Source organism: Rattus norvegicus, chromosome 15 (genome assembly GCF_036323735.1).
Source record: "Rattus norvegicus strain BN/NHsdMcwi chromosome 15, GRCr8, whole genome shotgun sequence".
Classification (NCBI taxonomy): Eukaryota; Metazoa; Chordata; class Mammalia; order Rodentia; family Muridae; genus Rattus; species Rattus norvegicus.
The window spans coordinates 29,504,484-29,576,572 of NC_086033.1; the positions used below are offsets into that span (position 1 = coordinate 29,504,484).

The 72,089-nt window shown below is 40.9% G+C and overlaps 3 gene segments (V, D, J or C); all 3 read left to right on the forward strand.

Moving 5' to 3' along the window:
- Positions 1 to 14,105: 14,105 nt before the first annotated feature.
- LOC102556014 (T cell receptor alpha variable 9-2-like) lies at positions 14,106 to 16,838 on the forward strand. The segment is given in 2 exon segments: positions 14,106 to 14,228; positions 14,347 to 16,838. Coding segments are annotated over 2 exon segments (408 nt in total).
- A 17,500-nt stretch (positions 16,839 to 34,338) lies between these two features.
- Positions 34,339 to 35,183, forward strand: LOC134482210 (T cell receptor alpha variable 22-like). The segment is given in 2 exon segments: positions 34,339 to 34,390; positions 34,571 to 35,183. Coding segments are annotated over 2 exon segments (552 nt in total).
- A 20,059-nt stretch (positions 35,184 to 55,242) lies between these two features.
- LOC134482027 (T cell receptor alpha variable 19-like) lies at positions 55,243 to 55,976 on the forward strand. The segment is given in 2 exon segments: positions 55,243 to 55,392; positions 55,576 to 55,976. Coding segments are annotated over 2 exon segments (450 nt in total).
- Positions 55,977 to 72,089: the final 16,113 nt, after the last annotated feature.

Sequence of the window (72,089 nt, forward strand, 5' to 3'; positions counted from 1 at the left end):
ACCCCATGAGCAAACTTGAGCCTCGGGACCACAGGTAAGACAAACCTTCCTACTCCAAGCGACCTGCCTAGTGAACTCAGGACACAGGCCCACAGGAACATCGGAAGACCTGTAGATAGGAAAAACTACACGCCCAAATGCAGAACACTCTGTTCCCATAACTGGCTGAAAGAAAACAAGAAAACAGGTCTAAAGCACCCCTGACACACAGGCTTATAGGACAGTCTAGCCACTGTCAGAAATAGAAGAACAAAGTAACACTAGAGATAATCTGATGGCGAGAGGCAAACGCAGGAATCCAAGCAAGAGAAACCAAGACTACATGGCATCATCGGAGCCCAATTCTCCCACCAAAGCAAACACAGAATATCCAAAAACACCAGAAAAGCAAGATCTAGTTTCAAAATCATATTTGATCATGATGCTGGAGGACTTCAAGAAAGACGTGAAGAATTCCCTTAGAGAAACACAGGAAAACATAAATAAACAAGTAGAAGCCTGCAGAGAGTAATCACAAAAATCCCTGAAAGAATTCCAGGAAAACACAAACAGTTGAAGGAATTAAAAATGGAAATAGAAGCAATCAAGAAAGACCACATGGAAACAACCCTGGATATAGAAAACCAAAAGAAGAGACAAGGAGACATAGATACAAGCTTCACCAACAGAATACAAGAGATAGAAGAGAAAATGTCAGGAGCAGAAGATTCCATAGAAATCATCGACTCAACTGTCAAAGATAATGTCAAGCGGAAAAAGCAACTGGTCCAAAACATACGGGAAATCCAGGACTCAATGAGAAGATCAAACCTAAGGATAATAGGTATAGAAGAGAGTGAAGACTCCCAGCTAAAAGACCAGTAAATATCTTCAACAAAATCATAGAAGAAAACTTCCCTAACTTAAAGAGAGAGATACCCATAGACATACAAGAAGCCTACAGAACTCCAAATAGATTGGACCAGAAAATAAACTCCTCCCATCACATAATAGTCAAAACACCAAAAGCACAAAATAAAGAAAGAATATTAAAAGCGGTAAAGGAAAAAGGTCAAGTAACATATAAAGGGAGACCTATCAGAATCACACCAGACTTTTCGCCAGAGACTATGAAAGCCAGAAGATCCTGGACAGATGTCATACAGACCCTAAGAGAACACAAATGCCAGCCCAGGTTACTAAATCCTGCAAAACTCTCAATTAACATAGATGGAGAAACCAAGATATTCCATGACAAAACCAAATTTACACAACATCTTTCTACAAATCCAGCACTACAAAGGATAATAAATGGTAAAGCCCAACATAAGGAAGCAAGCTATACCCTAGAAGAAGCAAGAAACTAATCGTCTTGGCAACAAAACAAAGAGAAGAAAAGCACACAAACATAACCTCATATCCAAATATGAATATAACAGGAAGCAATAATCACTATTCCTTAATATCTCTCAACTTCAATGGTCTCAACTCCCCAATAAAAAGACATAGATTAACAAACTGGCTACGCAACGAGGACTCTGCATTCTACTCCCTACAGGAAACACACCTCAGAGACAAAGACAGACACTACCTCAGAGTGAAAGGCTGGAAATCAACTTTCCAAGCAAATGGTCAGAAGAAGCAAGCTGGAGTAGCCATTCTAATATCAAATAAAATCAATTTCCAACTAAAATTCATCAAAAAAGATAAGGAAGGACACTTCATATTCATCAAAGGAAAAATCCACCACGATGAACTTTCAATCCTAAATATCTATGCCCCAAATTCAAGGGCACCTACATACATAAAAGAAACCTTACTAAAGCTCAAAACACACATTACACCTCACACAATAATATTAGGAGATTTCAACACCCCACTCTCATCAATGGACAGATCATGGAAACAGAAATTAAACAGAGACGTAGACAGACTAAGAGAAGTCATGAACCAAATGGACTTAACAGATATTTATAGAACCTTCTATCCTAAAGCAAAAGGAAATACCTTCTTCTCAGCACCTCATGGTACTTTCTCCAAAATTGACGATAGATTTGGTCAAAAAACGGGCCTCAACGGGTACAGAAAGAGAAATAATCCCATGCGTGCTATCAGACCACCACGGCCTAAAGCTGGTCTTCAATAACAATAAGGGAAGAATGCCCACATATACATGGAAGTTGAACAATGCTCTACTCAATGATAACCTGGTCAAGGAAGAAATAATGAAAGAAATTAAAGACTTTTTAGAATTTAATGAAAATGAAGGTACAACATACCCAAACTTATGGGACACAATGAAAGCTGTGCTAAGAGGAAAACTTATAGCTCTGAGTGCCTGCAGAAAGAAACAGGAAAGAGCATATGTCACCAGCTTGATAGCACACCTAAAAGCTCTAGAACAAAAAGAAGCAAATACACCCAGGAGGAGTAGAAGGCAGGAAATGATCAAACTCAGAGCTGAAATCAACCAAGTAGAAACAAAAAGGACCATAGAAAGAATCAACAGAACCAAAAGTTGGTTCTTTGAGAAAATCAACAAGATAGATAAACCCTTAGCCAGACTAACGAGAGGACACAGAGAGTGTGTCCAAATTAACAAAATCAGAAATGAAAAGGGAGACATAACTACAGATTCAGAGGAATTCAAAAAAATCATCAGATCTTACTATAAAGCCTATATTCAACAAAACTTGAAAATCTTCAGGAAACGGACAATTTCCTAGACAGATACCAGGTATCGAAGTTAAATCAGGAACAGATAAACCAGTTAAACAACCCCATAACTCCTAAGGAAATAGAAGCAGTCATTAAAGGTCTCCCAACAAAAAAAGAGCCCAGGTCCAGACGGGTTTAGTGCAGAAGTCTATCAGACCTTCATAGAAGACCTCCTACCAATATTATCCAAACTATTCCACAAAATTGAAACAGAAGGAGCACTACCGAATTCCTTCTCTGAAGCCACAATTACTCTTATACCTAAACCACACAAAGACACAACAAAGAAAGAGAACTTCAGACCAATTTCCCTTATGAATATCGACGCAAAAATACTCAATAAAATTCTGGCAAACCGAATCCAAGAGCACATCAAAACAATCATCCACCATGATCAAGTAGGCTTCATCCCAGGCATGCAGGGATGGTTTAATATACGGAAAACCATCAACGTGATCCATTATATAAACAAACTGAAAGAACAGAACCACATGATCATTTCATTAGATGCTGAGAAAGCATTTGACAAAATTCAACACCCCTTCATGGTAAAAGTCCTGGAAAGAATAGGAATTCAAGGCCTATACCTAAACATAGTAAAAACCATATACAGCAAACCAGTTGCTAACATTAAACTAAATGGAGAGAAACTTGAAGCAATCCCACTAAAATCAGGGACTAGACAAGGCTGCCCAATCTCTCCCTACTTATTCAATATAGTTCTTGAAGTTCTAGCCAGACCAATCAGACAACAAAAGGAGATCAAGGGGATACAGATCGGAAAAGATGAAGTCAAAATATCACTATTTGCAGATGATATGATAGTATATTTAAGTGATCCCAAAAGTTCCATGAGAGAACTACTAAAGCTGATAAACAACTTCAGCAAAGTGGCTGGGTATAAAATTAACTCAAATAAATCAGTAGCCTTCCTCAACAAGCCGAGAAAGAAATGAGGGAAACAACACCCTTCATAATAGGTCCAAATAATATAAAGTACCTCGGTGTGACTTTAACCAAGCAAGTAAAAGATCTGTACAATAAGAACTTCAAGACTCTGAAGAAAGAAATTGAAGTAGATCTCAGAAGATGGAAAGATCTCCCATGCTCTGGATTGGCAGGATTAATATAGTGAAAATGGCCATTTTACCAAAGCGATCTACAGATTCAATGCAATCCCCATCAAAATACCAATCCATTTCTTCAAAGAGTTAGACAGAACAATTTGCAAATTCATCTGGAATAACAAAAAACCCAGGATAGCTAAAACTATCCTCACCAATAAAAGGACTTCTAGGGGAATCACTATCCCTGAACTCAAGCAGTATTTCAGAGCAATAGTGATAAAAACTGCATGGTATTGGTACAGAGACAGACAGATAGACCAATGGAACAGAATTGAAGACGCAGAAATGAACCCACACACCTATGGGCACTTGATTTTTGACAAAGGAGCCAAAACCATCAAATGGAAAAAAGATAGCATTTTCAGCAAATGGTGTTGGTTCAACTGGAGGTCAACATGTAGAATGCAGATCAATCCATGCTTATCACCCTGTACAAAGCTTAAGTCCAAGTGGATCAAGGACCTCCACATCAAACCAGACACACTCAAACTAATAGAAGAAAAACTAGGGCAGCATCTCAAACACATGGGCACTGGGAAAAAATTTCCTGAACAAAACACCAATGGCTTATGCTCTAAGATCAAGAATCGACAAATGGGATCTTATAAAACTGCAAAGCTTCTGTAAGGCAAAGGACACTGTGGTTAGGACAAAATGGCAACCAACAGATTGGGAAAAGATCTTTACCAATCCTACAACAGATAGAGGCCTTATATCCAAAATATACAAAGAACTCAAGAAGTTAGACCGCAGGGAGACAAATAACCCTATTAAAAGATGGGGTTCAGAGCTAAACAAACAATTCACAGCTGAGGAATGCCGAATGGCTGAGATACACCTAAAGAAATGTTCAACATCTTTAGTCATAAGGAAAATGCAAGTCAAAACAACCCTGATATTTTACCTCACACCAGTGAGAATGGCTAAGATCAAAAACTCAGGTGACAGCAGATGTGGAGAAAGAGGAACACTTCTCCATTGTTGGTGGAATTGCAGACTGGTACAACCATTCTGGAAATCAGTCTGGAGGTTCCTCAGAATATTGGACATTGAACTAGCTGAGGATCCAGCTATACCTCTCTTGGGCATATACACAAAAGATGCCCCAACATATAAAAAAGACAAGTGCTCCACTATGTTCATAGCAACCTTATTTATAATAGCCAGAAGCTGGAAAGAATCCAGATGCCCTTCAACAGAGGAATGGATACAGAAACCATGGTACATCTACACAATGGAATATTACTCAGCTATCAAAAACAATGACTTTATGAAATTCGTAGGCAAATGGTTGGAACTGGAAAATATCATCCTGAGTGAGGTAACCCAATCACAGAAAAACACACATGGTATGCACTCACTGATAAGTGGCTATTAGCCCAAATCCTTGAATTACCCTAGATGCCTAGAACACATGAAACTCAAGATGGATGATCAAAATGTGAATGCTTCACTCCTTCCTTAAAAGGGGAACAAGAATACCCTTGGCAGGGAATAGAGAGGCAAAGATTAAAACAGACACAGAAGGAACACCCATTCAGAGCCTGCCCCACATGTGGCCCTTACATATACAGCCATCCAATTAGACAAGATGGATGAAGCAAAGAAATGCAGGCAGACAGGAGCCAGATGTAGATCTCTCCTGAGAGACACAGTCAGAATACAGCAAATACAGAGGCGAATGCCAGCAGCAAACTACTGAACTGAGAACAGGACCCCCGTTCAAGGAATCAGAGAAAGAAATGGAAAGCTTGAAGGGGCTCGAGACCCCATATGAACAACAATGCCAAGCAACCAGAGCTTTCAGGGACTAAGCCACTACCTAAAGACTATAAATGGACTGACCCTGGACTCTGACCTCATAGGTAGCAATGAATATTCTAGTAAGAGCACCAGTGGAAGGGGAAGCCCTGGGTCGTGCCAAGACTGAACCCCTAGTGAACATGATTGTTGGGGGGAGGGTGGCAATGGGGGGAGGATCGGGAGGGGAACACCCAAAAAGAAAGGGAGGGGGAGGGGCTAGGGGGATGTTGGCCCGTAAACCGGGAAAGGGAATAACACTTGAAATGTAAATAAGAAATACTCAAGTTAATAAAAAAAAAATCTACTTACAAACATCAGTAGCCTTTCTGCATACCAACAACAAACATGCTGAGAATAAGATCATGCACACATTCCCAATCACTGTAGCTTCAATAAAATGTCTATGAATAAGCCTAACTAAGGAAATCAAATTCTTCTTAAAGAAAAATTATAAATCCCTGAAGAATCAGAGGAAGACACTAGAAAGTGGAAAATCCTCTTAATGCTCTTTGATTAGTAGGGTTAATATTGTAAAAATTACCATTGCACTAAAAGTAATTAAAGATTCAGTGCAGTCCCAATCAAAACCCCACAGCAGTCTTCACAGAAATAGAAAATAAAACACCTAATGATTTATATAGCAGGGCACAGAACACTGAATAGACAAAACCAAAAGTGGTAATGTCCCATAGCATATCACAGTGAAAATACTAAGCATATCTAGAGAAGAAATTGTCATTGAAAACTGAAGGAGAAAACACACAGGTCCCAAATAAGGGAAAGCCTATTATAATGAGAGTTTATTTCAAAATGAAAATTGGAAAGCCAGAAGACCCTGGAGCAATGCATTCCAAAGACTGTACATTCCAAAAGACTGTAATAACCATTCTAAAATAGTAAAATGCAGCAAACCTATCTGTCATGATTGATTGAAGAAACAAGTAAGATCGTATATCTAATAAAGCAAACCTAAAGAAAATATGAGAAGTGTTATTTTGGAGCTGAAGAGAGAAATGGGGATACAAGAGAGGCTTTGGACAGAAATATAAAGCCATAAATATGAAAACATACAATACCTCTGAGAACACAACGTCAACAACATGATGACCACATCTAACGCACACATTTCAGCAATAACTTTACATATCAAAAGGCTCAGTTATTCACTCAAAATCCACTGTGTGACTAAATGGATGAAGAGACAAGATCCATCTATCTGCTGCCAGCAAGAGAGACGTCTTAGTTTAAAGTTAGGCACCGCCTTAGAGTAAAAGGATGGGCAAAAGTATTATAGTCACACGGGCATGGAAGCAAGCAGCCATTTCCACCTTAAAAAATCTGACAAAATAAAAACTTCTTTAGCAATACACAGACTCATGGAGATTAAACAATTCATTACTAAATGATGAAGGAGTCAAAGATGAAATAAAGAGACAAATAAAAGTATTCCTGGAATTAAATGAAAGTGAAAACATAATACAACAAAACCCTTTGGCACGCATTGAAAACAACTGTGAGTTTTATGGCTCTAAGTACCTACCTTAAAAGAATTAAAGCACAAATATATGGCTGAGTGATGCAATTCAAAAATTTGGCAAGGACAAGCAAAAGCAAGCATACAAAAAAATCAATGAATCTCACGGATGTTTTTGTTTGTTTGTTTGTTTGTTTGTTTGTTTTAAGAAGAGTAACAAGATTGGCAGATCTTTGGCCCAACTAAATAACAGAAAGAGGAGACTCAAATTATCAGACTCAGAAGTGAACAGGAAAACAATGCAACAGACACCAAAGAAATCCAGAACAATTTAAGGGAAATGCTTACTCTGTGGAGCTGGAAAACATAAAAGAAATGCACGAATTTCTAGATTCAGCCAAGTCATCAAAATTAACCAAGAAGAAACCAACAATCTAAACAGACCCATAGCAAATGAGAAATTTGAGTAGAAATAAAAAGGCTCCAACCTAAAAAAAAAATTCCTGGACCAGATATATTGATAGCAGAATTCCACCAGATATTCAAAGAAAATCTACAGACAGTCTTGTTTAAACAATTAAAGAAAATAGAAAGAGGGGCATTCCCAAAGTCCTCTGAAGCCACTGTCATTATTCCCCAACCAGGCAAATACAACAACAATAAATAAAACTACCAGACAATATCCCTGGTGAACATAGACTCTAAAATACACAATAAAATACTTGTGAGGAGAATACAGACATACATCAAAAAGATTATATACCACAACCACAACGGCTTTATCCCTGAAATGCAGAATTGGTTCAAAATGCACAAGACAATTAATGTAATAAAGCACATAAATGGACTTAAAAACAAAAGTCACATCATCATCACAGAAGATTCCGAAAAGACCTTTAACAAAATCAAAAATGCCTTTTTGATAAAGTCCTAGAGAATATAGGGCTAGGAGAAACATACCCCAACATAAAAGCTACACAGGAGAAGCCCAGAGCTTCATCCTAAATCTCAACTTAGGGAGTGCTGACCCTTTGGAAGCAAACGACCTTTCCACAGGAGTCACCTAAAATCATCAGAAAATACAGATATTTACATTATGATACATGACAGTAGCAAAATTATACTTATGAGTAGCAATGAAATAATTTTATGATTTAATGATTGGTGGGTTGTCACAATATGAGAATCTGTATTAATGAGTTGCCACAGTAGGAAGGTTGAGAACCACTGTGCTAAATAAAGAAAAGCTTGAACCAATCCTGCCAAAGTCAGAAATGAAATAGGGATGTTCACTAGCCCTGTTCCTTGTCAGCAGTGTTCTTGAAGCACTAGTTGACGCAATAAACCAAGAGAAGGAAATTAAGGATGCAAATAGAAAAGGAAGAAGTCAAACTATCCCTATTTGCAAATGATAGGATACTATAGAGATCCTATAGATCCTATAGAGTTTTTTATCAGAAAACTTGTAGAAGTTATTTAAAAATTCAACAGCTATTAAAAACAATGACTTCATGAAATTCATAGGCAAATGGATGGAACTAGAAAATATCATTCTGAGTGAAGTAACCCAGTCACAACAGAACACACATGGTAGGCACTCACTGATAAGTGGATATTAGCCCAAAAGCTTAGAATATCCATGATACAACTCAAAGATCATATGAAGTTTAAGAAGAAAGAAGACCAAAGTGTGGATGCTTCAATCCTACTTAGAAAGGGGAAAAAATAATCGTAGGAGTTAGAGGGAGGAAAGGGCCTGGGAGAGAGGTGGGGGAGGAGCAGGATCAGCTGTGGGAGGAGACAGGAGAACAGTACAAAGGTCAGGAAACAGAACAGAAATATGTAGCAATTGGGGATGGGGAGCTGGAACTAGAAAGTCCCAGACTCCAGGGAAGCGAGAGGTTCCCAGGACTCAACAGGGATGACTTTAGCCAAAATACCCAACAAAGGGGAGATAGAACCTGTAGAGACCACCTCCAGTAGATAGGCACAGCCCCCAGTTGAGGGATGGGACCACCCACCCATCTCAAAAATTTTAAGCCACAATTGTTCCTATCTAAAGGAAATACAGGGACAAATAAAATGGAGCATAGGCCGAAGGAAAGGCCATCCAAAGACTGCCCCACCTAGGGATCCATCCCACCTGCAGACACCAAACCCATACCTTATGGCTGATGCCAAGAAGTGCTTGCTGAAAGGAGTCTGGAATAGTCATCTCCTGAGAAGCTCTGCCAGCACCTACCTGGTCAATACAAATGCAAATACTCACAGCCAACCATCTGACTGAGTGAGCTCTGGAACCCCAATTAGGGAGTTAAGGGAAGGACTGAAGGAGCTGAAGGGGTTTGGAAGAACAACAAAATCAATTAACCAGACGACCCTTCCCCCGCCAGAGCTCCCACAGACTAAACCACCAACCAAAGAGTACACATGGAGGGGACACATGGCTCCAACTACATATGTAGAAGGGATTGCCTTATTTGGCATCAATGTCAGGGGAGGCCCTTAGTCCAGTGGAGGCTTGATACCTCAGTGTAAGAGGATGCTAGAGCAGTGAGGAGGGAATGGGTGAGCATGTGGAGTAGCACTCTCACAATCTGCCTCCAGGGTTTTGTCCTGCTTGAGCTACTGTCCTGACTTCCTTTGATGAAGAACAGTGACCTGTAAATGTAAGCCAAATAAACCCTTTCCTCTTCAAAAACATAATTCAACAATATGGCAGTATTCAAAATCAATTTGTGAAAATCAGATTTCTATACCCCACTGAGAAACATATAGAGAAGGAGTTCATGGACACATTTTCATTCTCAGTAACTTCAAAGAAATAATGTATCTATGAATAAACTTAACTGTGGAAGTGAAGGAACTCCACAAAGGAAACTTTAAGCCTCTGAAAAGAAAATAGAAAAAAATCATTAGAAAGTAGAAATACCACACACTCATGGATTGGTAAAATTAACATTGTAATAGCGACTATTATACCAAAAACTATTTAGAGATTCAGGACAATTCCAATCATTATTCCCACCTTATTCTGCACAGAAAAGTAAAAATCTACCCTCAGATTCATATAAAAATCACAAAACAATTGGTTATATAAAGCAATCATGAGCAAAAAGAACAATGCTGGTAAAAAATTGTAATTTCAAATCAAGATATGTTACAGAGCCATAGTAATAAACACAATATGGTACTGTCATAAAAACAGATTAGAGTAGACTAATGGAACAAAATTGAAGGCCTACATGGGAATATGTATGTAACTTTAACCACTTAACATTTGATAAAGATGCCACAAAACATTTGCTGGAGGGAAAAAAGCATATTCAACAAATAGTGCAGGTAAAACTGGACGTTCATATACAGAAGGATGAAAATAGACCTATTATCTATCACCTGGCACAAAAAATAGTTACAAATGTAAAACCAAAGGTCTGAATGTAAAACACAAAACATTGAAACTGCTAGATGAAAACATAGGCAGTGCCCAACATGATGTAGGGGAAAGGACCTTCTGCTAAGACTCCATGGGTCCAAGAACTAAAGCCAACAATTGAAAGTGGGAGTTTATGGGGTTGGGGATTTAGCTCAGTGGGGTTCAATCCCCAGCCCCGAAAAAAAGAAAAGAAAAGAAAAAAAAAGAAAGTGGGAGTTTATGAAACAAAACAAAACAAAAAAGACACATTCAAAACTCGACCTGGGAAGGGAATAGGGAAGTCTCAAAACAAACAAACCAAAAAAGACTAAAATATCCACACACAAAAATGTGAATCGTTCCTAGAAATTAGAGAAATGAAATCAGAGCAACTTTGAGATTTCCACAAATATCCATGAAATAATTGAAAACAAACGCTGGAGAGGGTACAGAAAAAACACAAACCTTGTTCACTATGGATACGATTGCAAATTGATGTAGCCATCATTAAAAGTAGTGTGGATACTTATCAAACGCTAAAAATGAACACCTCATTTTACCCAGCCATACTACACCTCAGCATATGCCCATAGGACTGGACACACTACTTCACAGACACTTGCTCTGTCGCGCTCACTGTAACTTGATTCACCATAGGTAGAGAGAGAAAACAATGTAAACATGGTATGGCTGATGAACGGAGGATGACCATGTGCTGCAGAAATACTATGGGGTGCTTTTCCTCTGTAAAGAAAAATGAAGTCAGAAACTCTGCAGGTAAACAGATTGATCTAGAAAAGACCATAGTGGGTGAGGTAATCTAGACCCAGAGAGGCAGACATCACATCTTCTTTTATTTTACGCTCCATCTCCAAACCTTCAGTGCTGAGTCCATGGGGTAACTACAGAAACCAGGGAAGTAAATAGGACCATTTCCAAGTTACGAGGTTACAGAACAACAGCGGGGGACAAATTATGTGATCGAAGAAATGGGAAAAACAAGGGCTCTTTAGGGAGGGGGAGGGATGTGAGCACAGAAGAAAATGAAGGAGGGTAGAGGGGACTATCAGGATACAAGTAATCTGATTACATGAGGTGGCCACATCAGGGTCTATATCCTCTGCTGCTGGGAGTCTCAGCTAAGGTCACCCCCATAGACTCCCAGGAGCCTCTCCATCCCACTGTTCATCTCTGACTCATCCCAGAGATAGCCTCTCCCATTACACTGATTTCCCTTCTCCTCCCAGCCCTCTCACTCCATCTCCCCAACACATCTCCCACCCAGTCCCCTCTATCCATCCACTGCCCCACCTCTATTGTATTTCCCTTCTGTGTGAGATTCTGGCATCCACTTGGACTCTCCTTGTTATTTAGCTGCTTTGGGTGTGTGGGCTATCTTGGGTATCCTGTAATTTATGGCTAATATCTATAGAAGTGAGTACTACCATGAGTGTTTTCTGGGTTTTGGTTATCTCACTCAGGATGATATTTTCTAGAACCATCCATTTGCCTGTAAATTGTACAATGCCTTTGTTTTTAATAGCTGAGTAATAATCCACGGTGAAAATGTAACATAATTTCTTTATCCATTCTTTGGATGAGGGAAATCTAAATGGTTTCCAATTTCTGGCTGTTATCAATAAAACTGTTATGAACATAGTTGAGCAAATGTCCTTGGCTATGGTGGAGCATCTTCTGGGTAGATGACCAGGGATGGTGTAGCAGGGTCTTCAGGTAAAGCTATCCTCAATTTTCTGAGAAACTATCAAATTTATTTCTGAAGTGGTTTACTAGTTTGCACTCCCACCAGCAATGGAGGAGTTTCCTCTTTCTCAGGATTCTCCCAGCAGGCCAGCGTGTGCTATCACTTGAGTTTTTGATCTTAGCCATTCTGACAGGTGTAAGACAGATTCTCAGAGTCATTTTGATTTGCATTTCCCTGATAACTAAGTATGTTAAAATTTCCTTAAGTCCTTAACCCCTATCAAGGAAACGTCTTTTTGCAATAAAGACCACTGAAGAATACCACTGCCAATCAAAATGAAGAGCTGTGGAGCCCAGTTCCAGTGGATACATCTACAGAATACCCAGGAACATTGCAGAAGAGGAGGCAGAATGATTGTAAAATCCAGAGGTTGAGGAGTTTGCTGAAGCATCATGTCTCCTCTAATATCAGAATATATAATATATAATATATAATATATATATATATATTGCCCAAAAACACGATGTCTACAATAGGTAACTGAGAAAAACTGGGGATTAGAGGACCTGGGTTTTACACAGGGAGCAGCTCACTACTTGGTTGTCCAGAGCCACCCTAAAAACATTCATACACATTTAGGAATGTGTGTTCCATATATATATACATATATACATATATACATATATACATATATACATATATACATATATACATATACATACATATGTATATGTATATTGTGTGTGTACGTGTGTGTTTATGTATGTATGTATGTATGTATGTATGTATGTATGTATGTATATATCCTCATATGCATGCAGCAACAAATAGTAGAAAATGAGATCATGGATTTGAAGGATAGTTTGGAAGGGGTGCATGGGAGAGTTTTGAAGAATGAAAGGGAAGATATTGTGATTAAATAATAATCTCAAAAATAGTAATAAAACAACAAAATAAAATCTGAACTAGAAAGATCAGGATGGTACCTCAAACTTCATCTTTTATTTCCTTTTCCCCCACATGGCTGTGTACTCTTATCCTAGAGAGGAAAGTCCATTACAGATGCTCCGTTTCTCCCACAGCTGATAATGCCATGGGATAGAAGCATGGCTTGCTTCTCAAGTGTTTTTCTCTATTGAAACAGAGAGGTTGTAATTATCTTAAGCTACTGGCATATCTCAGGATGTAGGTTTTTCTTATAGAAGAAAAAATGTAAACGGTGCATAAAAAAAGTGGCTGTAGATTTTGTTATTTGGTTCTGTTTTAGGACACAAAATGACCCATAAAAGAATTAAAACAATGACCACACATGGCGTTTAAACAATTTTATGCAAATAGTTATGAACACGGTAACAGGAAACTAGAAGAATGTCTATTGTTATTACATTTCATCTCAGAATTATCTTAGTAGAAGCAAGGAAAGAGATTTATATTTTAAATATATATTAGGAACTTAATGTAAACACCGAGAGAAGCCCAGTGCAGGTGAAGGCAGAAAGTCAAGTCTGTTCTGCAGACACAGCTCACGTAAACCAGCTTGTTCATGTTAGGAGGAAATGTTTCAAGGGAGAGGGGAACCTTTTCCAAACATTCAGGCCACTCCGTGGAATTCAATAACTTGTGCTTCTTCCATTTTCCTGAAATTTAGAAATATTGAGTATTTTTTATGGAGTGTGGTTTCTCTCCTGGATAACTTAAATTAAAAATTCCGTAAAATTGCCATTCTCTTAGAAGAGAGAAAACATGACCTTTGAAGTACAGGAGATCTCTCAACTCTCAAAGAGTTCTTTGTGTCTTTTAGCAAATATTGCTCCATTTAACTTGCTTTACTCTCTGGCCACCAGAGGGCGGAGCATCCCAACACTACAGCATTTCCTGTATGACTTTAAGTTTAGACTAATCGCTTCTCTCTGTGTTTTCAACATCTAAGGACCATGAACATTGTCGAGGTGTCTCTAAAGATGGACTCTTCTCAGGGCCTCCTGGCTGTGATGCTCCTCATCCTCAGTAAGTAACGTGACTTGAAACCGTCACCTTTTTATATCAGAAAAATCTCGAGCCCTAACTTCATCCCAGAGCTTTGTCTTTAATGACATTCATAGCTGATTTCCATTTTCTTCCCTAGCAAGGGCCCATGGAGACTCAGTAACTCAGACGCAAGGTCAAGTCGTCCTCTCAGAAAAGGACATTCTTACTATACACTGCAACTATTCAGCCGCAGGGGACCCGGCTCTGTTCTGGTATGTGCAGTATCCCGGAGAAGGTCTACAGCTCCTCTTTAGAGTCTTAAGGGCCAACGAGAAGGGAAGCAACAGAGGTTTCGAAGCTACGTATGATAAAGAAACCACGTCCTTCCACTTGCAGAAAGCCTCAGTGCAAGCGTCGGACTCGGCCATGTACTACTGTGCTCTGAATGACACAGTGGCAGAAACCACAGAGGGAGCTGAGCACAAACTCTGAGAAGCAGAGGCCTAACCGCTGAGCCTCTGGGATTGATCTGGTTCCTCTTTGTGCTGTGTGCCTCTCGGTTTCTCTGGTTGGCACAAAAATTACACGAATAGCCTCAAGAGAAAGAACAAGAAGAAGTAGATTCTTTCATCCTCGTCTTGACTGGGACTAAACCGAAATCCGATGCAAAAATACCTCGTGCAGAGGGAAAGGAGCCTCACAGTAAAGCTCTGTGAATAAGGAAGTGGTCTGCCTGCTCTTCATAGTAGATGAAGTCTGTCCTCCACATTTTCTTCCACAGCTCTGGTAGAACTAGCTGTATTTTGTATTCGCAGGGAACAGGGTGTGCCAGGAAAGGGGGCTTCTGCGCATCGTCTTCGGAAAGTATGGCGGCAGAAGTCACGGGATGAAGTGAAGGCTTCACCTCAACAAGGCCTTAGATTCTTCTGAAGGACTGAGCGCCTCAGGGGCAGCTGAGCCAAGCCATTCATTTTCTTTTTTTAAAGTAAATATAATCACAGCACTCCTGCTTCCTTTCGGTCCCCCAACCCTTCCCATGAGCATCCCCTTGCTCCCTCAAAATTGTGGTCTCTTTTTATATGTTATCATTGCGCGCACACACACACACACACACACACACACACACACACACACACACACCTGCTTTAATATACAAAAACTAGAAGAGGAGAATTAGTCACTCCCAGGGATGAGACTCTTATTGATTAACTGATTGAGCAGTCATTCCTCAAGCCATACAAAAAGCAAAATGGACTCAGTAGGTTTTATTTGTGTGTATTTGTGCGCATGCACACACACACACACACACACACTCTCACACACACAGTACATGTTTGTAACAATAATAATAAAAGAAAGTGCTATCAATTTGAGAGTTGAGGACAGGAGGGTTTGAGAGATGTTAACTCTGAGAAGCTTAAAAGATGCGAAGGAGGGTGAAGTGGGTAATTTTATTTCGATTACGAACATACTTTTTAAAAAGCTGAACTGAAGCTAGAGGTGAAAAACTCAATAAACTGAATAAAAATTCAGAAGATTTATTCATAGGAAACATTTAAAATGTTTAATTATTTTAATATTTTAATGCAAAAGCCAATTATCAGCAAAAGCTCAAAATCTTATCAAGCCTTTAAAGAAAATGGAGACACTTTTTTTTTCTTCCAAGAAAAAAAATTAGTGGAAAGGCCCACCAGCATAGTGGATCACACAGAAGAGAGACTATCAAGGCTGAAAGACAAAGGAGACGTCATTCAATCAAGGAAAACGATGAATGTAAAATCCTTTGAACAGCTATTCACCAACTTTGGGACACTGAAATGATCAAATCTGTGAATTATGAGCACAGAAGTAAAAGAACTCAAGTTCAAGGGTCTAGAACCTAACTTAAGGGAATCATAGAGGAAAGTGTTACAAAGTCAAGGAAAGAAATGCCCATCTGGGTCTAAGAGGTACAAAGAACACCAAATGGATAGCACTGGAAACAAACCTTCCCATGTATTACAGGGAACAAAACCAAATATAGAAAACAAAAGTGGTTCTTGAAATCTGCAAGAGAGAAGCCACAAATCACAAACAAAAGGAAAGACATGATAATAGCAGCAGACTCCTGGGAAAAGTTAAAAGACAGAAGAGATTAAAGCAATGAATCACGTCCTAAAACGCAATGAATGCCAGCCTATACTCTCTGGGATACATCGAAAGAGTCCTGAGGGAGAAAGTTATAGCACGAAATGTTTGCTCTTATCTGTACTTGTTAGCTTTGAATTTAGATATGTGTGTTCCATTTGGAATATCCACAAAGGACCTAAAATTACAAAGGGGCCGTGGTGGGCTGGCAGGGGGGAAAGAGTGGTTTCAAGGAAAGGTTGAGAGAAACATCAATATAAGATGTTTAAAAAGGAGCTATAAAACAGAATGGATTAATGATTAAATGGAGAAAGAGGGAGATTGGATAGAGAAGTGGTTGCTGGGAGGGAAATTACCACCAAAGACTGAAAAAGTTCCATGGAAACCTACCACTGTAGAAGCTTCCCAAAGGATCCATGGACCCGAAGAAAGGGTCATCTGATACTTTTCATTGATTTTTGAGTTTATACTAAAACTAATTTAAATAAAATGGTTAATTAATTCTTTGAGAGTTTCATACAACTTTATTCATAGCTTAATCATATTCATCCTTCCCCAACTCCTCCCAAATCCACTTCACTTCCCAACCTGCCCAACTCCTCTCTCTCTGTCTCTCTCTGTCTATCTCTCTGTTTCTGTGTGTGTGTGTGTCTGTCTCTCTCTGTCTCTCTGTCTCTCTCTGTCTCTCTCTCTGTGTCTCTGTCTCTGTCCCTCTCTGTCTCTCTCTCTCCCCATCTCTGTGTGTGTCTCTCTCTGTCTCTGTGTCTGTGTCTCTGTGTCTCTGTCTCTGTCTCTGTCTCTCTCTCTCTCTCTCTCTCTCTCTCTCTCTCTCTCTTCTCTCTCTCTCTGTCTCTCTCTGGTTTGTGTTGGGAACTACTGTTAATTGTAGAGTCTGCCCTGCTGTGTGGCCCATATATCAGGAACCACACCTTTATAAAGAAACGAACTCCCCTCCTCCCAGCAGCTATCAAATGCTAGTTTCGGGTAAGAATGGGGATGTTTCTCCCTCCCATCTTCCATACAAGAATTTTGTCAGCGCTGAGCTTGGCACAGGTCATATGCATGCCGTCACATCTGCTGTGAGTTCACATACCCCTGGTTTGTTTTGTTTCCGTGAAGTCGCCCATTACCTCTGGCTCTTACAGCTCTTACACTCCTTTTCCTGTGAGGAATCTTGAGTCCTTGTGGGAGCGGTAGGGTATAGATGTCCTACTTAGGACTGAGCACTCCAAAGCCTTTTCTTCTCTGCACATTGACCAGTGGGGGAGGGGACTCTATGTTAATTGCCCCCTACTGTAAGAAGAAGCTTACATAAACTATTATTTAATTATAAAAGCTTTAGAATCATTATGGAAAACTGACTAGGGAGACATTTTTTTAACTGAGAAAAAAGTTGCCATTTGGTGAAAAGTGTATGCATAAGCACACACATACATAAACATGAGCGAATGTCTTTTCACCTGACTAAATCACCACCTATTTTAATAGTTCACATTAGAAGAATCTGGGCTTAAGTATTTATCTGACACTAAAGTGAAACCACAGGAGGGCAGTATCTTCACAAAGACCCAGAGGAACTGTCTCATATGGTCCTCTGTGTGGTGTGTGTGTGTGTGTGTGTGTGTGTGTGTGTGTGTGTGTGTGTGTATGTTAGAGGATGACTTGGAGGGAGGAGGAAGGCTTTTGATGTAGCAGTGAAAACTAGAATCTACTTTCTAATTGGATGAACACTTTGGGGTTTTCCTTTTTATGCATCTCCATACAGAAGAATTTGAACTGCCCAAATGCCACCCTGTTTGCTGTGCTTGAACGGCGAATCTTCAGTGGAAACAGTAATGCCTCCCTTATGTGTTTCACTAGTGATCCTCTGGCTTCAACTGAGTGGTGAGTTTGGCCGTTTCTATGGGAAGATAAAAATACCACTTATCATATTGCCTATTTTAGGCTGGAGGGTAAAAATACTATTGTTCTCATGCTGCAACTAAAGCAGGTGGGAGGCCTATGGAAAATTATTCTAGAGTATTAACGTCCATATGTATCCAGTTCAGTTTGTCTGACCTTTGTTTTTCCACACAGGGGTGAGCAGCCAGCAGAAGGTGCAGCAGAGCCCAGAATCACTCAGTGTCTCAGAGGGAGCCATAGCCTCTCTCAACTGCACTTTCAGCGACAGTGCTTCTCAGTCCTTTTGGTGGTACCAACAACATCCCGGGAAAGGCCCCAAAATGCTGATATCCATATTCTCCAATGGCAACAAGAAAGAAGGCAGATTCACAGCTCACCTCAATAGAGCCAGCCTGCATGTTTCCTTGCACATCACAGACTCGCAGCCCAGTGACTCGGCAGTTTACCTCTGTGCAGTGAGCGCACAGTGATCCCCCGGCACCTGCAGCCTGCATCTAAACTTACTGGGCTTCCACATGGTCTGAGCTAGAGTTCAGAATGTAAAGGGGAGCAATTCTGCTTATTCTCTTTGTCCTCCATAAGCAATGGGAATTGGGAGGCACACAAGTGTTTGACTTATAGGGGTACTATTTTATTATTCTGATAATGCATAGTACACATATTGGTATTCCTGAAATATTTTTCAGTTTAATCGAAAAATGTATACATTATATTCTGATCATGGTTTGAACTCCCCCAATTCCTTCCATATTCTCTCCACCTCCCCAAACAACAAATATTATACCGACGTTCTCTATATATCTTTAGAAGACAATCAGTCACATAAAAAAAATTAAAAGAAAGAAAAAGCAGAAGATACACACATATGAGCCATTTTGGACTAGGAGGTGACTTCCTATCCTAATTCCCTGTCTGGCTGCAGTTCCTCCCAGCAAACCCAGCAGTAGAAAGAGCAGGTTCTGACTTCTCCTTTCTGTATTTCATTCCCTGGGTCAGAGCTCTGACTGCATCCCTGGAGGCCTGCTGTCATCTGGGAAAACTAAGTGAAACCCCCATGATCCAATCACCTCCTTGCTGGTGCCCTGTTTTAGGTCTGCTCTATCCCCTATGTTCTTCAACTTCTTGTTCACCTCTCTACCTACAATCCTGGAGGTCTGCAGCTATTGGGGATCACCACCATCTCTGCCTGCATCCCTGGAGGTGATGTGGCTACCCAGGGCAACCAGAGGCCTGAAGCCATCATGGACTACCAATTCTGCCTGCATCACTGGAAGCTTACCAACACCTAAGACCCCCAGCTCTATCTGTAACCTCAAAGACATCAGGGACTATAAGTTCTATGTGCAGTCCCAGAGACCTGTTGCCATCAGGGACTGCTAACACCAGGGACAACAGGATGGCTAAAGGCCAGCATAAGGACACAGTCAATAAAAGCCTGGGAAATATGGCACACCCAGAACCCAGCTATCTTACTACAGAGGCCCTGGATAACTAACACACCTGAAACACAAGAAAATGATTTTAAACCTATTCTTATGAAAATGATAGAAGCCTTCAAGGAGGAAACAAATAAATCCCTTAAAGAAATACAGGGAAATAAAATCAAACAGGCGAAGGAAATGAATTAAACTGTTCAAGTCCTTTGAACAGAAATAGAAGCAATAGAGAAAACACAAACTGAGGGAGTCCTGGAGATGGAAACCTAGGGAAGAACAGGAATTCCAGATGCAAGCATCACCAACATAATACTCGAAATGGACTAGAGAATCTCAGGCATAGAAGATACAGTAGAAGAAATTGACTCATCAGTCAAAGGAAATGCTAAATCTAAAACTCTTCTAGCACAAAGCATCCAGGAAATCTAGAACACTATGAAAAGGTCAAACCTAAGAATAATAGGATTAAAAGAAAGAGAAGATTCCTAGCTCGAAGGCCCAGAAAACATCTTCAACAACCTAACCTAAAGAGATTCCTATAAACATACAGGAAGCTTACAAAACACCAAACTAGTGTGCCTACAAACAGACTGATCGGCAGCCCACCCCCTAATGGAGCTGCCTTTGAGATCCTACACGCTCAGTGTAGTCTAGAGGTGCCACATGCCATTTACTAGCTTGTCACAATGCATAATAGCAGATGTCACTTATGATTCTTAAAGAAAAAAGATACAATCCATTTTATTAATGATTTTTGTTTGATCATCAAGGACCTTTAATTTTTTATTTTGTTTTTATCATGTGTGTGTAGGGGGGTGGGGGGTAACCACAACAGTGGTGGTTGGAGCACAGCTTTCCAGGGTCATTTCTTTCCTTCCTTAGTGGAACCTCAGGGTGATCTGGGCATCAGACTTGCACAGGAAGGACTATCCAGTCCTTCTCTAAGCAAACACATTTTCCTTCTGCAAGTATTTAGTAGCTGTCTGTATGAGGAACAGGAAAAGTATTCCAGGGTCAGATCACTGATGTCGGCTGGGCTAACAGGCCAGCAGTTCCATTTGTAGCACCATCAGGTAAATGAGCACACAGAGACTTCCTGTAACATCTGGCTGTCACCTTGCAAATGCCTGAGCCCAGCCCCAGAAACCACAGACACTCACTGTGGCAAGTGCTGTTCTAGTAATGTAGGTGTCAATGGGAATCACAAGCTCTACGAAGGGTTAATTTTTATTTTCTTCATCTACATGTTTGTATATGACCTTGACAACAATTTGAATAAACAAGCAATTGATATTGGGCTACTTGTTAATTGTCATTTGAGTGAAATAGACAATTATCTGCATTGCTCATCTGCATTGCTTAGCATCACAGTACCAGAGGACTGAGGACCATCAACCCTCCCCTTTCCTTCTTTCCATTCAGTAACTAACTTGATTCCTTCCTTCTCCACAGTGAGTCATGGAATGTTGAATTAAAGAAACTTAAACATTGGGCAGAGCAGTCTTCATGTGTCTGGAACTGTGTGGCTCAGTGCTGAGGGTGTGGCAGGAGTTATCAAGCTATGAGCAGAAGTCAGAAAGAAGGGTGGGCTATCTGTCTTCATAAATGGAGCTTTAGTGGCCAGCAGCTGAGCCCACTCACGTAGACACTGAGCACTCGACTTCATGCCAGAGTGGTGAGCTGAGTACTTACATCAGAACTCAGAAACCAAACTACTCAGAGTCTGTACAGACTGGGCTTTCTGTGGAGAAGTTTTCAAAAACTGGTGTTTTTGAGATGTTAAGTTTTTCTTTTAGACCAAAGATTAACAATTTTTTTTGTTTTTAGGTTTATTTCATTAGCACATTTGTTTAACATAATATTCGAAGAGATGATTCCATAAATGCATACAGTATGCACTGAGCATACATCATCTCCCTTACACACACCCCATACAATGCTTCTCAGTCTTCAGCAACAATTAGGATGTTTTCATAGGGACCTTTTTTTTTAACATCTAGGCAGAGGAATATGGGACATTTGTTTATTCTAAGGCAATGTGTCTCATTTCACTTCTATTTTTTTTGCTGAAAGTAATTAAGTTTTGGTCATATTTTTGGCTGAAAATAATCTTCTTGACTCTACATCTGATCTACTCTGGAGAGAGCTACATACATGTGCATGTGCATGTGTAACCGTGTTGTACCATAAACGTGTGTGTGTGTGTGTGTGTGTGTGTGTGTGTGTGTGTAAAACTATGTTTTCTGAGTGGGCTTCCAGACATAGGATAAACAGTAGTTACGATTTTGATTTTCTGAGCATTTCACATGACTTTCCACAGTGGCTCTATTTATTGATATTCCCTTCACCATTCCTGAATCCGTTCACCATACTCCCTCCTCAGCATGGTCTTTAATGGGATGAGTGACCTGGCGCCTAACCCTGGTTTTGTTTTCCATTCCTCCACTGGCTATCGACACTGTGCACTCCACATCCTTGGCTGTTTGACTCTTCTCTTCTCTGTTCACATCTTCTGTCTGTTATTAATTGTGTAACTTCTTTTGTTATTGTTTTCAATTTAACCCTGTGACAGAGAACAGTTGGAAAATAATTTCTCCTATTATGATTCTTAACTTTACAGATTGTTTGACTCCATTGCAGACCTTTTTAATCTGATATAACACATTCCCTCATTTTTGAATAACTATTTCAAATTACCTAGATGACTAACTTACAATAGAACATCTTCCTTGATTTGAAGCTTTCATTTTATAATTTTCAGCAAACTGAGGACTAAGTGGGATAAAATATTCTGCAAATCCTTGTATCATAGATGTTTCTGTTGGTAAAGTTTTCAGAATAGCATGAGTATGACTTAAGCTATTATATACAGAAGGACAAACTCTAATGAATCTGCATTAACACTGTCACTATTTTCTTTCTTTGCAACAGGGATATGAACTGGGTGGTGGTGGTGCACGTCTTTAATCCCAGCACTTAGGAGGCAGAGGCAAATGGATCTCTTGGGTTCTAGGCCAATCTGGTCTACAGAGTCAGTCCAAGGACAGACAGGGCTACACAAAGAAGCCCTGTCTCAAAAATAAAAATAAAAAAATGAAAAAGGTATGGGATGTAGTGCTCATGCCCATTGTTTTCATACAAAGCATGAAATCAAATGGACACAAATGCCAATAAATTCACAATATATACTTTCCAGAGAGGGCTCCTTGTAGTTTCTTTAAACAATAATAGTATACAGTGAATGTTTATTAACAAATTCCCAAAGTAATTGACAAAATGAAAAGAACCTATATACTATTACTTATAACACAGAAATAGAAAACCAAGGGAAAAAACTTAGTCAATTACACCGTTATCAGTCTGTTGTGTTATAACTGTGAGCAAACCCGTTTGTCCCGTTATCCTTTTCACTAATACTGCAAGTTGAATTTTGTAGAATCTTTGTAGTCCTTTTTCGTTTGGTAATTGTGTAAAATCTGGGACATAAACAATTTGGAGCTAATTTTGCCTGCTCTGTGTATTTTTAGGGACCTAGAGAAGTGGCTCCTTACAGAAGAATCTTTATTTTTCTTAATTCTGTGAGGCACTGATACATCCGGGTTCTTGGAAGAAACTGGTCATGCTATGCTCTGAAACACATTTCTACAAGCTGAACCTCACACCTTACGGATTTGGCCACCAGTCATACTCACTGATATTTATATATTACATATTTACTCATTTTCAGACATTCTGGCATATTTTATGAGCTAAGGGCATATACATTTTAGAAACTGGACTACTGATGCTGATAATATCAAGCTTCTTAATTCAGTATTAAAATACCTAATATTAAGTATTTGGACTCAAGAATGCCAAGTACTGATTGGAGAAATGGGAAGCACAGGACACTGCTCTGACGTTTGAAGAAGAGGAATGGATGTTATATAAGTGTGGAGGGAGAAAAGATGTGCAAGGACTCCCTCTAAAGGGGTGACTGGTGCTCTCCTCAGGAGATCAGGAGGTGGAAACATATCAGTTCTTAAAGAATGAATGGACTAATCCCGGCAAGATGAGAGAGATGGGAAGGCATTAGAAGGCTCATGTCCAGGTATGTGTACCACATGGGACCCTGAAAGTGTACCTGCACCCGTCTGAACTCTCCTCAGAGCTCTGGCAGTGCTTCTGCAGCACAGAATATGTAGCCAAGTCTGACCCCTTCACAAATCAGTTTTCAAACTGAAGAAGCTGTGATCCACAGGGAAAATAGGGAGGACAGCACTGCTTCCTGACTCCTCAACTAATGAATTCCTGAGGGGAAGCTTCAGCAGCTTGCACTGCAGCTATCAGGGAAAGAAAGTAAGGTGCCGGACTGGTACATGAGGTTCAGGCCTGGAACTGCTCATGAGGTAGGGCAAGTGGCCTCCTGTAGACGACAGAGACACCAGAGTTCCTGCTAAAAAAAAAATATAACGGCTTTTTGTGCTTGTGATGTAAGAGAGTATCTTCAAGTTTGAGGGGCTGTCATCCTGAAACCAAGGAACAGAACATCTTGGGCAGTTGAGTAAATGTTACTCTTTGTATTTCAACAAGCCCAATGCCCTGAGTGGGAATTGCTGGCTGAGATACAGCGGACCTTTGTTTTCTTTTTCCTCCACATTGTTTGCTTACACCAACGCCGAGAGAGTTCTTCGACTAATTACTTGGTACCTTGTGGGATTTTTAAAAAAGGAAATCTGGCTCTTTTATTAGCAAGACTAATACTTTCCTGACTGTTCGGGGCCAGAGGTAGAATCTGGGAAGAGCTGCTTAGAAGCCTTGAGTGAATTTGTATAAATCAAAGACATGAAGGACACTTCTCCCCGACAGTTCATCGCTGTTTGGCGCATGCTCTTCCTTTTGAATGTAGTGATTTTGCCTTACGTTGTAGACAACCAGGAAGGGAAGCAGATGTCTGTGGTCTGAGGGGGGCTGCAAGAAGAGTGCACCCCAACATCAGGTGTGTTCCTGAATCCTGACCTAAAGTCAGATTCCCTGCCTTGAGCTTGCTTCTTTTGTCCAGGTCAAATTCCTGCTAAGTATCTAGAAGCAAGTGGCACTAAAAGGCTCTCCACATCTCCCCCTTATTTATTTCATAAACAAGACTGAGCCTGTCTTAGGTCTTTCTGACAAGAATGCCTTCATTACCTATCCTGGAATATGCATTATAAGAAGCAATGCTAAAATAAAACAAAACAAAACAAAACAAAAAAAAACCAAAAAAACAAAAAAAAAAAAAAAGAAGAAGCAATGCTATTCTGTTTTAGGTTGGTAAGTCTCTGTGCAGAATCTTACCCGTCCTTGGCTTGCCAGCCCGTTAAATTAATAACTCTGTATGGGGATCCACTTTTAGTTTCAAGCCATGTATTTTGGCAGACAACATATTGATGTTGTTAAAAGCAAGTTTTGTCACAATGGGCAGGAATAATATTATTCACAGGACAAAAAGGGCTAGCATGATTAAGTTATATATGCCATCCTTGAAGCTTGACCAAGATAGGAATACTGAACTCAGGCCACGAATAATTTTATCAGCAATATCTGTGGCATCAAAGCTCAGCAGAGCAGCATTCTTTTTTTTTTTTTTTTTTGGTTCTTTTTTTTCGGAGCTGGGGACCGAACCCAGGGCCTTGTGCTTCCTAGGCAAGCGCTCTACCACTGAGCTAAATCCCCAGCCCCCAGAGCAGCATTCTTTAAATTTAATTTATAATCTTGGTTTGCAAAGTTAAAACTTCCAGAGGTTTTAGAATTATGCCAAATACTCTACAAGTGTCTTTCAACCTTTTCCCAATTATAGTGACTATCACTGTAAATTTTAGAACTAACACAAACTTATTGATATTTATCATGACACTCAAAATTGCCTCTTATTCTTAAACTCTGATCCTCATCTCCAATAATTTGAATTGTATCTTAAAGAACATCAATCTATTGTTCCAAAGGCCTATCTAAATGTTCCTAAATCCTCTTGAATACTTGTAACATTAGTAAAAATTTTTGCTAAATGATTAACAAAAATGGCTGTCTTAATTTCTTGTATCAAAGCAACTACAGAAACAGGGGTGCCAGCTATTAATGTAATTAAAGCTGCTATACCAGCCATAATCAAGCCCATTACCCACTTGCTTCTGCTTAAAGCCTGATTCACTTCTAGTATTTGCAAGCTTTGTTCAGAATATCAAGGCCCTGTACTACAGGCAATAAAACAAAAGCCAGTTGATAGACAATCATAACCAACATGCCAATTTCAATACATTAACAAAATTAGAAAGTGTACAATCAATACAACTTACATTAAATACTGTGGAAGAAACAAAAGTAATTTTAACATGAACAATCAATAAGAGATTGGGAGCCATAACACACTCACTAACACGTGTTTGTCATCAGATGCTGTCCCATTCAATCCACTACAAATGTAACTTCATACAAGGCAACTATCAATTCTCAAATGTCTCTGAGAATGTCCAGAATCAGCCTGCCAATTGGATTGATTTCTAGTCCAGTCTATGACTGAGTCAGAATAAATGGTCATATTACAGGAAGGAGAAGAGTCGTCATAACTTCTCTTATTTGATTAATGTTTTGAAGGCAGTTTCCACAGTCTCCATGTTCTCTGTCCCACAAGGTCTGAAAGCTTAAGGCAAGGCAGCTTGTCCAATCTGGGATACAGACAAGAAAAGGTGAGTCAGGAATATATACCCAATACAGCTTCCCAGTCACCATTGTCAGGGCACTCAGCAAGCTCACAGGCCAGCATCATTCTCTGTCCCAGCATCAGCCTGTCTCACCAATCATTCTGGCAACTAGCACACTCCTGCAGTATCCTGCAGAAAAAACACAAACATGCCATATGCAGGGTGCCATAGACACTCAGAGAGTTCCTTGGCAACCAAATTTTAAAATTTAAAATAAAAAGAGCATGATTTAAATAATTGTGTGGTGTACAGGGATATAACTCCCCCTTTTTATTTTATGAAGATATTGATTTAAAGTCCACAATACCTGTTTCACAATACTTTGTCCTTGAGGATTATAAGGAATCCCAATAATATGAGAAATATTAAATTGCCAATAAAACATCTCAAATGCTTGACTACAATAACCATTTCCATTATCTGTTTTAATCTGATTTGGAAAACCAAACATAGAAAAACAACGGAGGCAATGACTAATTACATTTTTAGTTGCTTCTCCAGTTACAGCAGTTGCAACTAGAAAGCCTGAAAAGTGTCAATAGTCACATGTACATATTTTAATTTTCTAAAATCAGAAATATGAACAACATCCATTTGCCATAATTGATTAGGTACAAATCCTGGATTAACTCTTAAATATCCTATAATGTTAGAAACAGTACAGTCTCTTAAATTGAGTTGTATTTGAATAAATAATTGCCAAATTTGAGAATTAGCAGTATCTAAAAAAAGGAAACATGTCAAACAATTGCAAACCATTAGCTATGTTTTGGCTATCAGTATATAAATTAAACTTGATTTTTCAACATATCAAAAACAGTGGCTATAGCACATAATCCAATTTTTTGTTCTGAAGTGGAGGGGGAATGAACATGTGATCCAATTACATATGCTGCCTTCTCATTAGATGAGCCATCTATAAATACAATAAGTCCATTTTCTATGGGCTGCATGTGTAAATTTACAGGAAGTACAAAAGCATGCATAAAGGCTGACTGAAACAACTTGCCTTTTGGATGATTATTAATTTTGCCCAAAAAGTTTGCACATGCAATAGGCCAAATATCAGTATCCTACAATAACCAATTTAATTGCTGTTTGGAATAAGAAATACATATTTATCAGGTTCTTAAGACATTCATTCCAAATACTTTCATGATTCTATCTTACAATTCTGTATTAACAGAGCAACAGCTTCATATTAGGGTGTTAAAACTATGTGGAGAAGAAGAAAGATAAATCTACATTAATGGCCCCTTTTATCAAAGAACTGCTGTGGGTACAAACAACCAACAATTGATCATAGTCTGTTTAATGTATCTGTTGTTGGCCAATAGCTTCCTCTACTTTCTGCAAAGCTATTCGCCTCTCATCAGTTAATTGTTGATGGAGATTAGGATTTGCATCCCCCCTGAGAATATCAAATAGTAACTTAAGTCCTGTGGTAAGCTTAAAGTGAGATCTTAGCCAATTAATATCTCCTAACAGCTTTTGAAAATAATTTAAAGTAAGTAAACTATTTTTACTTGAATTTTCTGTGCCACAATTTGTTTAGGAAATAACTGATGTCCCAAATATTGAAAAAGATAATGACTTTGAATCTTTTCTAGAGCAACAACTACTCCAAAAAGTTTAAAGCTTTTGTTTAAGAGCAGTAGTAATACTCTTTCAGAGGGATCAGCTAATAAAACACCATCCATATAATGAAAAACATACCCTGAGAGATTTAAAGTCCTAAATTCTTGTATTGAAGTAGCGACAAATTTTGTTACATAATGTAGGGCTATTAGCCATTCTTTTCCAAAACTTTCCAGTGATATCACTTACTGGGCTCTCCAAAATTATAAGCAAGCTCACTCAATGCAAACCTCCCACAGTCACCAGGATATAAAGGAGCAGTGTCAAAACAATCCCCCAAATTCTTAACAATTCTGTATGCATTTCCTGAAATGGCAGTTGGAGGAAGGGAACAGGTTGTGATGCTCTCACAAGTTCCATAGATATGTTCACTAGTGAAATCGTGATCCAAATGTTATGGGAGTAATCACATGGCTTCTGATTGTATTTAAGCCATACACAAGATGGAATCCCTGCCTAGTAACACTAACTGGGACAAAACTCCATGTCTTGGTAAGTCATAGGCCCGAGGAGAGAGCTTAGTACTATCATTCCTCTAAATAAACGTAGCAATAAACTGTCGCTTCACTAATAGTAAGCTGGTGAAAATTCCAATGAAATTAGGAGAGAAAGTAGTGGTGACTAGGACAGGAATATAAAGGGCGGGTATGGGGTGCATTAGATCCAATCACATTTATATGAAGGTGAGAATTTCAAATAAAATATTTAATAAAAATAATGTCATACAATAATAAATGAAATATAGCAATTTAATAAAAAATTCCTTTGGGAACGTTTAGGGTAAACAATCCAGAATATGTCCTTGTGCTTGGAGAAAGATTAATCTGACCCCTTTGCACAAACAAGTCCTATTGCAGTAAAATTAAAAAAGGGTACATGCTCTTCATGACTGATTTTGCACGCACCACTTCTCACCCTCTCTCCTGACCTCCTTCTGATCCAGGCAGTCTGAGAGTCATGGTAGTGTGGCACCCTGTCACGCTGCCCCACCTGCACTCACGGCTCCCTTGGGAGGTTGCCACCATACCAGGCATGCAAATCCCAATTCCATGGTGGGCCCAGTGTGTCCCACCACCATATATTCTCTTGAACTCAATTAAGTCACCACATGAAAGAACACACCATACAATACTCTGACCCAATTGATAAGATATAATTTGCCCATCTAGATAACACAAAATCTTATATACACCCATCCCTTAAAAATAGTCATGACAACCTGTAACTATGCATAGAGAAGAATCTTAACCTCTGTCGCCATGTTCTCTCAGCTTCTTCTCACTCAAGCTTCTTCTCTTATCCTCTCCGACCCTTTTAAAAACTCTGTTCCTGTCTTCCCTCCTTCACATCCAGTGACAGGCCTCGTTTTGTCTTGTCTGCCCTCACCTGCATAGTGACATCAACCTATAAGTTCCAAGGACTGAGAAGAGCATGGGGGTATGTTCAAATGGTCTAAAGTTGCATATTGTTCTCTAAAGGTAGAGCATTTTGGAGGAGTCTCCCTTTCACATTCCTCTCAACTATAACTTTTCATTGCCAGGTGATGATAAAGTGGCCTTAAATATGTTTCAGATATGGATAAGGTGAATGGTTAGGTTGGACTGACTGATGTGATCGATCCACAGTCTCTATGTTGTATGCTTAGGGGTCACCACCAAATTTCGAAACCTTAAGCTACTATTTTACATTCTGACTGACTTCCTGGCTGGTTTCTTAACTCAAAGTCATGACTTATTTGCAAGCAGTTTCCAGTTGGAGTGTGTACTCCCTTCCTGCTTCCAATATTTTTTCCCTGCTCTCACTCATCGCGGCTACCTCACTCTGATCTGTCTGAAGAGGATTCTGTCCTTTGTGTTCTTCCTTTGGCACAAATTTGCCCCACTGAATGAAATGGCACTTGTTAAGGCTTAGAATGAGTTCTTTTTTCTCCATTAATCTATTTATTCACTTTACACCCCATCCTGGCACATCAAGTCTGGGCACAATGTCTCCACTGAGGCCAGGCAAGGAACTTGCTCCACTATGTTCACAGCAGCTTTATATGCAAAAGCCAGAGATTGGAAACAGCTCAGATGTCCCTCAACCAAAGAATGAATAAAGAAAATGTGGTACATCTACACAATGGAATACTATTCAGCTATTAAAACAAGGATATAGTGAAGTTTGCAGGCAAATGGATGGAATTAGAAAATATCGTCCTGAGCAAGGTAACCCAGACCCAAAAGGACATGCATGGTATGTATGTACTGACTCATAAGTGAATATCAGCCATAAGATACAGGACACCCATGTAGGATGATGTCTTTATGCAATAAGGCAGATCCAGGATAAGGCAAAGCTTATCACTGGATGAGAAGGAAGGGTAGGTGGGGAAAAGTCGAGGAAGGACGATCGAGAGGAGGAGGATTTCGATCCAGGTGGTCTAGGTCAATTTTGTCTTGTCTAGGTGGGCAGTATATATATATATATATATATATATATATATATATATATATATATATATATACATATATATATAGGCAGTGAATTTATTCTGTGAATGCATTGTACATTGAAAATTTAATATATAAATATAACTTTTAAACTACACGTTCCTAGAGCTTTGACCTTACTGGGCTATAGGGGATGTGAGCAAAGTTCCTAGTGGGCAGAGAGACAAACTGCCTCAGTTCTGGGAGCCATGCTAGGTTATAGAATGCCTGGGGCTTGCCTGACATGGTGCCATGTTAGAACAGACTGCAGCATGAGGTGTAGGTGTGTGTGTGTGTGTGTGTGTGTGTGTGTGTGTGTGTGTGTGTGTTTAGTGGTAACTATCACCTAGGGGGCCCAGAGGAGAGGGCAGCTAAAAGGGAGACAGCTGGGAGTGGGTGGCTTGCAGACTGCAGAGTAGCAGCCAGATTGAGCAGATCTGGCTCACAGGAACTGATAGCAAACGATCCTTTTTTAATTTTTACCACAACATACCCATGCTACAATCTACAGACCCAAAGAAACTAAATAACAAGGAGAGTCCAAGGGAGCATGCTAGAATCTCACACAGAAGGGGAAATAAAATAGTTATCTGAGTTAAATGGAGGGAGAGAGCTGAATGGGAGAGGGACTAGTGAAGGGAAGTTGTGACTTCTTGGAATTGAAAGGTGATGCTTACAATGTTTGCCTCCTGGTGTGCAAGCATAGTGTACTCTCCTACTGTAGGAAGGACCTAGAATATGACAGAGTTCACCCTGGAATTGGATTACATTTCATAAGAAAGGCAGCAAGATTTTTGCATCGGCAGCTAAGCCTCTAACACATGATGAATTTGTCTTTGAGTTTATCAAAATAAAGTTATCTGGAACAAGCTGTCTAACACATGTTGATTTTGGTTCAGTACTTCCTAGCTGGTTCTTCTTGTGACGACACATTTGTCGTGTTTCCTGTGGAAAGAAAAAGGAAATGCAGCCTTTATTGCTAGCAGTATTAATCTAATTGTTTACTCTCTATGCACCTTGGCTATGTCATTTAGATTTTAGCAGTAAAATAGCATTGATTTTCTGAGTACTTAGGGCTTCTCTGACAGTTTCCTTTGAAATGTATAAAGGTGGGTGTTGTGATTGTCTCAAACTAAAACAGTTTGTGTCCATTTTCAGTGTATAACTTTATACTCTTGTCTTTGTAAAGGTCACAAATTTCGTGCTGTAGAAAGCACAGATCTTATTCTGTTTATGATCATGAAGCTTTGAAATTCAGTCCTAGAAAGGTTGTAAGACACACACAGAAATCATACAATTTTATTTCTCGGTTCAGCCCCTAGGGAGTACTGCTCTCTAACTGGGAAAGGGCTTTTTATGCAGATTGAATCACAGATACCAAAACCTAATTTCTCTACAATTTAAATCATTGTTTTGACTGAACGTGTATTAGATAGTGCAAACACCAGAGACAGGCTGATTGCCAAGACTTACACTCCCTAATAGTTTGATCAATGTTGCTGTGGAAAAGGTATCAAAATCCCTCTGTCTACCTCTCCCATTGTTTTGTCTTTATTTCCTCCCTACGTATCTCCCAAGGAGTGAGCTGCTTCTTGCTCACTTTGGTGACCTTGTTGTGTATCCTGAGGGTCGGAGTAGCCCTACTGTTCAGTGTTACTCATCCTTAGTCCATCTTCACAGAAAGAACACGGTGTGGCTTCACTCTGAACAGAGACCCCCCCCCCCCGTGACTGAGTTCCCCATACAACACTGATGCTGCAGGAGGACTCAGAGCCCAGGGGTGCCCCAGCTTGATGGCTGCACCTGTGCATGTGCAGCAGCTGCTCAGCAGCTGAGGGGCAGCTGCTCATCCCTTGTCCCTCAGGGTCCTTTCCTGCAAACCCTCACCTCCATCTGCAGCCCCTCCTGAAGCTCACACAGGAAGGTGTCTGTCTCAGGCAAGGGGGTAGGGTAGTGTTCAGGGTCAATGCAGGAAGAATGACCATCTCTCCATCTGAGGATCCCCTGAGTGAGGGAGCTGAGTTCTCCTCTCGCCTGAGTCACAAGTGCAGAGTTGGACACAACCTGAGACTTGCAGAGTAGGAGACCAGGGTCCCAGCCTCAGGCACTTTCAGTGATATAACATGATCACTGAAGGCAGCAGTCAGAGAAAGTGGAATCTTGGGAAGTGCTTCATTCTTCTGGGATAGACAGTTGGCATTGTTTCTCATTTTGCAAAGGAAGGGTCTGATTCCAGAAGGACAACATTTTAACCCAACTCAAGATTCGACCCCAATTATCCTTCAGGAGCCTCCTCAGTGATGGGCTGAGGTGAATAAGGTTGCCTGTGAGCTAATTTTCAGCAAATTCTTGTGTTGCTTTACATTGCTAGTCTCATTTCTCAATCAATTATATCTATAATAAAACTTTAAAGCACACTTCTCTGCTGTTAGGAATGCACAATACATTATTTCCAGTGGTCACCAAGCGCCAACTGCGCACTACCACAGTCCCCTGTCACTTTGATATGCAGCACTCCTGCATTAGTTTGCCCCATTCTGCTTTCTTCTTATGGGTGGAGAGGGGCATTTAACAGTCAAATGTAACACAAACCCTTATTATAATTAAAATATCTATTAAACATTGTGAGTGTCTGAACACATTCGTAATAGCCTCAGTGTACCCAAAATATTTCAATGTTGCTCTTTGAAAAAGAAATTAAAAAGCACTCTTTGGTATAATTTAAGAGAAAGCCTGATTGTGAATTCTTTGCTCCTCCTTCCCTGTGATTTCTGTTATTCCAGGTCTCTGTCTGTCTGTTGTGTGAGTTATACCTGTGTCTCCTAAGCATGTTGTCTCATTTGTTCCTGTGTCTATGAAGGTCTATCTCCCACAAAGGACTTCTGTTCTATATTGAACAGCACAGAAAGCATCACATGGGGAAAGAATGAGGGATACTTTACATAATTTTTAAAAGAATTTTACAAACATCATTGACTCCAACCTATACCAAGTGGTCCAGATAACAAACAAGCAAACACTATTACATGATGTCTATGTGTTGTCTTTAATAGTCGTGGCAGATATTATTTTATGATTGATTTCAATGTATGTTTGCTATTTTAGGCACTTATCATCACAGCATACATACACACATGCCTTACTCTGGGTCAGGGGCATTGAAGTATACATGGTTTAATATCACAGCTGTGCATTAGCATACATTGTAAAACTTGACCAAGAGGGGAAACCAGAGCAAATAAGTTGGTTCTTAAACTGTTCTTTTAATGGCAGGTTAAAAAAACAGGTTGAGTCTACTCTAGGGTAGCAGCCCTCAGCGAAAGGTCCAGTCTCTTAGACTGTAAGGTATTTTTATAACAACGCATTTGCCACAAGATATATTTCATCCATTCCAAGAATAGGAAATCATTAAAAACTGTTAGATGTGTTTTACTTTCCATGATTGAAATGCTTCTCACGTTATTTAATTCATAGGTCAGTAAAGATTCTTCAGTTTCAGATACATCTGTTTCCTGGCATAAATATTTAAGTTGTTTCTTTTTTTTTTTTTTCTTAGTGTTCTTTAGTCTCCTGTTATAGAGCTGAGACAATTTTCCTCAAAGATCATCCACAGAGCTAAAATACCACGGTCATCTCAAAAGGTCCCTCTCCACTCCACTGTGCTCCATCCAGACTCTCAGCCAGTCTGGGTTTGGGAGGAGCTTCAGGCTCTGAAGTCAGGGAGGGAACTCAGCAGGGTGTGGTCTGGCAGGGTTCCTGGGTGGAGCTGACTGGTTGCAGAAGGAGGACAGAATAGTTCAACAGCCACACTGACAGGGGTTGGTTATTTGCTTCTGTCTCCAGCAGCCACACCAGCACCATGAAGAAGCTGCTGTGTTCTCTGCTGTGTCTTCTGTGCACCCGAGTTTGCTGTGAGTCTGGCTGTCAGCATTCAGGGCACCTGAGAGGATCTGGCTCAGCACATGGAGGGGCAGGGGTGCACCTTAGGAGTCCTGCAGAGCTCCCACCTTCTCAGAGGACATGGGTGTACTCAGGGCTCTGTGGACACTGCAATGACAGTCATCTGTGTCTCTTCCTCTGTTTCTAATCAGGGGTGAAAGGACAGCAAGTGCAGCAGAGTCCTGTGTCCTTGGTTCTGCAGCAGGGAGAGACAGCAGAGCTGCAGTGCAGCTTTTCTACAGGTTTGAACAGTATGCAGTGGTTTTACCAGAGTCCTGGGGAAAGCCTCGTCAGCCTGTTTTACAATCCTTCTGGGACAAAGAAGAGTGGAAGACTGACATCCACGACAGTCACAAAAGAACGTCGAAGCTCTTTGCACATCTCCTCCTCCCAGACCACAGACTCAGGCACTTATTTCTGTGCTATGGATGCACAGTGCTCCCCACACACCTGCAGCCTGTACACAAACCCTCAGCTGGGTGGGTGTGGCCCTTTGCAGTCACAAGAGATCAGGAAGCTGCCACAGAACATCTATCTAGTTCAATGTCTCTTTCCAGAGTTGGCAGTGTTTCTCCCTCAGTCAAGCTTTTGGCCTTGTTGGGTTCAGGAGTTTGGTGTTAATACTCATTTCTCAATATATGTTCCCTCCTGAAACACAAATGTTCATCTTGAAATGAACAGAGAATCTGATGGGAGGAATGAGTCAACATGAAATTTGGATACATCAACAAAGCTTGTGTGTGTGTGTGTGTGTGTGTGTGTGTGTGTGTGTGTGTGTGTGTGTGTGTGTGCAGCTAAGTCTCAGGTAACAATATAGAGAGGGGGCAGAAAGATCACAAGAGCAAAAAGATTAGGAAGATCGCTGTGAGATTGTGCCTCCTTCTAACATCTGTTAACATCAGAAAGATAAATCTCACCAAAATGACTGCTCAAACACGAGATGAACAAGAATGACATCAATACACATTCTAAACTGAACTGGGGAAAGCCCGCAGCATTTAAGCCACATGTCCTGAACTCCTAAAAGTTATGGAGCAAAAGGATGATTGCAAAAGCTGTCATCTGACATTGATGTCTCAAGCACCATCACTCCTGGCCCCAGTGGCCCACAGCAAGGGCAGACACATGTGTCCGACCTACTGATGGAGCAGGAAAACATCCTCAGATGTTTCTATGCTGTTAAGTAGACTCGAGGGGCACTTAGGGTTATTTTCCCTCCCTTGGGGTCTTGTTCATATCCGTGGAGTGTCTCTGGATTAGCACCTGTGTACAGCACTCTTCTTAGAAACAAGCATGTTCATAAGAATGATAATTTCCTAATACCCCTTCCCTAACACACTCAGGGGAGAATGCCATGCTTGATGCTACAACCCTTGCCACAGCCCTGTGTGACTAGATAGACAGCCCATTTCCCAACACCTATATGGCAGCTAATGTCATCTGTACCTCTAGGTTCAGAGAACCCAACAGCCATGGGCTCCGTGGACACTGAATACATGTGGGGCATAGATATACATGGAGGCAAAAACACTCATTCATATACAAATAAAAATAAATGCATGTTTATAAAACAAAGCACATGGCTGGCCATTCACCTTTTACCACAGGCCCTTGAGTGAAACACACCATTCTTATTTTACTACATTTTGCCCTCAGACTGTGATCTAAATGTGTGAGTTTATGTCCACAGTCTTGTATTCGCAGTGGGCAGCAGTCAATGAAGACATCAAACTGGTCAAAGTACTGAGAATGAAACACTGAGTGTGCAACCCTAATGAACGCCTTTACCAAGCCCACGAAGGTGCAAGGGGCATTGAGGAAGAAAGGGCAGAAAGAATGTGTGTGACAAAATGCACAGGGAGTGCTGTGAAATGCTGTCTTCTGCGCATGAGGGTCTGTCATACTAGTGAACTCACAGTAGCTATGGTTACATGCAAAACCTATACAAGACCAAGCCAACCAAAATTTGTACATAAATGGGAAAAAGGCCCAGTCCTTACTGAGGACCTATTGGGTGTTGATGTTTGCTGAAGGAGGAGATTCTTCTTTAAGGAAGTGGTTACTGGTAGATGTGCAGTGCTACAGTGGATTGCTCCACACCCATCCAAATGTGGACAGAAAGAATTGGACTTAGTGGGATATAGAAAGAGAAAAAGAAACAATAAAGTGGAGAGAGAGAGAGAGAGAGAGAGAGAGAGAGAGAGAGAGAGAGAGAGATGTTTGGTATAGAGAAGGAAATAAAAGGTTTTATGAAATGCTCAAGGAGTAACAATAATTCTTAAAAAATACAAGCTTTGGGGTTGGGGATTTAGCTCAGTGGTAGAGCGCTTGCCTAGGAAGCGCAAGGCCCTGGGTTCGGTCCCCAGCTCCGAAAAAAAAAATACAAGCTTTTAAAATATAAAGAAAAACCCTGATAAATGTGTAGTTTAAGAAGGAAATCAGAACCAGAAGATAGGTGCACTGAAGCTGCAGGTCCCCTGAGCCCCAGACACTGCCGGAACCTGAAGGGACCGGATCAACAGTTCTCTGTACCCAAATCCCATGGGAGGGAGAGCTAAACCTTCAGAGAGGCAGACACGCCTAGCAAGTCAGAAGAGACTACACTCTGCCCACATTTCTGACTCCAGAGGGAAACAGCAAACACCATCTGGGACCCTGGTGCACTGGGGCTCCCAGAAAAGGCAGCGCAGGTCCTCCTGGTTGCTGCCCTCACGGAGAGCTCATAAGCAACACCCCACGAGAAAACTTGAACCTCAGGACCACAGCTAAAACCAACTTTTCTGTTCCAAGTGACCTGTCTGTTGAACTCAGAAAACAGGCCTACAGGAACAGCTGAAGACCTGTAGACAGGAAAAACTACAAGCCCAAAAGCAAAACACTCTGTTCCCATAACTGGCTGACAGAAAACAGGAAAACAGGTCTACATTACTCCTGACACACAGGCCTATAGGACAGTCTAGCCAGTGTCAGAAATAGCAGAACAAAGTAACACCAGAGATAATCTGATGTCGAGAGGCAAGTGCAGGAACCCAAGCAACAGAAACCAAGACTACATGGGATCATTGGAGCCCAATTCGCCCACCAAAGCAAACATTGAATATCCAAACACACCAGAAAAGCAAGATCTAGATTTAAAATCAAATTTGATCATGATGCTGGAGGACTTCAAGAAAGACTTGAAGAACTCCCTTACAGAAATGCAGGAAAACATAAATACATAAGTAGAAACCTATAAAGAGGAGTTACAAAAATTCCTGAAAGAATTCCAGGAAAACACAATGATACAGTTGAAGGAAATAAAAATGGAAATAGAAGCAATGAAGAAAGAACAGAGGGAAACAGCCCTGGATATAGAAAACCAAAGGAAAAGACAAGGAGCTGTAGATACACGCATCACCAACAGAATACAAGGGATAGAAGAGAGAATCTCAGGAGCAGAAGATTCCATAGAAATCATTGACATAACTGTCAGAGATAATGTAAAATGGAAAAAGCTACTGGTCGAAAACATACAAGAAATCCAGGACTCAGTGAGAAGATCAAACCTAAGGATAATAGGTATAGAAGAGAGTGAAGACTCCCAGCTCAAAGGAACAGTAAATATCTTCAACAAAATCATAGAAGAAAATTTCCCTAACCTAAAGAAAGAGATGCACATAAGCATACAAGAAGCCTACAGAACTCCAAATAGATTGGACCAGAAAAGAAACTCCTCCTGTCACATAATAGTCAAAACACCAAATGCACAAAATAAAGAAAGAATATTAAAAGCAGTAAGGGAAAAAGTCAAGTAACATATAAAGGCAGACATAACAGAATCACACCAGACTTCTCACCAGAGAATATGAAAGCCAGAAGATCCTGGACAGATGTCATACAGACTCTAAGAGAACACAAATTCCAGCTCAGGCTACTGTATCCTGCAAAACTCTCTATTAACATAGATGGAGAAACCAAGATATTCCATGACAAAACCAAATTTACACAATATCTTTCTACAAATCCAGCACTACAAAGGATAATAAATGGTAAAGCCCAACATAAGGAGGCAAGCTACACCCTAGAAAAAGCAAGAAACTAATCGTATTGGCAACAAAACAAAGGGAAGAAAAGCACGCAAACATAACCTCACATCCAAATATGAATATAACAGGAAGAAATAATCACTATTCCTTAATATCTCTCAACATCAATGGTTTCAACTCCCCAATAAAAAGACATAGATTAACAAACTGGATACGCAATGAGGACCCTGCATTCTGCTGCCTACAGGAAACACACCTCAGAGACAAAGACAGACACTACCTCAGAGTGAAAGACTGGAAAACAACTTTCCAAGCAAATGGTCTGAAGAAGCAAGCTGGAGTAGCCATTCTAATATCAAATAAAATCAATTCTCAACTAAAAGTCATCAAAAAGGATAAGGAAGGACACTTCATATTCATCAAAGGAAAAATCCACTAAGATAACTCTCAATCCTAAATATCTATGCTCCAAATTCAAGGGCACCTACATACATAAAAGAAACCTTACCAAAGCTCAAAACACACATTGTACCTCACACAATAATAGTAGGAGATTTCAACATCCCACTCTCATCAATGGAAAGGTCATGGAAACAGAAATTAAACAGTGATGTCGACAGACTAAGAGAAGTCATGAACCAAGTGGACTTAACAGGTATTTATAGAACATTCTATCCTAAAGCAAAAGGATATACCTTCTTCTCAGCACCTCATGGTACTTTCTCCAAAATTGACCATATAATTGGTCAAAAAACAGGCCTCAAAAGATACAGAAAGATAGAAATAATCCCATGCATCCTATCAGACCACCATGGGCTAAAGCTGGTCTTCAATAACAATAAGGGAAGAATGCCCACATATATATGAAGTTGAACAATGCTCTACTCAATGATACCCTAGTCAAGGAAGAAACAAAGAAAGAAATTAAAGACTTCTTAGAATTTAATGAAAATGAAGGTACAACATACCCAAACTTATGGGACACAATGAAAGCTGTGCTAAGAGGAAAACTCATAGCTCTGAGTGCCTGCAGAAAGAAACAGGAGAGAGCATATGTCACCAGCTTGACAGCACACCTAAAACTCTAGAACAAAAAGAAGCAAATACACCCAGAAGGAGTAGAAGGCAGGAAATAATCAAACTCAGAGCGGAAATCAACCAAGTAGAAACAAAAAGGACCATAGAAAGAATCAACAGAACCAAAAGTTGGTTCTTTGAGAAAATCAACAAGATAGGTAAACCCTTAGCCAGACTAACAAGAGGACACAGACAGTATACAAATTAACAAAATCAGAAATGAAAAGGGAGACATAACTACAGAATCAGAGGAAATTCAAAAAATCATCAGATCCTACTATAAAAGTCTATATTCAACAAAACTTGAAAATCTGCAGGAAACGGACAATTTCCTAGACAGATACCAGGTCCCGAAGTTAAATCAGGAACAGATAAACCAGTGAAACAACCCCATAACTCCCAAGGAAATAGAAGCAGTCAATAAAGGTCTCCCAACCAAAAAAAGCTCAGGTCCAGACGGGTTTAGTGTAGAATTCTATCAGACCTTAATAGAAGACCTCATACCAATACTATCCAAACTATTCCACAAAATTGAAACAGATGGAGCACTACCAAATTCCTTCTATGAAGCCACAATTACTCTTATACCTAAACCACACAAAGGCCCAACAAAGAAAGAGGACTTCAGACCAATTTCCCTTAGGAATATCGACGCAAAAATACTTAATAAAATTCTGGCAAACCGAATCCAAGAGCACATCAAACAATCATCCACCATGGTCAAGTAGGCTTCATCCAAGGAATGCAGGGATGGTTTAATATACAGAAAACCATCAATGTGATCCATTAAATAAACAAACTGAAAGAACAAAACCACATGATCATTTCATTAGATGCCGAGAAAGCATTTGACAAAATTCAACACCCCTGCAAAGAATAGGAATTCAAGGCCCATACCTAAACATAGTAAAAGCCATATACGGCAAACAAGTTGCTAACATTAAACTAAATAGAGAGAAACTTGAAGCAATCCCACTAAAATCGGGGACTAGACAAGGCTGCCCACTCTCTCTCCCTACTTATTCAATATAGTTCTTGAAGTTCTAGCCAGAGCAATCAGACAACAAAAGGAGAAAAAGGGGTACAGATTGGAAAAGAAGAAGTCAAAATATCACTATTTGCAGATGATAAGATAGTGTATTTAAGTGAACCCAAAAGTTCCACCAGAGAACTACTAAAGCTGATAAACAACTTCAGCAAAGTGGCTGGGTATAAAATTAACTCAAATAAATCAGTAGCCTTCCTCTACACAAAAGAGAAACAAGCTGAGAAAGAAACTAGGAAAACGAAACCCTTCATAATAGATCCAAATGATATAAAGTACCTCGGTGTGACTTTAACCAAGCAAGTAAAAGATCTGTACAATAAAACTTCAAGACACTGAAGAAAGAAATTGAAGAAGACATCAGAAGATGGAAAGATCTCCCATGCTCATGGATTGGCAGGATTAATATAGTAAAAATGGCCATTTTACCAAAAGCAATCTACAGATTCAATGCAATCCCTATCAAAATACCAATCCAATTCTTCAAAGAGTTAGACAGAACAATTTGCAAATTCATCTGGAATAACAAAAAACCCAGGATAGCTAAAACTATCCTCACAAATAAAAGGACTTCTAGGGGAACCACTATCCCTGAACTCAAGCAGTATTACAGAGCAATAGTCATAAAAACTGCGTGGTATTGATACAGAGACAGACAGATAGACCAATGGAATAGAATTGAAGACCCCAAAATGAACCCACACACCTATGGGCACTTGATTTTTGACAAAGGAGCCAAAACCATCCAATGGAAAAACGATAGCAAATGGTGCTGTTTCAACTGGAGGTCAACATGTAGAAGAATGCAGATCGATTCATGCTTATCACCCTGTACAAAGCTTAAGTCCAAGTGGATCAACGACCTCCACATCAAACCAGATACACTCAAACTAATAGAAGAAAAAGTGGGGAAGCATCTCGAACACATGGGCACTGGAGAAAATTTCCTGAACAAAACACCAATGGCTTATGCTCTAAGATCAAGAATCGACAAATGGGATCTCATAAAACTGCAAAGCTTCTTTAAGGCAAAGGACACTGCGGTTAGGACAAAACAGCAACCAACAGATTGGGGAAAGAAATCAGTCTGGAGGTTCCTCAGAAAATTGGACATTGAACTACCTGAGGATCCAGCTATCCCTCTCTTGGGCATATACCCAAAAGATGCCCCAACATATGACAAAGACATGTGCTCCACTATGTTCATAGTAGCCTTATTTATAATAGCCAGAAGCTGGAAAGAACCCAGATGCCCTTCAGCAGAGGAATGGATACAGAAAATGTGGTACATCTACACAATGGAATATTACTCAGCTATCAAAAACAATGACTTTATGAAATTCATAGGCAAATGGAGGGAACTGGAAAATATCATCTTGTGTGAGGTAACCCAGTCACAGAAAAACACACATGGTATGCACTCATTGATAAGTGGCTATTAGCCCAAATTCTTGAATTTCCCTAGGTGCACATAACACATGAAACTCAAGACGGAATATCAAAATGTGAATGCTTCACTCCTTCTTTAAAAGGGGAACAAGAATACCCTTATGGTTTAATATACGGAAAACCATCAACGTGATCCATCATATAAACAAACTGAAAGAACAGAACCACATGATCATTTCATTAGATGCTGAGAAAGCATTTGACAAAATTCAACACCCCTTCATGATAAAAGTCCTGGAAAGAATAGGAATTCAAGGCCAATACCTAAACATAGTAAAAGCCATATACAGCAAACCAGTTGCTAACATTAAACTAAATGGAGAGAAACTTGAAGCAATCCCACTAAAATCAGGTACTAGACAAGGCTGCCCACTCTCTCCCTACTTATTCAATATAGTTCTTGAAGTTCTAGCCAGAGCAATCAGACAACAAAAGGAGATCAAAGGGATACAGATCGGAAAAGAAGAGGTCAAAATATCACTATTTGCAGATGACATGATAGTATATTTAAGTGATCCCAAAAGTTCCACCAGAGAACTACTAAAGCTGATAAACAACTTCAGCAAAGTGGCTGGGTATAAAATTAACTCAAATAAATCAGTTGCCTTCCTCTATACAAAAGAGAAACAAGCCGAGAAAGAAATTAGGGAAACGACACCCTTCATAATAGACCCAAATAATATAAAGTACCTCGGTGTGACTTTAACCAAGCAAGTAAAAGATCTGTACAATAAGAACTTCAAGACACTGAGGAAAGAAATTGAAGAAGACCTCAGAAGATGGAAAGATCTCCCATGCTCATGGATTGGCAGGATTAATATAGTAAAAATGGCCATTTTACCAAAAGCAATCTACAGATTCAATGCAATCCCCATCAAAATACCAATCCAATTCTTCAAAGAGTTAGACAGAACAATTTGCAGATTCATCTGGAATAACAAAAAACCCAGGATAGCTAAAGCTATCCTCAACAATAAAAGAACTTCAGGGGGAATCACTATCCCTGAACTCAAGCAGTATTACAGAGCAATAGTGATAAAAACTGCATGGTATTGGTACAGAGACAGACAGATAGACCAATGGAATAGAATTGAAGACCCAGAAATGAACCCACACACCTATGGTCACTTGATTTTTGACAAAGGAGCCAAAACCATCCAATGGAAAAAAAGATAGCATTTTCAGCAAATGGTGCTGGTTCAACTGGAGGGCAACATGTAGAAGAATGCAGATCGATCCATGCTTATCACCCTGTACAAAGCTTAAGTCCAAGTGGATCAAGGACCTCCACATCAAACCAGACACACTCAAACTAATAGAAGAAAAACTAGGGAAGCATCTGGAACACATGGGCACTGGAAAAAATTTCCTGAACAAAACACCAATGACTTATGCTCTAAGATCAAGAATAGACAAATGGGATCTCATAAAACTGCAAAGCTTCTGTAAGGCAAAGGACACTGTGGTTAGGACAAAACGGCAACCAACAGATTGGGAAAAGATCTTTACCAATCCTACAACAGATAGAGGCCTTATATCCAAAATATACAAAGAACTCAAGAAGTTAGACCGCAGGGAAACAAATAACCCTATTAAAAAATGGGGTTCAGAGCTAAACAAAGAATTCACAGCTGAGGAATGCCGAATGGCTGAGAAACACCTAAAGAAATGTTCAACATCTTTAGTCATAAGGGAAATGCAAATCAAAACAACCCTGAGATTTCACCTCACACCAGTGCGATTGGCTAAGATCAAAAACTCAGGTGACAGCAGATGCTGGCGAGGATGTGGAGAAAGAGGAACACTCCTCCATTGTTGGTGGGATTGCAGACTGGTAAAACCATTCTGGAAATCAGTCTGGAGGTTCCTCAGAAAATTGGACATTAAACTGCCTGAGGATCCAGCTATACCTCTCTTGGGCATATACCCAAAAGATGCCTCAACATATAAAAGAGACACGTGCTCCACTATGTTCATCGCAGCCTTATTTATAATAGCCAGAAAATGGAAAGAACCCAGATGCCCTTCAACAGAGGAATGGATACAGAAAATGTGGTACATCTACACAATGGAATATTACTCAGCTATCAAAAACAACGAGTTTATGAAATTCGTAGGCAAATGGTTGGAACTGGAAAATATCATCCTGAGTGAGCTAACCCAATCACAGAAAGACATACATGGTATGCACTCATTGATAAGTGGCTATTAGCCCAAATGCTTGAATTACCCTAGATCCCTAGAACAAACGAAACTCAAGACGGATGATCAAAATGTGAATGCTTCACTCCTTCTTTAAATGAGGAAAAAGAATACCCTTGGCAGGGAAGGGAGAGGCAAAGATTAAAACAGAGACTGAAGGAACACCCATTCAGAGCCTGTCCCACATTTGGCCCATACATATACAGCCACCCAATTAGACAAGATGGATGAAGCAAAGGAGTGCAGACCGACAGGAGCCGGATGTAGATCGCTCCTGAGAGACACAGCCAGAATACAGCAAATATAGAGGCGTATGCCAGCAGCAAACCACTGAACTGAGAATAGGTCCCCTATTGAAGGAATCAGAGAAAGAACTGGAAGAGCTTGAAGGGGCTCGAGACCCCAAAAGTACAACAATGCCAAGCAACCAGAGCTTTCAGGGACTAAGCCACTACCTAAAGACTATACATGGACTGACCCTGGACTCTGACCTCATAGGTAGCAATGAATATCCTAGTAAGATCACCAGTGGAAGGGGAAGCCCCTGGTCCTGTTAAGACTGAACCCCCAGTGAACGTGATTGTTGGGGGAAGGGCGGTAATGGGGGGAGGATGGGGAGGGAAACACCCATATAGAAGGGGAGAGGGAGGGGTTAAGGGAATGTTGCCCGGGAAACTGGGAAAGGGAATAACAATCAAAATTTAAATCAGAAATTCTCAAGTTAATTAAAAAAAAAAAGAAACCCAATTACAGTGGGGGTTGGGGATTTAGCTCAGTGGTAGCATGCTTGCCTAGCAAGCACAAGACCCTGGGTTCGGTCCTCAGATCTGGAAAAAAAAAGAAATGAACAGAAATAAAAATTGTTGGTGACATGGGGAAGTGAGATCCCCTCATGCACAGACTGTTGGGCAAAGAACAAATTATAGTTCTACCTTCTCCATAACGTTAGCTCCTTTCACATTTCTTAGTTTTCTATGGACCGGCATGGCTCCACCTTGGGTTTCATCTAACACTGACTATCCTAGACTCTTCTCCAGCACTGTCTAATCACACCTGCCCCACTCAACAGTCCCTCCCTTTCCTTTATCCTCCCTTTGTTTTTATTTCCTTTCTTTCCCTCTCCCATCATTTTTTCATACACAGAATATCTTAAATCCAAGCTTGCACATTACTGACACACTGTGGAGGATCTTGCCCCCTTTCACATGGCTCTGCATGAAGATCTCCTTTCCTGCAGCAGTAACAGAGTTGGAAACATGCCCTTATATGGTGGAACCCTATCTGTCTCATCATTGACTCTCCACATCTCTGGAGAGGTAGCGCTGCCCCACCATTGCTTGCATTATTGTCCATTACAAAGGATGCAGGCGGCTTCTGGGCGGGTAGATCTCAACCTACCTTGAAGGCCTGACTGGGACACCTGTTCTTCACCACCCCTACCTTTCCTGCCACAGAACCTGAAAATCTTAGATATGCGGTTCTTGCAAAACGTAGTTCCGTGTCATTCATGTGCTGAAACCTGAATGCCCAGTACCTCAAACATGGCTGACCTTAGATATTTGTGTCTTTGTCAAAGAGGACTTAGGGACACAAATAAACAGAGAGGGAAATGACCACGTGAGAACAGTGAGAAGGCGATAATTTTCCAGTCAAGGAGAAAAGCCCCAGGAGAAGCTGAGGCTGCTAAACTTCAATTTTAAACACGAGGTCATCAGAACTATGAGAATACATTTTTGTCGTTTAACCTGCCCAGGCTATGGCATTTTGCTATAGCTGTGCTGGCATAAATAACGCTTGGAAGCTCTAGATGCCTGGATGTGAGCACATGGCTTAGACCCTAGTGTCAGATGCATTGTTGGCCACCTTTGACTTTGAAGTTCCTCACACAAACAGACACAATTAAGAGATTCCTTTTGTAGGCAGCTTTAATTTCACCAACATGAAGAAGAAGGCAGGACTGTGGACTGAGGCTGCACATAAGGTCTTTTGTGAGAGGCTTTGCACACACGGCTTGGAGTCTGCAGCTCAGACTACCGCCAATGGATCTTCTTCTTCTTCTTCTTCTTCTTCTTCTTCTTCTTCTTCTTCTTCTTCTTCTTCTTCTTCTTCTTCTTCTTCTTCTTCTTCTTCTTTTTATTAACTTGAGTATTTCTTATATACATTTCGACTGTTATTCCCTTTCCCGGTTTCCGGGCAAACATCCCCCTCCCCCCTCCTCTTCCTTATGGGTGTTCCCCTCCCCATCCTCCCCCCATTGCCGCCCTCCCCCCAACAGACTAATTCACTAGGGGTTCAGTCTTAGCAGGACCCAGGGCTTCCCCTTCCACTAGTGCTCTTACTAGGATATTCATTGCTACCTATGAGGTCAGAGTCCAGGGTCAGTCCATGTATAGTCTTTAGGTAGTGGCTTAGTCCCTGGAAGCTCTGGTTGCTTGGCATTGTTGTTCATATGGGGTCTCGAGCCCCTTCAAGCTCTTCCAGTTCTTTCTCTGATTCCTTCAACGGGGGTCCTATTCTCAGTTCAGTGGTTTGCTGCTGGCATTCGCCTCTGTATTTGCTGTATTCTGGCTGTGTCTCTCAGGAGATATCTACATCCGGCTCCTGTCGGCCTGCACTTATTTGCTTCATCCATCTTGTCTAATTGGGTGGCTGTATATGTATGGGCCACATGTGGGGCAGGCTCTGAATGGGTGTTCCTTCAGTCTCTGTTTTAATCTTTGCCTCTCTATTCCCTGCCAAGGGTATTCTTGTTCCCCTTTTAAAGAAGGAGTGAAGCATTCACATTTTGATCATCCGTCTTGAGTTTCATTTGTTCTAGGCATCTAGGGTAATTCAAGCATTTTGGCTAATAGCCACTTATCAATGAGTGCATACCATGTACGTCTTTCTGTGATTGGGTTAGCTCACTCAGGATGATATTTTCCAGTTCCTACCATTTGCCTACGAATTCCATAAAGTCGTTGTTTTTGATAGCTGAGTAATATTCCATTGTGTAGATGTACCACATTTTCTGTATCCATTCCTCTGTTGAAGGGCATCTGGGTTCTTTCCAGCTTCTGGCTATTATAAATAAGGCTGCGATGAACATAGTGGAGCACGTGTCTTTTTTATATGTTGGGGCATCTTTTGGGTATATGCCCAAGAGTGGTATAGCTGGATCCTCAGGCAGTTCAATGTCCAATTTTCTGAGGAACCTCCAGACTGATTTCCAGAATGGTTGTACCAGTCTGCAATCCCACCAACAATGGAGGAGTGTTCCTCTTTCTCCGCATCCTCGCCAGCATTTGCTGTCACCTGAGTTTTTGATTTTAGCCATTCTCACTGGCGTGAGGTGAAATCTCAGGGTTGTTTTGATTTGCATTTCCCTTATGACTAAAGATGTTGAACATTTCTTTAGGTGTTTCTCAGCCATTCGGCATTTCTCAGCTGTGAATTCTTTGTTTAGCTCTGAACCCCATCTTTTAATAGGGTTATTTGTCTTCCTGCGGTCTAACTTCTTGAGTTCTTTGTATATTTTGGATATAAGGCCTCTATCTGTTGTAGGATTGGTAAAGATCTTTTCCCAATCTGTTGGTTGCCGTTTTGTCCTAACCACAGTGTCCTTTGCCTTACAGAAGTTTTGCAGTTTTATGAGATCCCATTTGTCGATTCTCGATCTTAGAGCATAAGCCATTGGTGTTTTGTTCAGGAAATTTTTTCCAGTGCCGCCAGTGGATCCTCTTAGAGATGATCTGTGTTATGATTTGTGCTGTTCCTGTCTATGAGGCTGTTGATCCTGATTCTCAGACCCTGTGGATTTTGTGGACATGGGCTTTAAGACCCTCATCCTAGCTCCCTGGAAGCCAGTCTTTGCCGAGCTGCCTCCTGAACAGCTCTTCCTGCATCATGCCTGGACGCCGCCACCTTCCTGCCATGTTAGTAATAGACTGAACCTCTGAACCTGTTGTGGATTTTGAGTGTAACCTATTATGAATTTATTTTATTCATTTTCTACTCAATCTAATAGGCGTCTGTTTCTTCTACACACCAGTAAGATACTTCACTTACACACAATATCATTCAAGCATTGGGAAGAAAAATCTTTTTTTTTAGGAAATTCACAGGTACATTTTAATTTGTACATTTTACTTATTACCGGTGTGTGTGTGTGTGTGTGTGTGTGTGTGTGTGTGTGTGTGTGTGTGTCATGTTTTATGTGGAGGTCAGAGGACCACGTCCTAGAGTTGGTGCTGTTCATCCATTGTGTGTCTATGGAATGAACTCAAGCCATCAGGTTTGCATAGCAAACACCACCCAGTGAGCCATCCTTCTGCCTTCTCAGGTACATTTTCAGGAATTGCACTGAATTGCTTAGTGTGATGGTTTGAATATGCTTGGCCCAGGGGTGGCCCTAGGAGGAAGTGTGACATTGTTGAAGTAGGTGTGGCCTTGTTGGAAGAAGTGTCATTGTGATCATGGGCTTTAAGACCTTAATCCTAGCTCCCTGGAAACCAATCCTCACCTAGCTGCCTCTGGGACAGCTCTTCCTGCACTGTGCCTGCCTGGACACCACCATGTTTGTGCCTTGATGATCATGGACTGAACCTCTGAACCTGTAAGCCAGTCCCAGTTATATGTTGTCTTTATAATTGTTGCCTTAATCATGGTGTCTGTTCATAGCAGTAAATCCTTAACTAACACACTCTAACAGGGCTTCGTTCAGATGTATTCTGTAAATCCTTGACTTCGGTATTCCTCTCCACTGACCTCTCACCAGAAATAGTCTATGCATTCTCTCACTCTGTGCCAGAAGAAGGCAAAGTAAACCAGGCTTGTAATTGCAGCACCCAGCTCTGCACAGGGCTCCATTCCAGAACCCTTAGGTTCCAGCCGCAGAATGCTGTGCCCACCACCAGAGGGCAGTGCATCTCCGCTAGAAAGATGGGAGTCGCAGTTAGGGTTGGGTGAGGGTGTTGAACCAAGCCTGTCTCTGATTGGCTAGGCAAAACCCTGAGACTCAGAGGGACAAGAAATTAAATATTCATCATCCAGAACTGACTCCTCTGCCCTAGGAGCCAGGCTCCACTTCAGGGTGCAGCACAGCGTTTCCTGTGGTGTCAATAAACAAGAAGAATGAACGAATTCCTGAGAGTATCTTTGCTGATTCTCTGGTTCCAAGTGGCCTGTGAGTTGGGGCTGGTAGTGATAGGCATGGGGAGAACTGAGTTCAGAGGCCACATGGCTGAGAAGTGTTCATTTGGAAAAGCAATTTGAAAACATATCCACTGACTATTGTTCTCTGGTCTGTTTCTATGTAGGGGCGAATAGCCAACGGGGAGAAGAGAATCTTCTGGCTCTGAGCACCCAGGAGGGTGACAATGTCACCATGAACTGCACTTACAAGACTTATACAACTGCTGTACAGTGGTACAGACAGGACTCAGGCGGAGGTCCTGTCCTGCTAATGTTAATACGTTCCAATGAGAGAGAGAAGCACATCGGGAGACTAAGAGCCACCCTTGACACCTCCAGCCAGAGCAGCTCCCTGTCCATCACTGCTGCTCAGTCTGCAGACACTGCTGTGTACTTCTGTGCTACAAATGCACAGTGTGGGGCAGGCACCTGCAGCCCTGACACAAACCCTCAGGGCTGCTTCCTAGACCCCAACTGTGGGTGAAATACGGATTATGTCACTCCAGGAGTGTCTCCTGGTAACTGGAAGGAGAACTGCTTTAAATGTGTCATTTCTGTTTGTTTGTCTTTACCTCTGTAAGCTGGGTCAGAGGGCAGCAGGATGCTGAAATGACAGGCTTTGCTCTGCCTGTGTCCTCAAGCTCATCGTCAGTGTGACGTCTCCAGTTTCTCCATATGAAATCTGAGCCAGTGAGCCTGAGGAGACTTCAGGCTTAGGTTTTTAATAAGCCTGGTGTCCTTGTGCAGGGTGAGGGAAGGTCCCATCTGTCCCTTGTGCAGCCCTGAGGTCTGGTTGGCTCCTCGAGAGGCCAAGATCATTCTTACATCTCTCTAGTTCCAGGTTAACGAGCATGTGCCAGACGTTAGAGGAAGAAGCCCTCCGCACGTTACCTCAGCCTCTCAGTTTACAACTGGGGCATGGGGCCACTGCATAGCAGGGAGGCAAAGATTCGAATCTCTAAGACAAAGAAACAGACATCTAAATCTGGTTCTGTCTTTAAGAGGACTGTGGTTTTTAAGACCCTGTTTTACACACTGGGAAAAGGAAAACTTAAAGTCAGTTCCCCTTCCAAGCAGGGAAGCACGCTCCCCGCTGCCCCATTCTGATGTGCTCTATAGAAGGAAGGATACGAGAAGGGGAGGGCATGTAAGAAAAGTGCTCTTAGTGATAAGAAATGAAATCAGTTTTGGCTAGCATATGAGCTAGAATAGCAGCACACCCTCAATGAGGAAATTACCTCGTCTAGGAAGGAGCAAGTAGGATCCAGGTGAACAGAAGTCTTGTGTGTGGTGACAAGATCCATCATCCATCCTTGCCTAGATCACAGCATTCACTCTTTAAGAACCAGTTTTTCCCATCATCTTATGACAGTCCCCATTCATCACAGTTACATACAATCCTGGAACCCTTCCAAGAGGTGGCAGCCCAAACAAAGCTTGGCCTTCCCATAACAATCAATATTCAGGAAGAAGTACCACACACTTGGTTACAGATCAAGCTGATGGGAACAAATTTTCAGTTGAGGATACCTCTTTCCAGGTGATGCTAGTGTGTGTCTTGTTGAAAAAAAATGCTACAGCATATAAATATATATATATAAATATATATATATAGCATTTATTTTACTAATTTATGTGTTATTAAGGTTCAGTGAGATGTTCCCATACATGCATACAGTATATCCACTGATCAAACCTCCTCTCTCCTCTGTATGCACACATCCCAAGCCTTCTAGGCTTTCAGGTGAACACAGGATACTTGTGTGCTTTATTTGTTTGTTTATTTATTTATTTACTGTTTAGTTTAGTTTTTTCAGGGTAGCACAGGGGTAGGAATTTAAGTCTGGCTTTTTTCATTTAATGTCCTCCAGGTCATCGGTTTTCCTGAAAATGACAGTTTTATTCTACCTTTTCCTGAGTAGTGTTCTTCTTTGTGATGCTGCACTTCTGTCTGCCCATTTGCTGATGGTAACCTAAGTTGACTTCCAATCTAAGCTGCTATGACTAAAGGTACATAAACCTGTGGGTAACTATGGCGTGCCAATTTCGTCTTCTCTGAGTTTATTTCCAGAAAGAGAATAAACACTAGCTTTGCTTTTGATTTTCTAAGCTTTTCACAAGGCTCGCTGCAGTGGTCCTCTTGATAAACACCCTCTGCCCATCAGCATTCCTGAATCCCATTACCATGCACCCTCATCAGGCCTCATGGCTTCCACACAGTGAGTGATCTGCTGTCTAATACTTGGTTTTGTTTTGCATTCCACCAAAGGCCAATGACACCAAGCATGCCTCATCTGCTTCTTGGCTGTGTTTCCTTGCTCCTCTGTTCAGATCTTTTGTCCATTGTTTAATTTGTAACTTCCCTTTTTGTTCTTGTTTCCAAATCACCCCTGTGACAGATGAATAGGTGGAAAATAAGTTCTCCTATTCTGTAGGTTGTCTCTTCAGTATAAAAATTCTTTGATTTCTAAATAAAACCTTGTTAATCTGATATAATCTGTTCCCTCATTTTTCACATAAAATTGTATTTCTAATTACTTGGACGACCAGTTTGTAACAGAACATCCTCCTTGATTCGGGCCTTCTATTTTATAACTTCAGCAAACTAAGGACAAGTGGGATGATAACATTGACAATCCACACATCCTGGATGTTTCATAGCATCATAAGTTCATAATAGCACGAGTATGACTTTGGTTATGACCTACACAAGGGCAAACTCCAAGGAATTTGCATTAACAATGTCATGATAGTCTTCCCATTGGAAGAGCATTTTCACTATTTGTATGTATATACTTGAAATTCAATAGACACACAATGATGTTACAGGCACAGTATAGTTTCCTGAGGTGACCCTTTGTGGCTCTGCTACATAGTAAAATTTTGTGCAGGTTTATTAAAGAACTCTTGGGGTTAATTTAAAAATTGCAACCCCCCCCCCATCAGAAATAGTCATGACGCAGTTAATAGGCAAAACAAGAGACAGACGAAAGCATCTAATCAAGGGGTCCATCCTGGGCTCCAGGGAAACGGTGACCAGACGTCAAGAGATCTCAGAACAGCCTTTGTCATGCTCACAGTGAGCTGGGAGATGTTTATAAAGAGAAGTAGTATAGACATTACATTTGAGGACTGGGGAAACATAGGAAGCCCTCTTTCCCTCACATGTCAAACAGTTAACAAAGCTAAAGCCCACTTTTGAAGACTGAGATACCCTGATAAACTCTGCAGAACGTTTTTGGTGTAGCATTCTTGCATTCCCATGCAGATCACAATGTTACAACTTAATGATCCAGGACAAATTACCACACATAGAAAGTCACGCTGCAGTACAGACAGGAACCACAAGGGAGAGCTACCCCTCTATGCTATTGATAAATACAAATTCACCCAGTGCCTCTAAACAGAATTCCCAGGCTGAGGGGAGTGATTGTCTTACTTAATATATGAGACGACAAATTTTTAAAAAATCTTGCAAATGATTTGATGCCAGTCATGTTTTTCTGCAAGAACCTTTGTTACTGCAAAAAGAAGCTTTTGATGAGGAACAGTGTGTGCGCGCGCGCGCGCGCGCGTGTGTGTGTGTGTGTGTGTGTGTGTGTATGTGTGTGTGTGTATGTTTGTATGTATCTATGTATGTATCTATGTATGTATGTGTGTGTTGTATGTATGTATGTTTGTATGTATCTATGTATGTATCTATGTATGTATGTGTGTTGTATGTATGTATGTTTTATGTTTGTATGTATCTATGTATGTATCTATGTATGTATGTGTGTGTTGTATGTATGTATGTTTGTATGTTTTATGTTTGTATGTATCTATGTATGTATCTATGTATGTATGTGTGTGTTGTATGTATGTATGTTTGTATGTATCTATGTATGTATCTATGTATGTATGTGTTGTATGTATGTATGTTTGTACGTTTGTATGTATCTACGTATCTATCTATGAATGTATGTGTGTTGTATGTATCTATGTATGTATGTGTGTGTTGTATGTATGTATGTTTGTATGTTTGTATGTATCTATGTATGTATCTATGTATGTATGTGTGTGTTGTATGTATGTATGTTTGTATGTATCTATGTATGTATGTATGCATGTATGCATGTTGAAATTATTACAGTTGGTCTGACATAAGAGCCACAGACTAACTTCAACCCAATACCATGACTCTCAAAATAATATACGCTGTTGTTCTTGCTCTTAGCTACAGCTCAGAGGTGGAACATAAGTCCCTATGCAGAGGACACCACACACTTTGGACATAGGACTCCACAGACTCCAATAGATCTAACCTGAAAGTCTTCTTCTGTCAGTCTACCATTCATGGTACATGAATGTGCTAGGTAAGCTTCCAAGAGAGTGAAGCAAACAACAGGTTTGTCCAACTGTGACACCTTTGAAGGACACAATAAACAGTGTGGCAAGATATCGCTACCTTCCTTGTAACCAAAGCTCTTTAATGGGAATTAAGATCTGATCAAGGGGAGGAAATTGTGCCTAATACTGGAAACGTAGTCAACTCCTTGGAGCTTGTGAGGTCACAGACCTTAGGGGAGACTGTACTACTTCCACTTCACTAGAGTGAAACAGTTTTTAATATCCCATTCTACAGAGAGGGACAGCAGAACACAGAAAGGGGAAAAGGGCTGGTGTGCTGATTTTATGAGGAATGAAGGTTTTAAGAGTCCTTGTGAGAAAGCCATTCCATCTTCTCATTCAATAAAAGTTTTGTGAATTTATTTTTGTTCATTCCTGTAAGTATGAAGCACACATTAACATGTAGATAGACAGACAGGTAGGGTGTGTGTATGTGTGTATGTGTGTTTATGTATGCATTTATGTGTATTTTCCTTCTGTTATTTGACATGTCACATATGCCTGATTTTGTTACTCAGGGGACATATGAAAGCTTTCACTAAGAACTACCAGGAGCCTGATATAGCTGTCTCCTAAGAGACTTAGCCACAGCATGACAAATACAGAGTAGAATGCTAGCAAATGAACTGAGAACTGGGTCCCTGTTGGAGGAGTTAGAGGAAGAATTGAAGGAGCTGAAAGGATTTGCAACGCAATAAGAACAACAATACCAACGAACCAGAGCTCCCAGGGACTAAACTACCACCCAAAGAGTACACATTGACAGATCAATGGCTCCAGCTGCATATGTAGCAGAGGATGGCCTTGTTGGGCACCAATGGGAGGAGAAGCCCTTGGTCCTGCCAAGGCTGGATCCCCCAGTGTAGGGAAATGTTAGGGCAGGCAGGAAGGAAGAGGAACACCCTCATAGAAGAAAGGGGAGGGGGAATGGGATAGGGGGTTTATGCACAGGAAACTGGGAAAGGGAATAAAACTTGAAATGTAAATGAAACATATCCAATTAAACAAAAAGGATTTCTCTGATCAGTCATTTTATAGAAACTCATGAAAAATAAAAATGTTAGTTGCCAAAAAAGAAATCCTTATTTCTCATATAAATTTCCCAAATCCCATCATTAGAATTTTAGCAAGACTGAGATGAAGTTTTGCATTCTTTTTAAATTGTCAACCTTTTGTTTTTCTCTAGTGAAAAAAGGATGAATCTATAAAACCAGAAGCAGCATGGCTAGGTCATTCACATATTACTAGATTTCATAATAAGTTGCATGTCCTGCATTATCTATCTGAGCAATTTGAAAATTAGTTCATCTTCTTACGATGGTTTCCAGTCGATTATAATAAGATCGACAGGTCTTCAAAGCAGTCTAACATTCTCCCACATCCATACAGGAAGTTATCACAGGGCACAATTAAACCTGCCCCATAACTGACAGCGGTATTTCCTGTTGGGGTGGTTGCACCACACAGACCAGTAACTTTGCTTGTTCCTCTGAAGCACACAGTATAGGTTAAGATCTGGGTTGAAAGAGAACATAGAAAATTTCACTCAAGACAAGAGTTAACAAGATGCTGGTTCTAAGCCTTCTGGGAGCAGCTTTCAGCTCCATTTGCCTTGGTAAGGATGTTTCCCAGCATAGGGTCAGACCCTTATTCCTGAAGGTCACTGGGAGAGGTTATTGTTCTCTGCTGAGGCTCAGAAGCGAGAGATCATTGGAACTCTGGCTCATAAGCTACTTCATCCTTTGGACTCTCGCTGTTGTAGTTAAAGAGGCTGATATCTCTGTGTTTTGTCCTTTAGCAACCAGCATGGCCCAGAAGGTAGTGCAAACTCAGGCTTCAATTTCTGTGATGGAGACGAAAACTGTGGCAATGGACTGTGTGTACGAAACCCGGGACAGTTCTTACTACTTATTCTGGTACAAGCAAACGGCAAGTGGGGAAATGGTTTTCCTTATTCGTCAGGATTCTTACAACAAGGAAAATGCAACAGAGGGTCGTTATTCTCTGAACTTCCAGATGTCAAAAAGTTCCATTGGACTCATCATCAGAGCCACGCAGATTGAGGATTCAGCAGTATATTTCTGTGCTATGAGTGAGGGCACAGTGGCAGAGGCATCTAAAAGAGCCCCACAAAAACCTCAACCAGAGACAAAGGTTCTGAGAATATACTCCACAGACAGGATGCAAGGACTATGGTAGCACAGGAAAGGGTTTGGCAATAAACTTTAGTACAATTCATGTGAGATGTCCATTTTAAATCAGTTACCTGAGGTATCCATGTTCAGGGCTAGCACAGGTCGGCACTAAGTCCTCTGCATCTATCATGGCTTCCAATTGAGTGGTTTTGTGGGATCCTAAGTGTTCAAACAAGTGGGTTTCTGATTCTTGTGCCTTCCCTTGAATTCTTTTCTTTCTCTTGGTTTGTCTTGTTCAATTTTGATGTGATAGACTTTATTTTATCATTATGTTATATATTATTTTTTAAGTTTTGTTGTTTTTTTCTCTAATATTTTCTAATGAAAGGCAGAACATGAGTAGACCGAGATGGGAAGGTCAGTGGGGAGGAACTTGGAGCCAGATGCAGTAGTGAATGTCTGTAGTCCCAGAGCTCAGAGGTAAGCACAGACTAGCATTTGGAAAGTATTTCTTTGTCTACCCACAATTTGTATCTAAGCAAATCAACAGGACTCAGCCACTTGATTAAATCTGCCTGGGACAAAAACGTATATGTAGAAAAAAGTAAAACACAATTCAGTACAGCTTCATAATCTACTGTTGGTGTTATTCAGGTGGGAAAACTATTAAACTACTTTCAGATCAAATGAGTAATTCTACTGTTAAGTTTTTTAACTTGAAAAGTTGTTCTGTCATTTCTGCAGTATTTTTATGGAATGTCTAACTGCCAGACAAATTATTAAATAAGATGTCATACACTGACTTTTATCAAAGCTAGAATTGGGACCAATTAAGGCAGAAAAGTTTCTTTTAAGTTAGACCTCTTTCTATAATCATACTACAAAAGCCTTTGTGCAACAAGGACAAGTATAAAACTTCCACAAATGCCCTCTTCTGGGCAAAAATATAATTTTGAAATCTGCCTAAATATACCGATCTCATTTGGAGGCTTCTGCTGAGGGGACACTTCAGGTGGGTCGCCTGTCCAGGGTCTTCATTATAAACTGTGTAACTGAGAAGGAGTCAAGTCCCGGATGTCAGTACCATGCCAGCACACATCAGATAGTAGAAGGCAGTGTCTAAACAAGTGCGACTCAGGAGGAGAAGAAGACAGAGAAGGGGAGGAAGGAAAGGAGAGAAAAAGTTAGGATGGTGAAGGAGGTGGAAAAAAAACAGGGGGTGAGAATAGGCGATAACACATAAGTAAAGTGATTTCCCATTGAATTCATGTTATGGTTCCTTTCACAAAACGTTAGAAATGTTGTTAGTATGTTAGGCTGAAGAAATGTGGAAGATGCCCAGATGATCATTCTGAACTTCACCAGGCATCTGGATTTTCCAGTGACCCCTCTTGTGAAAGATGAGAGTCGGGTAGTCATAGAGATCTTGAATCCTGGATTCCCCTTATAAAGTAATAATAAAAGTTCATCTTTTGGGGACTTAAGAGCCTTGTTCCTAGGTGGGGTCTCTTCAACATCAAAGCCTCAGCTAGTGCTGGGTTACAAAGGCCAAGCTGCACAGCTGCTAAGAGCAGAGAGAAAAAGAGTATGGCCGGCCAAGTTTTTATAAAAGGTATGACCCTGGTTCTGTGTCACTTGGCACAGGACCCTGGCTTTCAGAGAATGACAGAGGTGACAGGGTAAACCCCGCTAATCCTCGGAGGTCTGTGATGTGTGTGTGTGGGGGGGGGGAGGCAACAGTTATTAACAGTGAACAATTTCAATTTAAATCCAAGTCCTAACTGATTCAGGCTGCAAGCATGTAAAAGGTGGACAGGCCAACGCAGGAGACATAACAGCGCACATCTTTCAGGGTGAGGGCCACAGATCCATTATCACAGACTGCAGGAGGGTTATTCCAACTTCTGTAAGTAAGGTGATTGATAATGGCCGCCAGGCTCCAGACTCTGCTGCAGTCTAGAGATTCTGCTGTTATTTTAGGGGTTTCCTGAAATTACTCACCATCCACCCCACATCTCAGAGACCCTTTCTTGCTCATCATAGCTCCTCTTTGTTGCTACCGAGTCCTCTGGTTGGAATTTTTTGTTAGGTCTATGTTGCACTCAGTAACTTGATTAAAAACTGCCTGTGACAAAAATGTATATGTAGAAAAAAGGAAAACAAAATTCAGTACAGCTTTATAATCTAGTGTTGGTTTTATTCAGATGGGAAAACTATTAAATTACTTTCAGATCAAATGAGTAATTCTACTGTTAAGTTTTTTAAAGGAAAGTAAAACTAGCCTTCCCTTGCTGCTTCCCTCCTCCAACTGTCTAGGGTCTCGCACCTTTGCTTACCCGGCTTCCTATTCTGCATCCAGTGGACTGGGATATGTTTCTATTTTGAAAACAGAATGAAGGTAGTTATTAAGCAGGTACTACATTTGATACAAAGCATTGCTCGTCCTTACCTATTAGCCTGTCCCTTGTCTGTCTGTAACCATTGTCTTTGTCTTGCCCTAGCTGAACCTGCCCACAACCCACATGCTTTACTCTGCTTGTCCTTTTTGTCATCTTGTTCCAGACAAAAAGACACAGGCTTAGTAGCTTGATGTTCCCCGACATCAAGTGACATGATAGTACACAGGAGACCTGAAAGACAAGAGGTACGTGCTCAGTCAGCAAAGGGCTTATGTGCAAATGTGAGTTCCTTACTTCAGTCCCCAGCATCACCTCAAAGTAAAGCTAACTAGTACAAATGGTCGGTCCTAAAGGCTTATACACACAAGCAACACTCAATGGACTCACCAGGTTATATTTATATATTTATTCCCATGTTATATATAAATATACAACATACATACAACACACATATGATGTGTATGTGCACGTGTATGTGCATGCTTACATGCGTGCTTGCATGCATTCATGCATGTGTAACAATAATAGTTGAATAAAAGAGGCTGTGGATTTGAGAGGGGATAGAGGAATACAAAAGGGGCTGGAGAGAAAAGAGGGAGAATGAAATGGTACAATGCTATGTTAATTAAAATCAAAATTTTGAAACTAAAGCTAGGACTAGTGGCAAGTTCTGGCAATCTGAACACTAGGGAAGAAGGTCACTGGTGCTCAACTGACCCGAGAGCACAGCAGAATCAGTGAGCTCAGCATCAGGGAGAGACTCGTCTCAAAAAAAATGGCGAAGAGTGGTTGAAAAAAAATCTAACAATTTCCTCAGGCCTCTACATACTTGTATCCATGTTCATGTGCACATATATGTACATGCTCATAAAACATACACACACAGACACACACAGACACACACACACACACACACACACACACACCACAGAAAGAGAGAGGGGGAGCACTTTGCATAGATTTCAGTGACGTGGTTCTTTCTCATATTCCCAGCACACTCGAGGATACCCCCACGTCTAGCACAATAGCCAACCCAGGAAATATGATCTTGGAGTCCTGGATGAGTGACTCTGCCTAGCTCATGGAAGAACAAAGCTAACTGTGGATAGCAGAGGCTCTGGGTATACAAAGAAGGAAGATATTTAAAAACAAACAAACAAACAAAGGAAAAACCCGTCTCTGCTAGACATCAAGTACGAGTGCAAAACAGACTGAGCGCTAGCAGAAACCAAGAAAAGACAGCGGTCGCCAGACAGTCCCCTCTCCTGCACAGAGCCTACTTCCTCCAGTTTTTAAAGCACAAAAATGTTACCCAAAGCGTCATCCTTTTCTTTCTTTAAAACTGAATATTTAGCAGTGCATTTACTTAATTGTGTTTAATGAACCTTTCTAATGTTTTATCCCCCTTCATACACACCTCCAACTTTGTTCCCACGTCATCTTCTCTCTTACGGTCACCTGCGCTTCTCCATCTCTCTGTTACGCTGTTAGTAGTACCTTCATCGCTTCCCTTCTCGCATTCATTTAACTTCATTTTGAACTTTCATTGCCATGTCAATTTAACTCTAAATTCCTGGGAAGTTTTATTTTATTTCTTTTGCTTTTGTTATGTTCTAGTACATTGCTCTTTTCTGCTTTCCCCATATCATTGCCTCCGTTCCGTTTTATTTCTAGAAATTTATTTAATCTCATTTCTACTCTATTTCTGTCCTTCCTCCACCTCAACAGTAGGTTGCTCAATGCAAACTCTCAGAGGTTTCCAAAGCAATACATGGACAAATAACATCACAGAAACATAAGAAATGTGAAAACTATAACTTTATACCCAAAGCTCATAACTCTCCAACTACTAATTTTACACCTGAAGGGTTCACATTTTTATATTTTAGTTTTTTTAAATAAATGATCGATGCAACACCTTAAGTTCCAGAAAATGACTGGTCAACTACTAAATTTAAAGATGAATTCAATACAGGGCATAGAGAATAAAGTCAGACTTCAGAGGGAAGGGAGTTGGTATGAGAAAAGCAGTTCTAATAATGGAAAGACAATGTGGAAGAAAGATTCATGTTGCAATCAATGGCCCCAGACCCACGCGAGTATAAAAAGCCTTCATTGGAATTAATGGACTACGAAAAAAATAAAATTAAGTTAGGAAGGGAATATTGGGAGGCGGAGGATACAAAAGCCAGTATACAGATACCAGACACCTTCTGTGTGCAAGTAATAAAAAAAAACAGGCATAAAGTAAATCAAGAAAAATTATTTCACTATGGCTTAAAAAATGCATAAACAACAGGTGGAAGATCTCCCAAAGAAAACTTTAATGAAGGAAGAATTGAAAAGGACACTAGAAGGTTGTCTAGTTAAAGTTTCTATTGCTGTGATTAAACACTGTAACCAAAACAACATGGGAAGGAAATGTTTTATGTTTCATTACCTACGAAAATCAAGGCAGAAACCTGGAGGTTACAACAGATGCAGAGGCTGTGGAGGAGTTCTGCTTACTGGCCTGCCCCATGCGGTATGCTCAGCCTGCTTTCTTATTCCATCCAGGACCACATGACTGAGCTGGGCCCTCCCACACCAATCTTCAACCAAGCACATGGCCTAAAGACTCACTACAGATCAAACTATGGAGGTATTATCTCAAGAAAACTCGAAGACCAAATCATATAACCAATTTATGAATGAATGACCTGAATAGATACTCAAAAATTCAATGCAAATAGCCAGTAAGTATTATAAAAGGTTTTCAATCCCTTTAGCTCTCAGGGAAACACAAATGAAGGCTTCAGTCAAATGAATGTCACTTCAGCTAAGTCATTATTATAAAACTAACACAGACACCACTAAGGACGTAAGGAAAGAGAAGTCCTTATACATTGCAGAGGGGTTATAAACTGGTATGGTCACTGTACCAACCAGTGTGGAGGTTGCTCAAAAATTGAAACCAGAACGGCCATATGATCCAACCACGTGATTAACACATATATCCAATGGACCCTCAGACCATGAACCACAAAAATACCTGTACTTACACACTTCCCACCAACTAGGAGATGGGTACAACCCAAGTGACCTCCAATGGGATAATAAATAAGTTATGCATTAGCTTAGGCTGTACAAGCTGATCACTCGCCTTCCTTATGTAAAAGGTCAGTGTCCATATTTCTTGTTTTTCACTGGTATGAATATTAAGGTGATAAACGGATACATTAAAATATTTGTTGTATCATTTAGATGATAAATGATCTAAAAACTTCCACGTGGGATTAGAAAGTTCATGCTTCAGAGTTTCTTACTTTGAGTCGTAGGCCTAAGAAGAGCCCTCAGGGATGTCCGCATGGTTTGAGTTTTATATTGTTTTTAAAACTAAAATGTATGGAAAGCCTTCTCTCTCCGAATTCCCTGTTACTACAATTTTATTTTGCTTTATAAACTTTATTAAAAGAAAGTCTTGAAAATAAATAAAAATATCACACACCAAAATTAACTAGACTCCGAGTCTACACAACTTAATGAACCCTTTACCCACACTTAGGATTGGCCGATGCCAATCATTATGACTTTAATTTTCCAAGAGATGATAAGGTGGCCATAAACATATTTTGGATTTAGAGGAAGTGAATAACTGAGTTTCACAGACTTGTGTGGTCAACGTATTTTTCATTGTACACTTCGGTGTCACCAAGATCCTACAGCCTTTAGCTGCAGCTTTTTTATATTGTGATTTCTTTTTCGGTTGCTTAACTCAGAGTCAGTTTATTTCCCAACAGTTTCCAGTGTTGGGATCCTTATCTTCCCTCCCTGACTTCCTCCAGTTTTCTTTTCTGCTCTCACTCTTCACTGTGGCCACACCGTCCCCTCTGGTCTTTCTGAGGGGGCTTCTGTCTTTTGTGTGCTGCCTTTGGCACAAAATTGCCTCACTGAATGGACCTGTTAAGGCTTACAATAACTATTCTGATTCTTCTATGTTTCTTTGCATAATTTAATACACAACCCCTCACTAGAACTACAATCCTGGCAGTAGAAATGGAAGGTGATGCTCATGACTGCCGCCCTCTGCTGTTCAAGACTGGAATAGTCTCTTGTTGACAGCAGCTACACTATGACAGGCGTCATTCCTAGGACTCGGTGACACGTCAGAGAAATGGCAAAGAGACGTTCCCATGGCTAACTTAGTCCCTAATCAGTGTGACACCTGTTGAATTTAATTCTGAATTAGTGCAGCAAACTGGAAATTGTAAGTTTCAAGCCTGCTATAATAGTTTTTATTTACTTGATTTACTTCTGTAATTCTTTTTTAGGTTCAATAATTCTTAATTGGGTCTTCTTGTAACTGTACATTTTTAATGTTTCCTGGGAGGGGGGAAAAAAGAAATCCTGACGTAGTAGCATCAGTCGAATTTCTACCGACGGTGCATTTTGATGATGTTTTGAACTTTAGCAATAAAATATGTTATAGTTTTCTGAACTGTGATATTTCTGATAAATGCCTTTAATATATCAAGATATTGTATTTTTCACACTAAAATTTTTGTGCACATCTTCTGTTCACAAAAAATTTTAAAGTCACAAGTTTAACACTTTAGATTCTAACATTTTATAATTTATAGCTAAATTTAGAAAATATAACTTTTCCTTGATACATGAATGTTCCAGCTACTTTTCCATTTGCTATAACAAATGATGGGCCGGAAGCAAGTTGTATATGAAAGCTCTTATTTCTGTTTAGAGGCTACAGGCCACCATTGAGGAAGTCAGGGCAGGAACTCCAGGCAGGCGTTAAAGCAGAACCAGGAAGATGTACTGCTTTTTGGCTGGCTTCTTGTGTTTGCTCAGCTCGCTCTCTCATACAAGCTAAGACCATGTACCTTCCCAGGAGTGGAATTGTCCACAACGAGCTAGGAAGTTCCAGATTAATCACCAATCAAGAAAGTACCTCAACAAACATGCCCACAGGCTAATCATAAGGAAGCAAACACTTAATTGGGGTTCTCTCATCCCAGGTGACTCTAGTTTGTGTCAAGTTGATAAAACACTGACCCATAGAATTGACCCTTTTTCAATTTGACACACAAAGGCAACACAATTAAAACATGGCCTTTCTTTTCTTGTTATTTCTAAGATCTCTTGCTAATATGATATTAAAGCACGGTATAACTTTAAAAGCCCTACATTTGTTGTTCGGTCTCTAAAATACTCAGACTCTCTTGCAGAATCAAAAATGATGGACCAGGGCACAGTTACAGTCATATCAAAGAAAATCCCAACATTCCCCAGTGCAAATCAAATAATGGAGCTAAGTATCTGGCCTCTGGAGTTCACTCATGGTCTTCCCGGTTCCAAAGAGACTGGCAGTTCAATTTCTCTGACTCTCCAAGCCACTACAAGCCGTGCTTGTCTCATATGCTTATATGAACAAGCTCTTCTTCATATCAACTGCAGTTCCTGGTGCTCCCCACAGAAGTCATGACATCTTTACTATGCTAGGATCTCCACTACCACTGAAGCTTCCCGTTTACTAAGACCCTCTTACAACATCTTCAAGGACTCTAACTCTACCTCAAATCACCAAGCCTCAAATTCTCTATATGACCTCTTCAATCACTATGTATTTTTCTGAAAGACATTTATACATTATTGACGAAATTTGGCTGCCATCTTGAGATGCAGTTTGGGTCCCCTCTGAACCACATCTGTGTGTAAACCTTGAGGAAATACTTTCTAAATTTCACTTTAATTATTCTTGTCTCTTCTTAATCATAGGTGATTTTTAATATTCACTTAACCAGCATTAATTATCTTAGTAAAGCAGAAATTTCACTTCACAGCTGATTCTTCAGTCCTACCTGACCAGAAGCCATAGATTCTTATCTCAAAATACCACACACACATTCCAAGTAGAGTCCATGGGGGAATCTTAAGCTTCCCTCAGAACTTTTCAAACGGGGATCATCACTAACATTCTTTTCTTCCATATTCCCACATCTCATTAAGCATGGTCAGAAGCTCCAAATTCTCTACCATTCATAAATAAAATCGTCCAAGGCATAAAAATTCACATGATCAGATCCATCAGAATTGGTACCAATTTCTGTTCTAGTTACTGTCCCTGTTAACTGAGATGAAACCAACTTAGAAAAGAAAGGGTCTATTTCAGCTTACAGGCTGTAGTCCATCATTAAGCAAAGTCTAGGTATGGAATCCTGGAGAAACTAAAGAAGCGCCATGGAAAAATGTTGTTTATTGGCTGGTTCCTCATGGCGTGCTCAGCTCGCTATTCTACACAGCCCAGGATACAAGGTCCACTGTGAGTCAGTTCCCCAACCTCAAGGAGACAATTTTTGAGTTGAGGTTTCCCATTCCCAAGTGACTTTAGTTCATGTCGGGTGAAAGCCAGACAGTGAGAAGCACATCAAAATTTTATACTTATTTTGAAATTTGTTCTCTACAGGACACTGTTCTCTAATTAGGAAGTGAGTTTTCTGTAGATTAAAGGAAAGATACAAAAACTTGCTTTCCCTACTGAAGTGGTAATTTCTGGTTTCTTTGGAGACTCGACTCTGTCATGTGATGCTTTTCTGGAAACTGTCTTATGAGAGGAGGTTTTGCTGAGACACGTGTGTTTTTTCTGGATGCTGTCTTGTGAGAAGGTATATGATGTTTTCCTGGAGCAGATGCTTGAGAGTGTGAGGGATGTTTATAAAAAGTATAAATATAACCCAACAGACAGTGAGAGGATGCTCTTGCATTAGTTTACCTTGCAATGCTTCACTGGTCTTTACTGAAAATGCTCTTGCATTGCTATGCCTTACATCACTTTGCTGGTCTCCAAAGATTTTTGATTGTCATGACTTCATAGAGAGAGATTTGCCAAAGAATTTCTCATAGTATTCCTGCTATTTCTGAAGACTTGTGCCAATTTGATGGAGCCTTGTGGTTTCTTCTGGTTATGGCTGCTGCTACCGTTCATGTTTGGGTGTTTGCTGACTGGACTGCAGCTACTGCTTGGATGGCAGCTCCTGATTCATGTTTGATGTTTTGGACAGGACTGCTCATATTCTGACAATGAACATTACAATCTCCCCATAGAACTACTTCTAAACAGCTGCGTTTCTCCTTATCTGATTATCCATCTTTCTCCCCTACCTTTGATCAATGTATTAGAAGGAAGGTTAAGCATTTACGAATCCTTATTAAAGTAGGTTATGAAAAGTCTAAGTCTGTACTCTACTGCGATGGCAATAGTCCTGACTAGGCATACTTTAGTCAGAAGATTTTTAACAATGGAAGAAGAATCTCAGATACCAGAGGAAGATCATCACCAAGAATTGCTCTTCTTGCCAGTCCTTCCAATCTCCCTGTAGTGAAGGAAGCAACATCTCCTTAAGCTCAGAGCAACCTCTGTGCTCTTCTCTGGGCACTGGTGGTGTCCTGGTTATATTTGTTTTCTAGAGAATCCCTGACAGGAGTCAGCTGCTTTCTGCTCCTCTTGGTGATCTTGCTGAGCATCCTGAAGCTTGGACAGCTCTGTGATTGTCACCCATCTTTAGTCCATCTTCAGAGAAAGAACACTGTGTGGTTTCACTCTGAACAGAGACCCTCCTGTGGCTCTGAAGCTACACACAGCACTGAAGCTACAGGAGGGTGCAGAGCCCAGAGGTGCCCCAGCATGATGGCTGCACCTGTGCATGTGCAGCAGCTGCTCTGCAGCTGAGGGGCAGCTGCTCATCCCTAGTCCCTTGGTGTCCCTCCCTGCATGTGTGACACCCTCACCTGGCTTTCTAGTGCCTCCTGAAGCTCACACCAGGAAGTCAGCTTGCATCAGGCATGGGGGCTTTCAGACTGAGTGCAGGAAAGATAAAAAAAAAAAAACTCTCTTGATCATTAGACTGAGGCAGCTGCATGCTTCTCTGCACTGAGTCACGAGTGCAGGCTGGACACAAACCACCTGAGAACTGAACATTAAGACACTCAGCCACTTTCAGGGATTTTGTCCTGTTCTGAAAAACTTTAAAATGCATACTTCCATTGTTACAAGTGGGAAGTACACTGTTCTGTGCAGTCACCAAGTGCAATAGCACATCAGCACTTCTTGCTCCTGTTCCTCAGGAGTTTACAGACTGGTTTGTTTTCTCTTCCCACTTCCTCCTCACAGGCCCTTTAAAACTATTTACCACAAACTTTGGTTGTAAAAGGAGTGACCAAATACATGTGCCTTATCTATTCCAAGAAAAGGAGATCATTAAATCTATATTACATAATAATTATTATCTTGTTACTCTGTATGACTGGAGAATCTCCTTTAAATCAATTTATAGGGCAATGAAAGCATTTTAGTCAGAGCATGCACCCATATTCTGGATATAATATTCAGTTGTTCTTTTGTACACCACTCCTCAGGCCCTTGTTGATACAGTCGAGAGATTTTATTCTCAGGATAAACTGGTCCCCTCCTCCTCAAAGTTTCCTCAATTGTCTTAGGATCCCAATATCATCAAAGAACCATGTCCCCTCACCTCCTCTACTCAGACTCTCAGCCAGGTCTGGTCTGAGAAGAGCTTCAGGCTCTGAAGGCTGGGAGGGAACTCAGCAGGGTGTGGCCTGGCAGGGTTCCTGGGTGGAGCTGACTAGTTGCAAAAGGAGGGGACACTTCAACAGCCACCCTGACACCACAGCCCAGGGGTTGGTTACTTGCTTCTGTCTCCAGCAGCCACACAAGCACCATGAAGAGACTGCTGTGCTCTCTGCTGTGTCTTCTGTGCGCCCAGGTTTGCTGTGAGTCTGGCTGTCAGCATTCAGGGCACCTGAGAGGATCTGGCTCAGCACATGGAGGGGTGGGAGAGCAGCTTAGGAGTCCTGCAGAGCTCCCACCTTCTCAGAGGTCATGGGTGTGATCAGAGCTCTATGGTCACTGCAGTGACAGTCATCAGTGTCTCTTTCTCTGTTTCTAATCAGGGGTGAAGGGGCAGCAAGTGCAGCAGAGTCCTGTGTCCTTGGTTCTGCAGGAGGGAGAGAAAGCAGAGCTGCAGTGCAGCTTTTCCACCTCAACAACCCAGCTGCAGTGGTTTTACCAACGTCCTCGGGGAAGCCTTGTCAGCCTCTTCTTCAATCCTTCTGGGACAAAGAAGAGTGGAAGACTGACATCCACGACAGTCACAACGGAACGACGAAGCTCTTTGCACATCTCCTCCTCCCAGACCACAGACTCAGGCACTTATTTCTGTGCTGTGGATGCACAGTGCTCCCCACACACCTGCAGCCTGTACACAAACCTTCAGCTGGGTGGGTGTGTCTCTTCTTAGTCAGAAGACATAAGGAAGACACCACAGAATATGTATCTAGCTTAATGCCTCTTTCCTGTATCTGTAGAGTTTCACCCTCATCTAAACTTTGAACCTCGTAGGTTCAAAAGTTTGACTTTTACCTTCATTTCTCCATATAAACTCCCTCCTGAAGTAGAAATTTTCAACTTAGAACTAACAGAAGTTGATGGGATTACTGAATCAATGTAAACATTTTAGCCACAGTGTGCTGAACTTGCAAAGAGTAAGGAGCAAAAGGAGAAACAGGCAAAGGCTGACATCCATGTAAAACTGCTGTGGACAGTGATGTAGCTTAGATGTGCCTCAAACACATTCAATCCTGAGCAGAGTGGTTCATGGCAAGGGTGGACACATCCGTTTGGCCTATTGATGCGCTGGGAAAGCATCCCCCAAATGTGTCTATGCTGTTAAACAGATGTGAGTGAGATTCACACTGTATTTTTTCCTCACCTAAGTTCTGTGCATATCCTTGGAGTTTCTCTGTACCAGCAACTTGCCCTATTCTGAAGAATGGCTCCTGCATATTTAAGAATATGTTCTTGGCTGAATGGATATTTATGAGTTTTGGGGTCCAGGAATTGCTTCACAAACCCCACGAACACCAATCTCAGTCAGACAGGAATAGTTCATTAAGCATATGCCAGGGTCACAGCCCTGATTAAGGAATTGAACCATAATACCAGGTGCAGGTCCTCCAGAACTTTTAAAGCCTGAGATCTACAAACACCTGTGCCAAGTTTTTCCACCAATCAGGATTTAGGGAGATTTCCTTAGGGACAGCTCATCGTTGTACACTACTCCCAATGGTTGGGGTATTCAACTGTGGCATGGTACTTGCCTTTTCTAACATCCATGTCTTCACTTGTCTACCAGGATGGGACTTGTCTAACACTCATGTTTCTTTTTGCCAAGTAGTATGTCAGTTCCAAGGAGGGCTTGGAAACTTAAACTTTACTCAATCCCTACTCAAAATGGAAATCTTATTTTAAATAGTTTCTTCTATCTCTTATGTTAGGGGTCCATGCCCCTGGTAGGCTATAAAAGCTAATACCGTAAAAGCTTACACACAGGTGCAGGAAGAGCTGCTGGGTGGTTAGTTTGGGTCCAAGTTTACAGTGAGTAACTATACCAACAGTTCTACTGATTCTATCATGATGGTTCCCAAGAGCTTAGAATATAACAGAATAAATAATCACCTTGGGCATTAGAAAGTTTCCTAGTAACAGCAGAGAAAATTTCCCTATAATGACAGGTTAGCCAGGTAACTGTTACCTAGGCCTTAACATTTTACTTAGGCCTTAACATTCCATTAGGCCTGTACTGGCTAGTTTGTGTGTCAACCTGACACAAGCTGGAGTTATCACAGAAAAGGAGCCTCAGTTGTGGAAATGCCTTCATGAGACCCAACTGTAAGGCATTTTCTCAACTAGTGGTCAAGGTAGGAGGACCCAGCCCATTGTGGGTAGTGTCATCCCTGGGCTGGTTGTCTTGGGTTCTATAAGAGAGCAAGCTGAGCAAGCCAGGGGAAGCAAGCAAGTAAGAAACATCCCTCCATGGCCTCTGCATCAGCTCCTGCTTCCTGACCTGCTTGAGTTCCAGTCCTGACTTCCTTTGGTGATGAAAGAGCATGTGGAAGTGTAGGCTGAATAAACCCTTTCCTCCCCAACTTGCTTCTTGGTCATGATGTTTGTGCAGGAATAGGAACCCTGACTAAGAAAGGCCTTAATACTTTACCTAGACCTTCACAGTGAGATAGTGTTGCTACCGTCTATTTTCTTTTTGTTATTTCTTCACTGTTCCTATTTATTACTAACAGTGAAATACTGGAGTCTCTGACTATTCTTGTTAAATGATCTGTTTCTACTGAAGCTCAGTCAGTTTTTGCTTTATGTATTTGGAAGATTTTTATTAAGTACAATGTAGATGTTTTATCTTCCTAATGAATACCATTTATTTCACCTAAGATCCAACTGAGGAAATCACTCTGGCACTAAGTTATGTTCCTAACTTTGAAACTGATTATTTGGCTGCCTTCCTGTGCCCCTTTCCGTACTCTGCCTTTAGGTAGGGATATGTATCCCATGCTCACTAGCCTCACTACCCCCGACCAATCACCCTTAAGCTTCATCCCTATTTGAGTAGCCTAGACTCCTCCCAACTGAGCTCTACCCAGCCCTGCCAACCCCTTCCTCCTAACTGTACACACTTAGTCTCTCCTTTAGGGAGTCACCAGATTTAAAACACTATCCTACCCATCACTGCAAGGCAATGATTACCCCTTCCTAATGGGAAACACTAGACCAGCAACTCCACACAATCCCACTACTTGCTGAGGTACACATGGTGTCTAACACACCCGCCTTCCTTCATATCTTTTGGCATACCCCCATCAGGTAAGGGCAGCCAATTCCTTCAAATAAACACAGCCAGGCCCACTGAATATATTTGCCCCCATCTGTCGCGCCTGCCTCGTCCGGCAAGGAAGACGCAACACCTTCGGATTCTTCTCAACAGCCTTTATTGCAGGACCACCTCTTTGCTGATACGGGGACCTCGACCTGCAAAAGCACTCACCTTATATACACAGCAGGCTGAGGCTATGCTAATTGTCCTTCAGGGATTGGCAGAGCATGAATCCCTCATTAGCATATTAACGTCCCAGCCAACTGAAGCCAGGTGCAAAAACCGCGCATGTGCAGTACCGTTGTTCACCACAGGTATGCGCCGGATCACCTCATTATCCTACGGCCGTCCTGGCAAGGGGACAAGCCTGCGCATGAGCGATAAGTCGTTTACTACCAGACGGGACTGGATGTCGGCGCCATCTTTATTTTACCATGCCGCTCCCTACACCCATCCTCAACCGGGGAGACTAGATTCACCCCAAACTCAACTCTGTCTATCTACACTAATTCTACCCACCCTCATTGTTCACACCCTTTCTCTAAGTAGACACTAGAGTCACCCTACCAACTGTACTCATCAGTGAAACAGTGTGTTCTCTGGGGAGGAACACTAGACCCACCCTTTCACTCACCTGAGGATTATGTGCCCCACATCTGCCTTCCAGCACTCTTTCTTCTCCTTCTTTTTATGCAGGGAATCCGAACTCACTAATATTCATTACCTGAGGAATCAGCAATTCTACCAATGCCAATTTCTTGTGGTAAAGGCCAGAGTACCTATTCTGAACTCCAGAAGTTTCACTGTAAAATTCCTTTAACCCTACAGAAGTTCTGCTCCCGAGTTAAGAAGTCTCACTTAGCTTAAGCAGAGTTGGGACTACTTCTGAAACCCTCTTCGAACATTAACATTGATTTTTCCACAGACTGAAACCTAAACCCCATACAGCTAGTTGGAATAATAGTAGACACAGCTTCAAACACCAATTTTATAGAATAAAGATAATATTTCTATACCAAAAATCAGTAGCAATGATGTAACTCCAGATGTCTAGGTACCATTGCGAATACACAAACAAGAAAAAACAAAACAATTGGACTCTACCAAAAATTAGTGCTACCATAAGTAATATACCCCAAGAAAAGTGACTTAGATGATGCACAGACATGTTTTCAAAATAGCAATAACCAACATGATCAAAGAACTCAAAAGAACATGGATAAATGCTAGAATGAAGGCTCAAAAACATAAACAATTTGATGGAATATTGAATCAATACATGATACAAAATATAAAAATTTAATAAGTAAATGCTTTGAAAAAACACAAATGAAACTGTAAAAATTCAGAAACATGTATATATATATATATATATATATACACACACACATATATATATACATACATACACAGAGGTAAACTTCAAAAATAAATGGGCCAATTAGAGAATGTCAAGTCTTGAAGACGGAGGAATTGAATTACTCAGAAAAAGAAATGTCAAGAAGAAGAAGAAAGGAGGAGGAGGAAAAGGAGGAGGAGGAGGTGGAAGAGGAAGAGGAAGAGGAAGAGGAAGAGGAGGAGGAAGAAGAAAAGGAGCATAGTCTCCTGTCCACTCAGAGGGTGAAACAAAATGAGACAAATGGTTTCCACATGGCATTGAATCTTGCAGGAATCCCAGGAGTGTTACAGTCCTCAGAAGAGAAGTGAGGAGGGGTCTGGGCATCTTGTAGAGAACAGGTAGCTGGGATCATGGGTCTCACATCAGCTACCATGGCAGCATCAACATCAACAGTAGAGGTGGCAGCAGAAGCAGCAGCAGCAGCAGCAGCAGCAGCAGCAGCAGCAGCAGCAGCAGCAGCAGCAGCAGCAGATTCTTGAGCCTGGCCTGCAGCAAGGCAGGTTCAAGGCCCAGCAATGAATGCTTTAGGAGAGAGAATTCTTCCCCAATATGTGACTGATTGCCCATGGTCCTCTCAGGGAGGTGTTGTGGTTATATGTTCCAGAGCAGGTACTGAAATTGGTAGGAAGTGACTTGACTCCTGC